The sequence below is a fragment of the Trichosurus vulpecula genome, chromosome 1, assembly GCF_011100635.1.
Source record: "Trichosurus vulpecula isolate mTriVul1 chromosome 1, mTriVul1.pri, whole genome shotgun sequence".
Lineage (NCBI taxonomy): Eukaryota > Metazoa > Chordata > Mammalia > Diprotodontia > Phalangeridae > Trichosurus > Trichosurus vulpecula.
The window spans coordinates 78,758,829-78,830,688 of NC_050573.1; the positions used below are offsets into that span (position 1 = coordinate 78,758,829).

A 71,860-nucleotide genomic window follows, 5' to 3' on the forward strand; every position below is an offset into this window, starting at 1 on the left:
TTCTTTTCTCCAAGTTAAATACCCTCAACCTTCAACCAATCTTCATATGATATGGGCTCAAGGCCCTTTACTAGCCTGGCTGTCCCCGTCTGGACATTCTCCAGCTTCTTGGTGTCCTTAAACTATGACATGAACATGATATTCCAGATGAAGTCTAATCAGGGCATGGGATAACTCCTGATTCCTGAAAGCTGTTTCTCTTAATATAGCCCTAGTCTGCATTAACTTACTGCTGGTTCATATTGAGTATGCAATACATGTGAGACCCCGACATCTTTCAGAACTGCTCAGTAGAACTTCCCCCATATTTTACTTGTGAAATTGATTTTTTCTAACTTTGTATCCAACTCTAACATTTATCTCCACTGAATTAAACCTAATTAGATTCAGTCTTATTAGTCATATTTATCCTGTCCTTTCCAGTTCAAGGATCATTCTTCTTGGCAGAGAAAAGAAGCAAATGTTAACTGAGTGTCTCTGTCTTTGCTTTTCTGTCAGCTATTATTTTCCCAATTACCTCAGCAACAGTTCTGTCCCTTCTTTGGTTTTCCTCTCCCATAACATGGCCTTTAAAAATTCCAAACTCATTTTGTTCTCCCTAACTTTGCTTGAGAGCTGAGAAATTTGGAATTCTGAGTTTCAACATTTCTGACACTTCTTATAAGGCTGTGCCAAGCTTTTGAGTCCATCCTGTTACCTGCCCTTGCTTCTGCTTTCCATATATTCTTTTAAAAATCTACTCCCCATGGCTGCTAGGTGGCGCAGTGAGTAGAGCACTGGCCCTGGAGTCAGGAGGACCTGAGTTCAAATCCAACCTTAGACACTTGACACACTAGCTGTGTGACCATGGGCAAGTCACTTAACCCCAATTGCCCTGGGTAGAGGGCCAGCTCTGAGAAAGTCCATTCTGGGATAAGATATAGGCCAGAGGCCTGTTCTTGCCTTTGGGCTGATAACTAGGCACATGGGCTCTCCACGCCTCCCTCAGGATACACGTGCTGCTCAGGATGAAGGCCTTTCAAGCCTCCTGGGTACACACGTGCACTCTCCAAAACCCCCACGACACAGACATGCTAAATACCACCTGTGGGCTATTAACACAATATTGTTTGGCAAAAGGGTAACAAAAGGGCAAGGAAGTCATGCATTATGCAAATCCCTCACATGTGGATTTGTTGATTCTGCTTGCCTAAAAGGTATATAAGCCCTGTCCCTCAGTTAAATAAATGGAGCTGTTCTTTACTCTTCTACCTGGCCTGTGTTTTCTTTTCACTCTCCGAGGCATTTGGCCATCTCCTGCCATTTCAGCACCACAGCCACTGGTGGCAGGCCTGCCTTCCCTCCTCCAAAAAAAAAAAATCTACTCCCCAACACCCGGTTCCTCCCTACTAGCAAGAATCAGATCTAGAAGAGAATCTCTCTTTGTTGGTTCTTCTACCGTTTCAAGACGGAAATTATCATTAAGGCAAGTCAAGAAGTTTTTAGCTGCTATTTTTGACACAAGCAATGACTGGTTAAGTGAAGTCCTGTATCACTACTATATCATACCTCTGTGACAATTTTATCTATTCCCCAAACTCATTTATTTCTTCCTTCTTTCCAAGTGTTCTATAGTATACTTTGAACACAAAGTCATTCATTTCTCTCTGGTGATTTTTAATCAAGTGTTTTCCTCCATGCTTCTCTTCCTGATTCCTGGATATCCCCATGAGTATATCTTACTATATAAAATATTACCCCATCCTGCCTTTTACCTATCCTGTTTCTTTTGAATAAGATATACTCATCCACAGCCACAGTGAGGTCATGAATTTCATCCCCCCACATCTTAGCAATAATACCTATGAGATCAAATTTGCCTCCTTGCATTAGGGCCTCTAATTCATCTGCTTGTTGTCTATACTTTTCACTTTTATATATGCATATCTGAAAGTCTAAAGCTCAGCCCTGGACATCAGGCATAGAGATTTAGATTTGGGAGTCATCTGTACAGAGGTAGCAGCTGAAAACATGAGAGACAATGAGATTAGCAAGGGAGAGAATCTGCAAGCAGACCTGAGGCCACATGTGGCCCTCTAGGTCTTCAAGGGCAGCCTTTGACTGAATCCAAACTTCACAGAACACATCCCATTAATAAAAGGATTTGTTCTGTAAAGCTTGGACTCAATCAAAAGGCTGCCCTTGAGAACCTAGAGGGTCACATGTGGCCTCAAGGCTGAAGGTTCCCTGCCCTGGTCTAGAGAGATCACATAACACCTAAGACACACCCTAGGGCAGCACCCACATTAAAGTCTAGGGAAAGGATGAAGAGCTAGCAAAGAAAACACAGAGAAGGTAGGAACATCAGTTTTCTAGTTGGAAGAAAGAGCCCTTAGCAATCATCTAATCCAACCCCCTTATTTTACAGATGAGAAGGTTGAGGCCCGGAGGGCTTTGGCTTACAGTGTAAAATGTAGCAGATCTGAGATTGAGACTTAGGTGTCTTCTGACTCCAAATCCAATGCTTTTTCTATTATACTCTAGAGGTGCCAGTAGAATACAGATTAAAAATCAAGAGAGGGTTAAGCATCCAGTGGGAGGGAATGGCCAAGAGTCAAAAGCTGCAGAGGAGTCAAATAGGGTGAAGACTGAGAAGCCATTGGATTTGATTAGGAGGACAACTTTGAGAGAACTGTTCCATTAGCAGGGTGGGATGGAAACTTGACTGCAAGAGGGTGGTTGAGGAGAGAGTAGGTGGTGATGAAATGGAGGAATTTTTCCAAGATGTTTGGCAGTGAAGGGAAGGAGAGAGATGGGATGGGCCGAATGGAGTAGAAAGATTAAGAGCAGATTAAAACTGAGGAGCCCTAAAGCTATCTGATCTGACTTCCCCACTTTACTCTTCCAATGTTTCCATTTCCTTATTCACCCTCCCCTATCAATGGGAAGGCTGGTCAATCAAGTCATCAACAAGCATTTAAAAACATCTACTACTTGCTAGGCTCTATGCACTGGGGTTATAAAAGAAAAGTGAAAGTCCTAGCTTTCAAGGAGCTTACATTCTATGGGGGAGTCAACACGTACATATATAAGTACGTTCAAAATGAATACAGGATAGTATAATGAGGAGGGAATTGGATGGATCAAGGCGGCTTGATGCAGAAGGTAGGGCTTGAGGTGTGTCTTGAAGCAAATTATGGATTCTATAAGGCAGAGCTGAGGAAGGTAAGTATTCCAAGTATGGAGAACAACTAGTGTAAAGGCCTGGAGACAAGTGATAAAGTACTAAGCCAGGTCATCAAACTCAAATAGAAAGGAACACTTGCAGGCCACATATTGACTTAGCCACAAGTCAATGTTACCTGTTGTAATTTTATTTATTTTGTTAAGCATTTCCCAATTGCATTTTTTTTTCTTTTCAAGGCAATCAGGGTTAAGCAACTTGCCCAGGGTCACACAGCTAGTAAATGTCAAGTGTCTGAGGCCAAATTTGAACTCAGGTCCTCCTGACTTCCGAGCCAGTGCTCTATCAACTGCACCACCTACCTGTCTGCCAATTACATTTTAATCTGCTTCATGAGCGTGTAGTTTTGCTGTGACTTTGGCATTTCTGCCACAGAGTACAGGAAGAAGAGTATTGTGCGATGAGGCAGGAACAGTAGGCTGGAGCCAGGTTGTAAAAAGTTTTAAGTCAAACAGAAGAGGTTCTATTTTAGATTAGGGAGTCAAGAGGGTGCCATGAGAATAGAGGATTTACATGCAGACTTATGGTTTAGGGAAATCATTTTGATAAGTTTATTCTGGAAAGCAGTTTGGAACTACAACCACAAAATCACTAAACTCTGCATGCTGTCTGACCCAATGATACCATTTTAGCCTAAAGAGGTCAAAGAAAGGAAAGAGATACTTGGACAAAAATTATGTATAGAAACGCATTTTATTATTATAAATAATGATACACAAAATGGGTGCTCATCAACTGGGGAATGGCTGAACTAACATATAGCATATGAACATATTATACTATTCTGCTTTAAGAAATGATGAAAGGAATGAATTCAAAGAAACTTGGGTAGATTTGTATAAACTGGTACAGAGCAAAGTGAGCAGAACCAGAACAATTTATATGGTGACTACAATATTATAAAGAAAAACTGAGACTTAAGAACTATAACCCACACAATGACCAACTATGCTCTAGAAGACTGATAATGAACCATGCCTCCCACTTCTTGGCACGGAGATCCAAAATTAGAGAGAGGTCCTAAATAAAGGTTCTCAATGTATAGAATTGATGCATATATTTGTTTTGTGTGATTATACTTATCTGTTACGAGGGAGGGGATTTCATTTTTCTTCTTGGGGCAAAGAAGTTGAGAAAGAGGTGGAATAATAATGATACTAAAAAAGAAAAAAAAGTCAATGAATCATTAAAAAGTAAAATAGCATAAGGAAGCCCAGGAGGGAATGCAGACAAGAAGGGTAGTATTGGAACTTACCATGTTAAATGTGAATCATCCAAGAAAAAACAAAAACAAAAAAACAAAAAACAAATGTCATAGGAAAAAAACATAACAGAAGTTTATAATTTTATATACAACCCCCCTTTACTATTTTTCTTTGTATACTGAAATGTGTTTGTCAATGTTTAATTTACAAGAAGCAAAAATGTTAAATCACTTTAGTACCTGTGTGGAAGATGGACTAGAGTAGAGGACTTGAGGTAGGACAACCAATTAGGAGGCCATTGCAATAGTCTAGACAAGAGGTGATGAGGGCCTGCACTAAGGTGGTGGCTGTATGATGATGTATGCAAGATATTATGAAGGTAGAAATAAGATCTGGCAACTGACTCAATATGTGGGATGAGGTTGAGTGAGAAGTTGAGGATCATGATGAGGCTGCAAACCTAGGAGGCTGGAAAAAGGGTGATGTCTTCAACAGAAGGTAGCTGGAAGAAAGGTTGGTCTGGAGAGAAAGATAAATGAGTTCTATTTTAGACATGTTGAGTTTGAGATATCTACAGAACATTCAGTCTACTAATGAACAGGTGGTGGCTGGTGATGGATATATGGATATGGTGATGGATCCCTGGTGGCATGGAGCATGGATATAGCCAGAGCTCAGGAAATAAAATGTGGTTGGATATCTGGCCCTTATCTGCAAAGAGATTGTTGATAGGTGTAAAATGCTTTGTAAATCATAAAGGCCTATCAGCTGTTATTAGATTATGGCTTTATAAGATCTACCCATTGCATTTCTATCTATTAAACTGGTAAGCCAATTATTCAGTGCTCTTCTTGACGTCAAACTTCAGGAACCTAACGTTGTTTTTTAGTATGCTCCAGAAACTACTTCCTAAATCCCATATTTATATGCCCAAACCCCATTGTTCCTCTCCTTCATTCCATGATTTCTTTCTTGATCTGCTCAAGCACTGGTCTTTGTCTTGTCTGTGTCTATGATGACTGCTAGAAACCACATGGGTCTATTACATAGGCCTGCAGGAAGCATGGATTGTGAGTGCCCAGAATACCTGCCCATACTCTATGAACAACTTTGAAGACCAAACCAGGATACCCAGCTTCTGCGATCCTGACTCTTGGTTTCATGTTTCATCAAAAAAACAGCTTACACTTACACTAGGTTTTCAGATGTACAAAACACTTCCCTCATAACCTTAGGGGGTATATGTTTAAATATTATCATCATTTTATAGATGAAACAAAGGTTCAGAGAAGAGAAATGATACATAACCAAAATTAGACCCGGAACTCAAATCCTCACCCCTCTGACTTGAGGGCCAGTTCTCTTTCCACAGCATGCTGGCTTTCCATACACTCAAAAACAAACAAACAAAAAAAACAAAACCAGTGTCAGCCCAGGGGGGTTTGACTTAATTGACCTTAATCCGAATACTACTCAGTCCATTGTAAGAACACAGGCAAGGAATCACAAATCACTGTCAAAACTCTGTCACTGACTTCCGGTAAACCAGAACCAGAACCAGAACCTAGGATCATAGGATTAAATGTTGCAAGGGTCCTTTAAAGATCACCCAGGCCACACTCATTTTACAGACAAGAAAACTAAGTCCCACAGGAGAAATGTAACTATCCAAGATCACATGTAGCAAGTAGTAGTGCTAGGGCTCAAATCCACATTCTCTGACTCCAAATCCAGTATTCTTTTCACCATAATAAACTGCCACATTTACATGCTTTAGCTTCCTTATAAAAAAACGGAGTTTGTTAGACTAAATGGCCTCAAAGGTTCTTCTAGCTCTAGAAACAGTTTTTTCCCATTAAAATGTTATGGGACAGTGGCAGAAAGGACACACAAAAATTATCAAGTACTTTAATAATAACAACTGACAGACTAATTGACTATCAATCTATTCACTGATTAATTAACTAAAGATTTCTATGTGGGACCCCTTCCTAATGTAGCTGCCGTATACTTGAAAAGAATACTCAATTCAGTCAACATTTATTTAGTAGATACTTTGTGCTGGCACTGGATTAAGAGCTGGAGACAGAAAGATGATTCACTCATTCCCATTGCTAATACTTGCCCTCAAGGGGCTTACAATTTAATGGGTGTGTGGGTCTGTGCACTTGTTCGAAGGTGTGCATTTAGGGAGCTTATGTGCCATTGCATGCACACATGCTGGCTATGGCATGTACATAAATATGACAAGATAAAATGTGACTCAAACAAAGGAGAGATCAAGACAAGAATATCTAGGAAAAGCTATGGAGATCAGAGATCACTTTCATGGTGGAATCAGGAACAGCTTCAGAGAGGAGCAATCCTTAAAATGATTGTCTTTTCACACTTGTCCCAGATTCTGACTGGCCTCACCTTTATTGGGATGATTCTGTGACATTTACTACGTAGTATGAGAAATTCCACACTCTGTGCAGGCTTCAGTTGCTATATATTGATTCCAATCTATCCCTGTTACTCTAAACCTTTGGCTATCCTCTCCTACCTCAACTCATGTGCCTTTGAGTATTCGTCATGTTTCTCCTCTCCTGAAAGTTTTCCTTTTTACTTTTCTGACCCACATCAGTATCATAACATATAAAATGTTCATGACTCATATTTTTCCATATCTGTTCTTATTTTATTCTCTACTTAAGTTTGATGCCTCCTCACAGGATGGAAGTGACCCAACATTCTCAAAGGCTACACAGATGAAGCCACCGCTGTTGTAGGCCCAAACAAATGGAAAGGCTTTGAGAATAGTCCTCATGATGAACTGCATGTTTTTAGTTTTGAGATCAGCCAAACTAGGTTGGAAAGGCTCATTTTCACCAGGTTGCTAAATGGTGAGGGGAACAGGGCAGGGGAGCCACAGTAATTCTCAAAAATCATCTACTCAATTGTAGAGCAATAGTGACCTGTTCTGGTGAATAAGGGTACATATTAAAAAAAAAATCACAGATCCTTTAAGTATAAAAATATTCTTAAACAAACAAAATCTCTCAAAACAAAACCCTGTAAGGTTAATGAAACAAGTGTTATTATCCACAATTTATAGATTTACAAACTGAGGTCAAATAAGCCTAAAGTTGGTGACTGATCTGGGACCAGAATCCAGGTATCCTGAAGCCAAGTCTTTAAGAATCACCAGTCACCATTTCCACAAGATCATACTGCTGATAGTGACCTTTCCCCCTCATCTTCCTCCAAATTGTAAGGTACTAGGTCCTGTTGGGAGATATTTGACAGATATGATGTCTCTGATGGAGAATAAAGGGTAAACTATAAGTGAAAACTTTCACACACTCATCCCATTTATAAAAAACAAAACAAAACTATTTATTGAGGGTCTTTGTGCTTCTATAAATGGGCAAGATGCCTTAGATAGACAGGTTCTATCCTCAAGTAATTTACAATTTTTATGTAGTTGTAACCCCATGTGAATTTACAGGTGAATTTACCAAACTACAAGTCTGACTAAAGCTATCACAGTCATTACATTCACAGGGTTATTTTCTAGTATGAATTCTCTGATGTTGAAGAAGTCCTGACCGCTGGTTAAAGGCTTTCCCACATGTATTACACACATAAGGTTTTTCTCCAGTATGAATTCTCTGATGCTCAATGAGGGATGAGCTCCGGCTGAAGGCTTTCCCACATTCATTACATTTATAGGGTTTCTCTCCAGTGTGAATTCTCTGGTGTTGAATCAATGTTGAGCTATGACTAAAAACTTTCCCACAATCATGACATTCATGTGGCTTCTCTCCAGTGTGAATTCTCTGATGATCTATAAGATTTGAGCTCCGGCTGAAGGTTTTACCACATTCTATACATTCATAAGGTTTTTCTTTGGTATGAGTTTTATGATGTTCAATAAGGTTTGAACTCCGACTAAAGGCTTTTCCACATTCATTACATTCATAAGGTTTCTCTCCAGTGTGAATTCTCTGATGCTGAATCAGAGTAGAGCTATGACTGAAAGCTTTCCCACACTGACTACACTCATAAGGCTTCTCTCCTGTATGAATGCTGTGATGTTCCAGGAGAGTTGCACTTCGGCTAAAAGTTTTCCCACATTCTATACATTCATAAGGTTTCCACACAGCATTAGATTTCTGATATTCAAGAACTGAGCTCTTTTTGAGTGACTTTCCATATTCATTACTTTTTAAAAGTTTCTTCGATGCATGGATTTTCTGATGCTTAATTAAATCTGAATTCTGTTTGAAGCTTTGGCCACATGTATCACCCTGATGAGACTTTTCTCCTACTGGAATTCTTGGATGTGGAACAAGTTTGGAGTCAGGACTAAGGCTTTTCTCAAATTCATGATATTCTTGGGCTTTGACTCCTAAAGCAGATATTTTGTGGATGACTGTTACTTGCCTACAATTGTTCTCTTGAGAAAAGGTCTTTCTTGGTTTCTCCAGTATTTCAGTATATCTTGACTGTTTCTCTAGCCTGCCTTCAAATTCACTGCCTTCTCCAAACTCAGGTCCCTGAGGGACATCTCCTGTGAGTTTTTCGAATTTTACTTCCTTTAATTGCATGTCTTTAAAAATGTCCTGCTTTGGAGTCAACACCTTGTTTTCAGTTCTTGGCTCACAATCTGAAACAATTGACACAAAATGATAATGTCAGTTTCTTGTACTTGGAGGAAGTGCCAGGGCAAGAACAGGACACTCCCAAAGAAGCAGACTGCTTCCATGAGCAGATGGTGCTGACAGATCTCAAAATCATCCTCACAGTCTGGGAGAGAGGATGAAAGAGAACAGGGGAAAACAGCTGAGGGAGGGGTGGCTGGCACACAAGGAAGGGGAGCCCAGAGACTAACAGAAATTCAGGAAAATGGGGTAGAGGACCAAGGGACTGAAGTAGAGTATAGAGAAAGAAATGGTGGGCACAGATAACAAAAGGAATGCATAGAGAGGGATGAGAAAGGGAAGGAAGAGGAAAGGAGGAGACCAAAGGGAAGCCAAGGCTGGTGGGCACAGAGGGCAGGCAAGAATGCAGAAAATAGAGAGCCTATTAAGGAGGGTGGGAAGGTTGAGGAGAGGAAGAAGAAAGCTTGGAGCTGAATCCAAAGAGGAACAGGATGAGCAGATAAGAAGAGGGGTCAGCTGGGGATGGAAAGATGAGTTCTCAGTGCAGAATGGTTTTTAGGGGTTATTGTGGAGAAGAGAAGAAAGTGAAGAAATGGTACAATGACAGGAGAAGTTGAGTGTCTGCAGACATGACTTTCAGCACCAAGTGAGCCTGGAGATGAAAAGGGGAGTTCCCTGTCTGGACAGTCAAAGATACTACCCTATTAATAATAGCACTGAGGGGAGGTAGGTAGATAAATAAGATATGACATAATGGTTATTTATTTACAAAGCACCTTTCTAATGGAATTTACAGCTTGGTAGAAGAGGCTACGTCCTTTACACATATAACCACCAGGATACTATCCTCCCTTTAAACTCAGTCCATCATGTGAAACTGAGGCATCAGTCATCCCCCCTTCTTCCCCCCACCCTCCAGCTTCCTGCATTTCCAAGAGCTGAAGATAGGAGGAACACTGTACATCAATTAACCAGAAAGCATTTTATTTACTGTTTACCATGTGCTAAGTGCTAGGGCTACAAAGACAAAAGTGAAACAGTGTCAGTTCTGGAGGAGCTTCAACTGTATCAGGGAGTGCTACAGTATATAAGTAAGGCAGGACAGTGCTGTGGATAGAGGGCATTGGACTCGTACCTGGTTCAAATTCTATCTCAGATACTTACTAGATATGGGACCTTGGGTACTAGATGTGGGACTTAACCTCTCTGTGCCTCAGTTTCTTCATCTGAAAAATGGGGGGGGGGCCCACAGTGGCAGACTCATTGGTCTCAAAGATCTCTTCCAGTTCTAAATCTATGACAGGGCACTAGCAGCTGGGAGATCAGGAAAGACTTCACGTGGAAAGGGGCCCTTGAGCTGAGTTTTGAAGGAAACAAAGGAGACAACGAGAAGGTAATAAGGGAGGAAGGAGTACACTCTGTGTGTGGGAGAGCCTGTGCACCAGCATAAACCAGAAGCTGGAGTGTCCTGTAGGATAAACTATTATAAACAGGACTAAAGAATGTGGGAGGAGAAGCCTTGTGTAACCGAGCTTGACGGGCAGGCTGGGGCCAGGTTAGGAAGGGCTTTCTAAATCCTGCAGAGGAGTTTATATTTGATCCTAAAGGTGTAGAGTTTACTGACTGGTGGAGAGACCTGTGCTTCAGCCGCTCTATGGAGGATCAGAAATCAATTAGAAGGCTATTGCAATATACCAGGTGAGAGGTGATGAGAGCATGAACTAGGGTGGTGGCTATGTGATGTACTTATGAAATGTGGTGAAGTTAGGAATGACGAGTTCTGGCAACTAACAGGATAAGTGGGGTGAGTGGTCAAGGACAACACTGAAGTTGTGAACCTGGGTGAATGGGAGGATGTTGGGGCCCTGGGCAGAAATGGCAAAGAAAAGAACAGGATGTTTAAGAGAGGGTTTTCAGGGAAAGGGAATGAGTTCTGCTTTGGACTCATCAAGTTTGAGATGAAGATATACTTATGTGAGAAGACCCAGAAACCAGAGGGGAAAAGCATGCTACAAGAGCATCTGAGTAAAGTTAATGGGAACAGAAACAGAAGCAAAACATGACAGATTTCTTGGACAGAAGAAGAAAAAAAGAGACTGGATGTTCAGGAAATAGCTCACAAACCTGGCACAGATGGGGGATTTAAATTATCTGGATCACTGGAGAGTTCTCTCTCAATCTCTCGCTACCAAAAGCGGATCAGTTAATAATTTCTAAACTTGTCTTAATGAGAAACTCATTCTTCAAAAAGTAGAGGAACCAACAAAGGGCATTTTTATTCTAGACTTGATTTTCACCAAAGAGGAACTGGTCCCTGGTGTGTGCCTGAGGAAAGAAATGCTAAAATGGTGTGACACGGAGCCTTTCTGGAGGATTTCACAGGGTTCAGAGAAAGGACAGGTAGTATGGACTGCAATTCTACATGGGAAGTCGGTCTAGGAGAAACGAGAGGCTCTAAAGAATGAAATTCTAGAGATTCAGAGAAAAAATTCTAATGAACATAAAAATGGGGAATTACTTCAAGAGACTAATGTGCACTCAAAAGGAACTCACTGACCAACTCAGATATTAAAACAAACATACATGGTAGATGGAAAGATAACAGAAGGTGAATACAAAAACTTGACATAATCTTGTAAGAAAGTGCTAGGAATTTGGCTCTTCTCAGCAATACAAGGTTCAAAGACAGCTCCAAAGGACTCATGATGGAAAGAGCTATCTATATCCAGAGAAAGAATTACAGAGTCTTGAATGCAGATTGAGGCAAACTATTTGCTCTCTTTTTTCTCTTTTTTGGTTTTGTTTCTTCTTTCTTATGATTCATTCCATTGGTCATAGTTCTTCTTTACAACTTGACTATTGTGTAAATAAGTTTAATGAGAAGGTATATGTAGAACATATATCAGATTCCATGCTGTCTTGAGGGGGAAGGGGAGGGAGGGGAAGAAAATTTTGAACTCAAAAACTTGTAGAACTGAGTGTTGTAAACTAAAAATAAAAAAATTTTAAAAATTTAAAAACAAAAACAAAAAAAAGAAAGTGTTAGGAATGCTAAAGCTCTGAATGAACATTGGATGGCAAGAAAAGCTAAGGACAACAAAAAAGTTGTGGTTTTTTTTTTAAAGCTACATTGGAGAAAAGAGGAAGATAAGACTCTTACCACTGGGGCTATGACAAAGAACACTAATGTTAAGATTTTAATTCTTTCTTTCTTTCTTTCTGCCAAGGAAAATAATAACAATAATAGCAACTAGCAGTTAAATTACGCTTTAAATATGTCATCATAACAATCCTGGGAGGTGGATACTATTATTATTACCTCCATTTTACAAATGAGGAAATTGAAACTGAGAGAGATCGAGTCAATAAACATTTATTAAGTGCCTGCTATGGGCTAGGCACTCTGCTAAGCACAGGAGATACAAAAAGAGGAAAAAGACAGACCTGGCCCTCAAGGAGCTCACAATCTAATCGGGGAGACAACAAATAAATATATACAAACAAGCTATATAGAGGAAAAATAGAAAATAATTAACAGAGAAGGCACTAGAATTACTAGGAGTTGGAAATAGCTTCCTATAGAAGATGCGATTTTAGTTGGGGCTTAAAGGAAGTTCAGGAAGTCAATATTCAGAGTGGAGGAGGGAAAGAGTTCCAGCTATGGGAGAAAGCCAGAGAGAATGCCTGGAGCTAAGAGATGGAGTTATACTGTTTATGGAAGAGCCAGGACACCAGTGTCACTAGTTCAAAGAGTCCATATCAGGGAGTAAGGTGTAAGAAGATTGGAAAGGTAGGAGAAGGCTAGGTTATAAAGGGCTTGGAATGCCAAGCAGAGCATTGTGTGTTTGAAACTGGAGCTAACAGGGAGCCTCCCTGGAGTTTATTGAGTGTGAGTGTGTGTGTGTGTGTGTGTAACATGATCAGACCTTTTAGGAAAATCACTTTAGTGGCTGAATGGAGGGTGGATTGGAGCAGGGAGAGACTGCTTGAAGCAGGCAGACCCACCAATAGGCTAGTATAATAATCCAAATGTGAGGTGATGAGGGCCTACACTAGAGGGGTGGTAGAATCAGAGGAGAGAAGGGGGTGAGAGATGTTACAAAGGTGAAATCGGCAGTAACAGCTTGGATATGGGGGAGCGAGAGATAATGAAAACCGCAGGATACTCCTGGTTTGTGAGCCTGAGGAACTGGGAAGATGGTGTTGCCCTCTACAGTAACAGGAAAGGTCGACGTAGGGAGGAAGGTTTAGGGGAAATGATAATAAGATCCATTTTGGACACATCGAGTTTAAGATGTCTACTAGACAGCCAATTTGAGATGTCTGAAAAGCAGTTGGCAATCTCTGACTGGAGATCAGCAGAGAGGGTAAGGCAGAAAAGGTAGATTCAAGAATTAACAGCATAGAGATGGTAATTAAATCCATGGGAGCCAATGAGATCACTAAGTAGTATAGAGGGAGAAGAGAATAGGGCCCCGAGACAGAACCCTACAGGACATCTAAGATCAGAGGCCGGAATCTGGAGGAGGATCCAGCAAAGACTGAGGCGCTGATAGGTGGGAGGAAAACCAGGAGAGTGGCATCCCAAAAACCTAGAGAAGGAGAAGAGGATGATCAATAGTGTCAAGGGCTGCAGAGAAGTCAAGGAGAATGTGGACTGAGAAAAGGCCGCTAGATTTGTCAGCTGAGAGATCACTCGTAACTTTGGAGAGCATAGATTCAGTGGAATGATGAGGTCAGAAGCTGCGTTATAAGGGGTGAAGAAGAGAAAGTGGAGACACTTACTGTAGATGGCATTTTCAAGGACTTTAACCACAAAGAGCAGAAGAGAAAGGATGACAGCAAGCAGGGATGGAAGGATCAACTTAGGGTACCTGTTTTTTCAGGATGGGGGAAGACACGGACTTGTTTGTAGGCAGTAGGGAAGGGGCCAAAAGGCCAGAAGAGATTGAAAATAAGTGATAGAATGGGGATGACAGAGGAGACAATCTGCTGGAGGGAACAGGAAGGGATAGGACAGCTTGAGCAGGCAAAAGGGGTAGCCTTGGTAAGGAGTAAGGCCACTTTCTCATGTGAGACAGGGGTGAAGGAGGAGAGAATGGCAGAAGTCATCTGAGTGACAGGAGATGAGGATGAGGGGAAAAGAAGTTTATGGTGAGTGGTGTCAATTTTTTTCTGTAAAATGAGGCAAGATTCTTAGATTGTGTGTAGGGGTGGGGCAAGGTATGGGGGGGAGATGTTTGATGAAGGATGAAAAGTTTTGGAAGAGCTGCTGCTACTGTCGAGATTGAGATGGTGAGTTGATAAGGGAGTTATAGTAGTATTGCCTAGCAACAGTGAGGGCCTAGTTAAGATTATGTGACATAAATTTGTAGTAGAACCAGTCAAAATGGTTTTCTCCACCTTTGTTCAGCAGTATATGTTTAAAAGCAAAGGTGGCAAATGGTGACTATTAACTGCCTGAGGCAGGATTTGAACTCAGATCTTTCTGAGTATAGGTCCAGCACTTTATCCACTTCGCCACCTGGCTACCAATGATCTTTGGTCTGGAAAGGATGGAATAAAAATTACTAATAGGCAGTTGATACCCAAGAGAAGTAGGGAGACATAAGAGAACATCTAAATACCCTGTTTCAAATCACCAAACCCAGATGACAGTCCATGATACATAAAGAAGCATTAGATATAACTGCTAAGATACTGTCAGCGACCTCTGAAGGATGTCAGAGAATGAGAGAGATGCTAGAAGATTGAAGAAGGGCAAATATTGGCCTGATTTTCAAAAAAAGAGAAGGGATTATAGCCTGCAAACTATAGACCTGTGACTAGACTTTGATTTCTGGAAAAATTCTAGAAGGTATTCTTGAAGGAGTGATTAACAAACATTTAGAAAAGGAAGCACTGATCATAACTTCACCAAAAAGGAGGTCATCCTTTCTGACTAAGCACAGCTTCTTTTGAGGGCATTACTAGACTGGTAGATGAGGGGATGCTATAGTTTTAGTCAAGTACTTAACAAAAGTTTTTCATGCCCCAGAGGAAGCAGTGGTTGAAAATGACAAAGAGGAAGATTCAATTTGATGAACGGAAAAACTTGCAACACGTCCAAGGATACACGGGTGGTGGGTGTCCAAGGTTAGGATTTGGACAGTGTACATCTTCTATCTGTTCGGTTCTTCCCTCATTTCTGTCTAATTCATTTTGTCTTTGTAAAGTTGTCTTGTGTGTCTTGATGAGTTAGTGCCCAAACATAATGATCCACTGTCATTACTATAAAGGCATTTCTCTAACAGTTTCTCTTGGCTCTCAGTGGAGGTGTATGGAAATGAAGAGTTTGGCAGGTGGGGGGAAGGCAGGGAGGGATTTTATACCCAAAGTTGTTATTACTTTTGTTAACTTTTTTGATTGACTGTCTAGAGTTTTCAAGGTATGTTATCTATAAGCAAAGATAATGTAACTTCTTCACTGCTGATGGTTATACAATTTATTTTTCATGACTTACTGTTCTTGCTAATATTTCTAAGTCTATGTTAAATAGAAATAAGGAGAGTGACATTCCTGCTTAATATAATTTTTTAATGGAGGATGCTTCTAGTCTTTCTCTGTTGTACATAATATGAGGTTATGGATTCAGAGATATATTTTTGTCATATGCTGGAAAGATCCTTCTATTCACAAATTTGTAAATGTTTCCAAGATAAATGAATTACATTTTGCAGAAGGTCTTTGTAAAAATGTGTTGTCTTTTTCTTTCTCCGATAAGATTTATTATATTGATTTGTTTTCCCAGTGTCAAATTACTTCCTCCTTCCATGTGTAAAATCCTCTTCAATCATGAAAAAAGAGGCAAAGAAAAACTTCCTAAAAATTAGAGCTATCCAAAGTGCAATGGGATGCTCAGAAGGTAAAACACTGAGCATTTGTGTATGTGCCTGAGGACTCTGCTCTGGACTGCTGACCCTTTCATTCCCCATGCTAAAAATTTATATGCCCAGTATTAATAAAACTAGAGCCTAGCCACACAAGAATAGTATCGACACAACTCACTAAAACTAATCCCCACCCCACCCCCCCGGGGCCATCATTCCTTTCCTTCCCTCATCCTCTAAGACATTGCTCCAGCAGTCTTCTCCAACTAATTTATCTTTAATCTTGTCCTCTTTCCTAGTTCCTTCCCATCTACCTACAAGCATGCATAGATCTCCCCAGTTCTAAGAAGGAAAAAAAAGCCTTCTTTTGACCCTTTCAGATCATCCATGTACTGTCTAATTTTTCTCTTTCCTTCACTGCTGAATTCTTTTCAAATTGATTTACAGTCTAATTGTCAAATCCACTGGCCTTTTTTCAGGCTCTTTGCCCTCTCTACAGCTTTTGACACTGCTGAAAATCCTCTCTTACTGGATCCTCTCTTCCCTTGGCTTCAGAGAAAACATACTTTCTTTCCTCTACCCTCCTTCTCTAAAAGTTCTCTCTCTGACCCTAGCTCCTTCCTGTCTGATAAGCTCTTCACTCCTTTTCCTTATCCTTAATGTGGATGCTTCTCAAGGATCTGTTCTTGGTCCTGTTCTCTCTTCTTTGGTAATTCCACTGACTCTCAAAGTTTAACTCCCAAATCTTTATCTTTAGCCTTGATCTCAGGATCCCCATTTCCAACTGTCCACAGTACATCTCTACCTGGATGACTCACTGGCAAATCAAACTCCACATGCCCCCAAAATGAGATTACATTAGCCTCTTATTCTGCTCTCATTGTTCACCTTATCTACCACATTCAAAACCTCTGACATACATAGCCTGTAAGTTACTAGGTCCCTGTCAATTCTACCTCTATAACATCTTTGTCATCCATCACTTCCAGTCTAGTTCTACTGGGTACCACCTGCCTAGAATATTGCAATAGTCTCCTAAAAAGTCTCATTATTTTCACATCTCCTCGGCACTTTCTTTTTTCTTTTCTTTTGGAGGAGGGAAGGCAGGTCAATTGGGGTTAAGTGACTTGCCCAAGGTCACACAGCTAGTAACTGTGTCAAGTGTCTGAGGCTGCATTTGAACTCAGGTCCTCCTGACTCCAGGGCCACTGCTCTACTCACTTCACCACCTAGCTGCGCCCCTCCCCACTTTCAATCTTTGCATCATACCATCAGAATAATCCCTCATATATCTATCTACTAATGTTGCTTCTTTGCTCAAAAAATTTTAGCGTGTCCTCAGTAAAGCTCAAATTCTTCTGCCTGCCATTCAAGGCCCTTCAATATCTGTTGCCATCTTAACTTTCCAGCCTTATTTCATATTACTCCCTTCTATACTTCCTGGGTTCCTGGATAATGGTCTCCAAAACAAATATTAGACTTTACCATTTTGTGTTTTGACTCATACTCTTCCCTATACATACTCTTCCCACCACACTGATCTTAGTTCAATTGTTACCTCATCCAGGATGCTTCCTTCATTCCCCCCAGCCATCCCCCATTCCTTGTCATTAATGACTTCCTCCCGCTGACATCACCTAACACTTTTGTTTTGTACTTATCTAGTGTACTTATCATAAAATGCTGTGGAATCCAGTTATTGAATTACATTATGGGGTTGTGTATTTTCTCAATTTTGTTACTCTCCCAATGTCTAGTATAGGATACAGTATGCTGGAGTCTTGAATGAATGCATGCCTATACCAGGGCTTTATGGACTCAGGGGCATCTAGAACCAGAAGGCATGAGTAATTATGATGGTGAAGAATACCTTGTTGGGGATCGTGGAAAGGGAGCAGAACCTTGTGATGACCATGTTGAGCCTGGGTTCCAAGGGAGGAGGTGCTGATGTGGGGCAGAGCTGGTGGAGATTCCGATGCTACGCCAAGGGTTGTCATCGCCATCTCCTGTTGCTGTGCACAGCCTGGGACCTGACGACCCTTAGGTACATGAAGAAGCAAGGAGGAAAGGAGGAAAGTTTGGAAGAGAGAACAGGATTTCTATTTCCCGAAGGCTGCAGGGAGGAGGCAGAGCTCATGGCCCCAGTTTCAGCTCCATCCAGGATAAAACCCCTCCCTGGTTCTGCTCTCAGGAAATAGGAAGATGGGTTTCACAGATAATAGACCACAGTTCCAGGAGGGAAAGCTGCTAGTGTACGAGAAAATGCATCAGGGCCTGTGGAGATAAGCATTACTCAAGGTACTAAGCTAGAAGATATCAGAAAGAAGTCAAGAGAAACCACATCAGTGAAAGATCCAGGCTACACAGGGCTGCTTCTTTCAAATGATCCTCATATGGTTCTGATATTAGAAAAATCATCCTAACAATGAGAGCCATGCAGAAACAGAATGAGCTATTTATTTAGGAGGTTGTGGGTTTCCTTTCATTAGAGGCTTTCAAACAAAGGTTGGATGACTGCTTTCAGATATGTTGTAGAGGGGATTTCTGCATAACCACAGAAGGCAGTTGAACAAGATGGTCTCTGAGGTCCCTCTGAACTAGGAGATACTGTGAAGACAATTCCTGCCTTATGAAAGCTATGGCATATTGCTTGCCTTCTCAATGGGTGAGGGAGAGGCTGAAGGAAAGGAAAAATTAGAACCCAAAATTTTTAAAAATGAATGTTAAAAAAAATGAAAGCTACGATCCAAAAGAGGGAAAAGAATGCTATGGCATATGCACATAAATAGCCATGAAATAAGATAGGATGTGAAGGGAACAGGAAAGGTCCAGGCAAAAATGCAAGGATAGTCTGAAGAAGGAAAGACCACTTTCAGGAGAGGAACCAGAGGAACCTAGGGCTCACAAAAAAAGGACTTTACTTATTTAGGGGCCAGGACTACTGAGAGAAACAACTCTGGCAATGGTGGGAAGGGGTGAAGTTCGTACAAGTGTGAATTTCGAAGTGGAGCTGGTACAAACTTGCAACCAGAAATGTCCATACAGTGCAGTAAATCCTTGCTACTAGCTGATTTCATATACTACAGTGCAGACCATGCCATGTGGAGGGGGAAATAACCCCCTCTCCCTAAAAAGGGAAGCATAAAGGTCCTTTTCCAGGGGTATGGGCTCTGGAAGATAAGCCAGGATCCCCTAAGTGCTATCAGTAGAAAGTTACCTAGGGAATGCAAAGAGCTGGAGAAACTTTGGTCTGGAGATGACTCTAAGCAAATCCAACCCAATATCCTAAAGCTAATTTAGTCACTGTCTTAATGTGTATGAATGCTACCAGGTGGCAACAAAGATTTCCTTTCAACATCTTTTTCCTTCCCAGGGAACATGGAATTTCAGATTTAGAAGAGAGTTCAGAGCTCATCAACTAACCCCTACCCAAATCAGAAATCATCCTGTACATCCCTAAGTGGTTATCTAGGATCTGTTCAAACGCTTCCAGGGACATGGAATCTACTACCATATGAAGCAGTCAATTCTACTTTGGGGTAACAATAATTATTAGGAAATTTTTTCTTACATCAAACTAAGATCTGCTTCTTTTCAATTACCTCCTTCCCCACTGTGCCCCCAGCCAGGCTCATTGCCCCTGCCTTCTGTGGTTATGCAGAATAAGTATAAGCCTTCTTCTATATGACGGTCATAAAGACAGCTCTTATTTCTGAAATCTTCTGTCTTCCTTGGGCTAAACATGCTATTTGTTCAAAAAACCCTCACATTAAGAATTTTTACGGGGCATCTAGGTGGTACAGTGAGTACAGCACCGGTCCTGGAGTCAGGAGGACCTGAGTTCAAATGTGGCCTCAGATACTTGACACACTTACTAGCTGTGTGATCTTGGGCAAGTCACTTAACCCCAAATGCCCTGCCCTCCCCCCCACCAAAAAAAGAAAAAAAATCATATAAAAAAAGAATTCTTACAATCAATATCTCTGATAAAGGCCTCATTTCTAAAATATAGAGAGAACTGAATAAAATTTATAAGAATACAAGTCATTCCCGAGTTGATAAATGGTCAAAGGATACAAACAGGCAGTTTTCAGAGGAAGAAATTAACACTATCTATAGTCATATGAAAAAAATGTTCTAAATCACTACTGATTAGAGAAATGCAAATCAAAACAACTCTGAGGTACCACATCACACCTATAAGATTGGCTAGCATGACAAAACAGAAAAATTATAAATGCTAGAGAAGATATGGGAAAATTGGAACACTAATACATTGTTGGTGGAGTTGTGAACTAATCCAACCATTCTGGAAAGCAATTTGGAACTATGCCCAAAGGGCTATAAAAACGTGCATACCCTTTGACCCAGCAATACCACTTGTAGGTCTGTATCCCAAAGAGATAATACAAATAGGAAAAGGACCCACATGTACAAAAATATTTATAGCAGCTCTTTTTGTAGTACCAAAAAATTGGAAATTAAGGGGATGCCCATTAGTTGGGAAATGGCTGAACAAGTTGTGGTATATGAATGTAATTGCATATTGTTGTGCAATAAGAAATGATGAGCAGGCAGACTTCAGAAAAACCTGGAAAGACTTGAATGAACTGATGCTGAGTGAATTGGGCAGAACCAGGAGAACATCAGCCACAATGTGCAATGACTAACTTTGATAAGATTCATCTCTTCTTAGCAATGCAAGGATCCAAGACAACTCCAAAGTATTCCTGATGGAAAATGGTATCCACATCCAGAAAAATGGAGTCTGAATGCAGATCAAAGCATATTATTTGCTCTTTTTTTTTCTTTCTTGTAGTTTCTCTTATTGGTTCTAATTCTTCTTTCCAAGATGACTAATGTGAAAATAGGTTTAATATGAATATATACGTAGAACCTATATCAAATTACACGCCATCTCGGTTGGGAGAGGGGAGAGATGGAGAGAAAATTTGGAACCCAAAATCTTACAGAAGTGAATGTTGAAAACTATAAATAAATAAATAAATAAATAACCTCACACGGTAGGGTCTTCAAATACCCTCAACATCCTGGTCATCTCCCTATGAACTTGCTTGTTAACATCCCATCTAAAATGTGATGCTCCTAACTGGACTCAGTAGACCCGGCCACTTCTCTAGCTCTGGAAACAATACATCTATTAACATAGTCTAAGACCATCTTCATTTTGGAGGCTTCCAAATCACACAACAGACTTGCTGAGGTTGTAGTCCACTAGAAGGCCCAGGTGTGTTTCATATGAACTGCTTGCTAGGCAAGAATACAAGTTAAGTACATCTTAAACTTACGGAGATATTTTGAACTTAAGTTCATACACACACACACACACACACACACACATATATATGAACATACACATACACTTGCATAGATTTATACACATGCATACATTTTGTTCCCCTAGACCTGTGATTCTGTTGATATACGGAATGGGAATCCAAGTTTCTTGCGCCAACATAGATGAACAAATCATCTAGTGTTGCCTATTACGCTAAAAGAATAAGTGACCTGCTCGGTGTCAGTCACATAGCTAGTATGTTTTAGGGGCAAGATTTGAATCCTGGTCTTTTTGACTAAGGCTGGCTATCGTGTCACACAATCTCTCACTTTTATTTATCCTTATTTCATTTTGTCAGCTTCAGCCCACTATTCTAGCCTCTGTGCATCTTTCTTAGTTTAATTTTTCTTAATTTTAATTTCTTAATTCAAAAGACCAAAATAATGTATTAGCAATCTCTTCCAGTTTGAGGCCAATTTCAAGTCTGACAGGCTTGTCACCCAAGACTATATCCCCAGTCACTGTTGACAATGTGGAATTGAACAGGACTAAGGAATGAGATCCTTGGAGCACCGTGCTAGAAACCTCACTCAGGTTGATAATGTCTTCGGGTCCGGTCAGCTAAGGGGTTTCAAAACAATCTAACCCTCCTATCATCTACCTCATTTCTTTCCATCTGATTCATAAGGACTGCAAAAGATTATCAAATGTTTGGCTAAAACATAGGTATACTATTTGCAGTTATCTACCTGTAGGACTGAATTTGCATTTGAATTCACCAAAATAGTTGAAATGTCAACTGCAATTTTTAAAACCAAGTGATTGCATTTCTTAGACATCTGGTTTTCCTTCTTTACTTATGCCTCTGCCCCACTCCAGTCCTTCCCCAAAACAGCAGCCAAAGTAATTAGTCTAAAGTACAGGCCTGATTACGTCATCACACTACTTAATAAACTCTTGTGGCTCCCTATTACCCCTTTACCAGGTAAGTATACCTGGTCCCTTCCTACCTTCCAAGTGTTCTTACACTTTACTCCCCTCCACTTACTCTGTAATTCAGTGACAAAGGACTCCTTGCTGTTCTCACACACAACACTCCACTTCATGAAACTAAGTCTTTCAATGGCTGTTGCCTATGACTACTCTCCTTCCTCACCTCTACCTTTTCTGGCTTCCTTATCTTCCTTCAAGTCTTAGTGCTAATCTCATCTTCTATGAGAGACCCTTCCCAGTCCCTCCTTTACCTACTCCAACCCCCAGGGCTTTCCTTCTAAGATTAGCTCCCATTTATACTGTGTATATTTTGTATCAATAAACATTTAAGTACCTAGCCAGGCACTGTACAAAGCAATGATACAAAAAGAAGTAAAACATAGCCCTTCCCCTCAAGGAGCTTACAGTCTAATGGGGGAGACCTAGAAATATAATCACGTAAGTAGCTGGATGGAGGATTGACTGGAGTGGGGAGAGACCTGAGGCAGGCAAACCCACCAGCAGGCTATTGCAATAATTCAGGAGGTAATGGGGGCCTCATGTGCATGTTGTCTCCTCCATCAGAATGTGAGCTGCTTGAGGGCAGGGACCATGTTTTTGTTTTGTTTTGCCTTTCTTTGTATCTCCGGTGTTTTAGCTCAGTGCTCAGCACATAATAAGAGCTTAATAAATGCTTGTTAACTGACTGATACTTGAACTACAGGCCTGCTAGGCCCTTGAGGATCCCTTAGAATAAACTAGAAAACCTGAAGAAAAACTAACTCTCCAATTCAATGAATTTCAGTTTGGGGGACAGATTGTAGAATTTAATTAGGTGTATACCATGACAAAATATGGGATTTTCATTGAAATCTCAGACCAGAAAGGGAATATGACATAATGGATTGAGAGCTGGCCTCAGAGTCAAGGAAACTTGGGTTCAACATCCCCACTCTGACACACACTGATCATGCGATCATAATGCTATTTCAGAGAGAACATACCAACCTGTATTGGTAGAGGGAGATGCTTCATCTGGGATTTCCCTGTACCGATGAAAGCACAAGTCCAGTTCTATTCCTATCCTATGATCGGACTTTCTTGGGAAAGAAATTTTATAAAAAATTCAGCATCTGTTCTTAAAATGTGTAGATGTACTTTTAAAAAAGCTAAAAAGGAAATTTAAAATTACTCTGTGAATGTAAAATTATTAAAGAAAAGGTTTAAATGAAATTTTAGTTTCTAGGTGAGTAGAGGAGGCTCTAGAAGGGTAGAATACATCTAAGTCTAAAGAATTTTCAACAGGTCTGCTGTGGCAGAATTATCTGCAGGAAACAGGTACACACAACTTGGTGAAACAAGAATCAGTATGTGTATTATTGAGCTATGATTTTTATGATCTTCCAGTTTTGTAAATGCGTTTTCATAAAATTTTATATATCTGTGGCAAAAAAAAGAAAGAGTACACACCTGGACTTGCACCAAAAGGAATTCAAACACATACTAGCAACAAAACCAGGATCCTAAGAGAGGAAGAATCTTGTTAGATTTAGCTAAAAAAAAAAGATTTATTGAGGATACTTTATATGCCTACTGCTCTGTACATGATGGTCCCAGTCCCTGATTTGAAGGTGAGCTATATATTCAGGAAATGGATAATAGCACAAAATAGTAGCACCCAATTAAGTACAAATGAGCTACAGAGATCCCTAAGGTCTGGACTAGATCAGAGACCTTTATGGAGGAGGTGGGGCTGGTTGCTGGACACAAAAAGATTAACAGATTTGAATGGGCAAGCAGAGAGGGGGAAAGGACAGAATCATTAATCAAAAGAAACAGAAATGAAAGGACAGGTATTACAGAAATGTTAAAGGAAGAATTGACATGACTTCTTGTTGTTTATCATTCTCGAAAAGGGCCATGACATCAGGGAGGTGATACCATGAAAAACAAGTGAGGGAGGGCTATGCAAAGTCACCAGCCTCACTTTCTCCTCCGGACACATTTGGGTCCAGTGGCCAGATTTCAATCAGGAGGATTGGAGAGATGGCCCTGGATGCAATAGAAGACCTTGACCTTTTTAAGCTAAGGTCTTTAACAGGTCTCAGTTTGACTGAGGCAACACCTATTCAGCGATTAAGGCTAGGTAAGAAATGAGGCAGAGAATGATCTCTTTACCTAGATCCCCACCCCCTTTCAAAAAAAAATCAATCTGAGAAAGGAAGACCCTCAAGATTTCTGGCCAAAATAGAAACAACTGCTATCTACGTTCACTCTGAGCCAATCAGGCCCCAAACAATGACCAAGTGGGGTTTGGCCTGGGACCTATTGTTGGCCAATCAAAGAGAGTCAGAGTGATTTGGGTTTAAGGTATGGTTCGGAAGAAAATAATTTACACTCGTTTGGGCAGAGCATTTGCAGGTAAGGGTATGATACCTTATGTGGACCGAGGGGAAAGAGACAGACAGAAAGGAAAAAAGGAAGGAAGGAAGGAAGGAAGGGAGGAAGGAAAGAAGAAAAGAAGAAAGAAAGAAAAAGAAAGCGAGAGAAAGAAAGAAAAAGAAAGAAAGAAAGAAAGAAAGAAAGAAAGAAAGAAAGAAAGAAAGAAAGGAAGGAAGGAAGAAAGAAAGAAAGAGAAGAAGGAAGAGCTGTGTTGCCCAAATGGCCAGTTCCAGTTGGGTCCCCAGTGGGGGTAGCTCCTATTTTCTACTCACAGGGGTTGTTGTTTGTCCTTCATTCTCAGAGAGGACCGTGACATTAGGGAGGTGATGCCATGACATGCAAGGACAGCTGGGGGCATGGTGGAGAGTGCTGACCTTCAAATCAGGAGAACCTGGGTACAAATCCTGCCTTACTAGTTTGTGTAACACTGGACAAGTCACTTAACCCCTCAATGGCCCAGGTAATTATCTAATATTATAAATGGAAAAACAGTTGCTACTGTGTACTGATGAAGAGTATTTCCTTATCAGGAGCCCCCTAAACCAATGAACTCACTGACTTGAACAAAAAAAAATTTAAACAAAGGGCATTAAAAGATAATGATCATCCTCATCAAAGAATTAATGAAGAAAGTGAGGATCTTAAGGAATACTCTCAGGGAGAACCAGTGAAGTAGACAAAATAGGAAGAAAATTGTTATCATGATAGCTTAGGAAGGACATGTCATGAAATGCTTCAGAAAAGGAGTGAGGCCAGAAAAAGGCAACTGATCTCAGGAAAAGAACAATTTCAGTATTAGTGTCATGGGTGGGGCATATGCTGAATTGGTAAATACTCTAAAAGGAAACAAGCAAGGTATTAATAGGACTTAGGCTACTTGAGCAATTTCAGGCATCTTACTTAATACAGAATGCTGACATGTTTTAGAAAAAATTGTGAAGTTGCTTTCACTGGACTAGGGAGAATATCAATTCCGGCCATGTAGGAAACCCAGCCTCTTGTCCCTTGCCATCCATCCTAACATTCTACAGCATTTTCATTTTAACACCTCCTTAAAGACTTAAGTGCCTCCCCATTTGCTGCAGTCTGATCTCTGTGTGAGTTATTATACCATCTGGCTTTGTACTCAAGGTTCCCCCAAAATCAGGCATCAGTCCACTCCTCTAAATGTACCTCCTATTATTCCCCTATGTGAACAAGTATGGCAAATTCCAGAATAACAGACATGAGGCAGAACAGTGCAGTGCAATAAGCTTGAAATTTAGCCTCTGAACACCAGCACTCATATTCTATGGCTATGTAGCTTATGTGGGGAAGGTCCTGAAGCAAAGAACTCACCATACTACTGCCTTGTTGTTCTCTTTTACTTCTAGGAAAAAATACTAATTCCTCTTTGGCACTTAAAGCTCTTGGCAGTCTAACTCCAACCTACTTTCCAGAATTACTTCACATTATTCCACTTCATATATGCTTCAGCCAAATGGCCTATTTATTGTTTCCCACATATAACACTCTAAGGGGGACAGCCCAGCTCCTCTATTTGTGCCCTTACAAAGTTTGTCCTTCATGCCGGCAACACTCTCCTCTTCACCCTTCACCCCTAACTCTTAGAACCTTCTGTTCCCTTCAAGTATCATATCCTTCAAAAGACTTTTCCTAATTCTTCCAGTTGTTAGCGATTCCCCTACCCAAACACTTGGCACTTATTTTATGTTTAGGCTGTTATCTACTTTCGTGTGAAGGTGTTGTATCCCTCTCAATAGAATGAAAGCTCCTTGAGAGACTGTCTGGCTTTTGTCTTTGCATCCCCAGAGCCTATGTGTGTGTGTGTGTATATATATATATGTCACAACCTATACAGTACTGTGTCTGGCACACAGAGAAGACACTTTGAATGCTTGCAGAGTGACTGAGTAGGCAGTGTGACCTGGGGCAAATCACACCACCTCTCTGGGTGCCAAGTTTCTCAATTACAAAATAAGGGTTTGGGACAAATTATCTCTTAAGTCTCTTCTAGCTCTAAATCTACAATCCTACGAATGATGAAACAAGATATCATTGCACAAAACTTGACAGGGAAAGTCTACAGTGACTAGTCAACTTTGGAACTTATCGTCTAGGTAGGGCAGGCCCAAATAACAAAACAGCATCAAAAAAGGTCTAGAAAATTAAACCAATTTTTATTAAATACTTATTATGGGCAGAACATTGGGCTGGGTGTTAAAATGCCCCTGTCCCTATGGAGCTGACAGTACATAGTGAGGAAGGACATGGGGGGATGGTATATTCATAACTACAATACAAAATCATACATGGTAAGTGCCCGAGAATGGTAGCAAGCAAATTGCTTTGTGAGATTTCGGGAAGAAAACTTCCTGGAGGAAGCAACATTTTAGCTTAGCTTTAAAGTACAGGTAGGAATTCAATAGGCAGAGGAAAGATCATTTCAGGCAAAGAACATCTTTTAAGCAAAGGTATGTTTGGGGGACTGAGCAAAATCCAATTTGGTTGAAGCATGGAATACTTGGAGAAGAATATTGTTCAATAAGGCTAGAAAGGCAGGTACTCAATTATAGGGGGCTTTCAATGTTAGAATAATGAATCTGAGCTTTCATTGGGCAATAGGGAGCCACTAATAGCTTTAACAGCATTTGTCATATGATTAGATCTATGTTTAAGCAATATTAACAAGCCATTAATAATAGAAATGAGAATGTTTGGAGATGTACTTAAATTTTGAAGTTACCAAGCAGCATATCCATGGTCCCCCTTGGTATCTCTATCTGAGTACAGAAAAGGGTTCAAAGTACGGGAGAAAAGATGGCAGGAAGTCCTGGAAAGGAAAAGCATCCCTCTCTTGACTTTTCTTTTTCAGTCAATGGTAGCACTACCTTTGCAATGTCTCTTGAATTTACCCCACGGTACCTGTCTGTAGTACCCCATTAGTACCCATGTAGCACCGATTACCTCCCTGGGATTACTGCACTGTAACAGCCTCTGACCTTGTTTCTGACTCTAGGCTTTTCCGGTCCAAACCATCCTATAAAAATCACAGCTTCATCACTCTCTCTAAAATGTCATCTTTGATTCTGTCATGTTGCTTAAGATCCTGTAACCACTGCTCTTTGCCTGCAGGGTAAATAAAGTCAGATAAGCCTGTCTGCTATGCAAATTCAACTCAACATATACTTATTAAGTGCCAATCTCATACAAAGTTTATACTGTGCTCAGAACTAAGGCTACAAATAGGAAAGGGAAACAATCCTTTCCCTTATAAGGATATAACCCGTAGGAAATTAATATAAGGAAAACTGAGGAAAAAAACTACCAAAGACTGAGGAGAAGGGAAGCCCTCACAGAAGAGTAAACACTTGACATTCTGTGACATAAGGGTGCTCTCCTCCAAATATACCCTTACATTTGGCTCTTGGTCAATAAACATTAAGCACCTACTATGTACCAGCCACTGTGGCTACAAAAAAGACGAAAAAAACAGTTCATACTCTTAAGGAGCTCACAATCTAACGGGGGAGATAACAGACAAACAATTACGTACACAAAAGTTAAATACAGAACAAATAGGAAATACTCTACAGAGGCACTAGAATTAAGAGAGACTGGAAAAGGCTCTCTGTAAAAGGTGAGATTTTAGCTGGGCCTTTGAGCAAACCAGGAGGCCAGTAGGTGGAGATGAGGAAGGAGAGCATTCCAGGGATGGGTGACAGAATCAGAGAAAAAGCCCCGAGCCAAGAGAGGGAATGACTTGTTCAAAGAACAGGAAGGAATCCAGTGTTAGTGGATTGAAGAGTGTACAGAAAGGGGGTAGAGGCGAGTATACGGATTTTGTATTTGATTTTAGGAGTTGATAGGGAGCCAATGGAATTTTTAATGAGTGGGAAGGTGACATAGTTGGACGTGCACTTTAGGAAAAATCACTTTGACAGCATATTGAATTTGGAGTAGGGAAGAGACTTGAGGCAGGCAAAACCCATCAGCAGGCCATTGTAATAATCAAGGTGATGAGAGCCTGCACCTGAATGGTGGGTGGCTGTGTCAGAGTAGAAATGGGAGGCATAGTCTGGAGATGCTGCAGAGGTGAAATTGACAGGCCCTGGCAATGGCCTGGACATGGGGGGTGAGAAATATTGAGGAGTCAAGAATTACTCCTAGGTTGTACTGAGAAGATTGTTTTGCCTTCTACAGAAGTAAGGAAGGTGTGTCTTCAGGGAGGGTTTGGGTTTCTCTATAAAGGGGAAACAGTGAAAGGAGTGCAAAATCCTCTATAATGTGACCCCAACCTACCTGTTTCCAGTCTTATTTCCCGACACCCTATAGTGAAAAGAACATGCTCTTGCAGTCGGGAGACCTCAGTCTGAATCTGTCAGACGTTTACTGAATGACCCTTCACCTCTGCACCTGCAAAAAGAAAATAACAGTACTCACACTATCAGATCGCGTATAGTTGTGAACTAACCAATTAACTAGCATTTTTTATGTAGCTACTATGTGCCTGGCAGTGTGCTCAGTGCTGAGGAGAAAAAATTTTTTTTAAATTAAACAATCCCTCCCCTCAAGGAGCCTATATTCTATGAGGGGAGAAAACATGCATACATACATACATACATACATATATATACACACACATACATATACACAGAATAAACACAAGGTATTTTGGAGGGAAGGCACTAGTAACTGGGGGAGGGGATATCGACATACTTCATGTGAAAGGCAGTGCTTGAGCTAAGTCTCGGAGGAAAAGAGAGACACTATGAGGCAGATATAAGGAGAGAAGGCATTCCAGGCTTAGGGTGCAGTAAATGAAAAAGCAGAGTGACTATGCAAATGATGATGCCTTTAGCAGAAATAGGAAAGTTTAGAAAAGGCATAGGTTTGGGGAGGAAGATAATGAGTTTTGTTTTATACATGTTAAGTTTGAGATATCTGTAAAAAATGAGGTAATATTTGTAAAGCGCTTTGCAAACCTTAAAGCATTAAATAAACGCTAGCTATAATCATTATGTCTCCAGGACATCCAGTTCGAAATGTCCTACTGGGCACTTGGTGCTGTAGAACTGAACTTCAGAGGAGAGGGCAGTTGATGTGGTACAGTGTTGGGAGACGCATGCAGTTAAGTGAGCAAGATATGGATGATGGGCTGGCAAAAGAGACAAACATTTCTGATCAAGAAGGCTGAGTGAACAGAAGCAGAACAGCCAAATTCTCACACACATACTCCAAAAGAGATAAAACAAAAAAGCCAGTCCAAATAATAATTAAAAAAGAAATATTTTTATGCAGCCATTGTAGGTAAAAGGGGCATCCAGAAACCTACATGCAGGCTAGAGGGGGCCCAGCCAGAGGACCCCAGTGAGGAAGATTTAGGGAGCTTTAGCCAACGCAACTATGGGAGGTCCAGTATACCCCAGCAGTGAAGGAGAAGAGTGCTTCAGCAAGGATGCTCCAGGGCAGAGTGGCAAAGCTCAGAGAAGACAGTGATCAGTCCACATCCACCAATGACTCTACTGACATGAACCGTCCCTGACAGCCTTGAAGAGATCAAAGCTCTATATTCAGAGAAGACTGGTGAGCTTGGGACCTGCCAGCACACCCCAGAGGAAGGAAGCAATTGGAAAGGCATGTAGAATGAAGTGTTTATATTCTAACAAGTGACCTGAACAAAATCCTAATGTCTTCAAAGGCAGAGCTAAATAGTCAAAAAGACGACCTGGGGATGGTTTTATTCTGTCTTGATGATATTAACTGAAGAAAATAAAGGGAAGAAAAAAGGATACACTAGGGAAGAAAGGAGGAGGAAAGGATTAAATATAGGCAAAGAATGCTATGTGTGTAGAACAGAGAATAAGCCAGTTTCACTAGACAATATAGTGGAAGAAGGGGAATAATTTTTAACGAAGGTGGAAAGCTAGGTTGGGGACACTTGGTAAAGAGCTTTCAAAGCTAAAGAGAGGAATTTATATTTTACAATACCCTTGAAACATAAAGACACCCACAAAATTAAAATAAGGGGCTAGAGAAGAATTCAGGGTAACAATCATGACCTCAGACAAAGTGACAGTAAAAATAGATATTAGTAAAAGAGATAAAGGGGGAAAATACATTATCCTTAAAGGCATTATAGAAAATGAACTAGTATCAATACTTTACATAGTTATCAAGGAACCTGAAGGCAAAGTTAATTAATTTAAATGGAAAAAGAGACAGTAAAATTATAATTGGGGAGGTCAGGATACCTCTTTTAGACTTAGGCAAGTACGACAAAAAGATAAACAAAAAGTTAAGGATGTAAGGACTTAAACAGAATTGCACACAAGTTAGATATGAAGGCTCTCTGGCAACTGCTAAATGTGGATGGAAAGGAGTATACATATTTCTTAGTTGTGAATGGCAGTTTTTAAGAAACTAAGCATATATTAGGGTAGAAAATCCTCACAAAGAAATGCAGAAAAGCAGAAATATCAAACACATCCTTTACTGACCACAATGCAATAAAAATAAAGAGCCTATGAAATAAAGACTTAAGATTGGAGATATTAATTTAATCCTAAAAATTTGTGGTTTGAAGACTGAATCATAGAACCAATAGATAATTTCACTTATTCAGTGAATTCAGTGATAATTTACTTATTCAGTGCCATACTAATCAAACTGATGGAGTGCTCGGGCCCTAGCCCTAAGATCATGTCTCTGGAAGCCTCCCAATTTCTCAGTAGGCCCTTGTCCTGTAAGGCATGATCTTAGGGCTGGGGACAGAGCACCCCATCAAAACTATCCAAAAATTATTTTATAGAGGTAGAAAAAATATAACAAAATTCACTCGGGAGAAGAAAAAGTCAAGAACATCAAAGGAATCAATGGAAAAAAATGTAAATTATGGTAACCTAGCTGTACCAGATCTCAAACTGTATTTTAAAGCAGTAATCATCAAAGCAATCTGGTACTGACTAAGAAATAGTGGTGGATCAGTGGCATACATCAGGTACAAAATACATAGTAATCGTGTGTTTGATAAACAAGAACTCACTATCTGACAAAAAAGCAGGAAAAACTGAAAAGCAGTTTGGCAGAAACTAGTTATAGACCAATATCTCACATATAATAAGATGAAGTCAAAATGGGTACATGATTTAGACATAAAGGGTGATACCATAAGCAAATCAGGGGAGCATAAAATAGTTTACCAGTTAGATCTATGGATAAGGAAAGAATTTATGACAAAACAAGAGATAGAGAGCATGTGATATAAAATAGATAATTGTGATTACATTAAATTAAAAAGTTTTTGCAAAAACAAAACCAATGCAGCCATGATTAGAAGAAAAGTAGAAAACTGGGGAAAAAAATTTACAGCAAGTTTCTCTGATAAAGGTCTCATTACTCAAACATACAGAGGACTGAGTCTAATTTATAAAAATACAAGTCATCCCCCAATTGATAAATGATTAAAGGATATGAACAGGCAGTTTTTGGAAGAAATCAACGCTATATATAGTTATAGGAAAAAATGCTCCAAATAATTATTGATTAGAGAAATGCACATTAAAACTACTCTGAGATACCACCTCACACCTATCAGATTGGCTAATATGATAGAAAAGGAAAATGACAAATGTTGGAGATGTGGCAAAATAGAGACACTAGGAGCAGCTAGGTTGTGAAGTGGATAGAGCACTGGCCCTAGAGTTAGGAAGGTGTGAGTTCAAATCTGGTCTCAAACACTTGACATTTATGAGCTGTGCGACCACGGGCAATTAACCCTGAATGTCTTGCAAAAAGAAAAAAAGAGAGAAACACTAATTCACTGTTGGTAGAGTTTTGAACTGATTCAATCATTCTGGAGATTGATTTGGAACTATGTCTGTGCATAGCCTTTGACCCAACAATAGCACTACTAGGTCTGTATCCCAAAGAGATTTTTTTAAAAAAAGGGAAAAGGACCTGAATGTACAAAAATAATTATAGCAGCTTTTTGTTGTGGTAAGGGATGCCCAACAATTGGAGAATGGCTGATTAAGTTGTGGTATATGAATGTGATGGAATGCTATTTTTACGAAATGATGAGCAGGTTGCTTTCCGAAAAACCTAGAAAGACATACACAAAGACTGATGTAAAGTGAAGTGAGCAGAACCAGAACATTGTACACAGTAAGAGCAATATTGTATGATGATCACCTGTGAATGACTTAGCTATTTTCAGCAATACAGTGATCTAAGACAATTCTGAAGGACTCATGATGAAAAATGCTATCTACCTCCAAAAAAAGAGAACTGATGGAATCTGAATGCAGAGTGAAGCACATTTTTAAAAACTTTATTTTTGGGGGGGAGGGGGTGTCTGTGTTCTTTCACAATATGACTAATACAAAAATATTTTTTGCATGACTACACATGTATAACCTATATCAAATCACTTGTCTTCTCAATAGGAGGGAAGGAAGGAAAAAATCTGGAACTCAAAATTCTTTTAAAAATTAATGTTAAAATTATTTACATGTAATTGGGAATTTTTTTTTAAAGAAAATGATGAAACAACATATCAAAACTTTAAGGATGTAGCCAAAGTAGTCCCTAGGGGAAAATTATTATCACCAAATGCCTTCATTAATAAAGAAGAGAAAAGAGATTGAGAATCTAATTGAAATAACTAGAAAAGAGTATTTTAAAAAAACTACCTAACACCAAAACAGAAATGTTAAAAATCAAAGAAATTAACAAAATCAAAAGCAAAACCACAAATGAACTGTTAAAAAAAACTCAGACAGAAAAATAGCTAAGTAGTTAGTTAAATTGATTTTCAAAAGGAAAACCAAATTGCTAATATCAAAAACAAAAAGAATTCACAACAAATATAAGTGAAATAAAGGATATTATCAGAATTTTGCCAAATTATATGTCAACAAAGATGAAAAGGATGAGTACTTAAAAATATAAAATGCTCAGATTAACAGATAAAGAAATACAGAATTTAGATAACTCAATTTCATAAAAAGAAATTGAACAAGCCATCAATAAAGCCAAAAGAAGAAAGCCCCAAGACCAGATAGTTTTACAAGTAATTTATATCAAATATTTAAAGAAGAATTAATTACAATACTACATAAACTGTTTCTAAAATAGGAAAAAAAGTATTCTACCTAATTCCTATGATACAAATATGATTTTGATACCTAAATCAGTGAAAGACAAAGCAGAAAAAGAAAACTATAGGACAATATCCCTAGTGAATGCTGTTGTCATTCAGTAGTTTCAGTCATGCCTGACTCTTTGTGACCCCATTTGGATTTTCCTTGCAAACATACTGGAGTGGTTTGCCAGTTCCTTCTCCAGCTCATCTGGCAGATGAGAACTGGGGAAGACAGGGTTAAGTGACTTGCCCAGGGTCATACAGCTAGTAGGTGTCTCAGTAGATGTGTCTTCCTGACTCCAAGCCAGGAGCTCCATCTGATGCATCACCTAACTGCCACCTCTGAATATTGACGCAGAAATATTAAGTAAAATATTAGCAAACAGGTTACAACATATTAAAAAAAATTATACCATGAGGTTGGATTTATACCAGTAATACAGGCTCTTCAACATTATGATAACTATAAAAATAACAGATCATGTTACTAAGCATAACAATAAAAATTACATATTAGTGGCTAATTTTTTTTTTTTTACAAAGTGCAACATTCCATTCCTGTTAAAAACGATGAAGAGTTCAGGAATAAATGGACCTTTCCTTAATATGGCAAATTGTGTCTATCTAAAACCAATATTCCAAATTACTAATAATTAGAAATGTGAAAATTAAAACAACTCTGAGGTTCCTACACCTATCAGCTTGGCAAAAAAGGAAAAGGAAGATTATTGGAAAGGCTGTGGGAAAACAGACGCAATAATGCACCGCTGGTGGAGTTGTAAATTCGTCTAGCTGTTCTGAAAAGCAATTTGGAACTATATCCAAAAGTCAATAAACTGCATACATTTTGATTCAGCAAAACCAAAACTAGCCAACCTCAAAGATATCAAAGAAAGAAGGAAAGGACAAAATATAGACAGAGAAGCTCTATTTGTTGTAGCAAAGTACTATAAACTATACTGCTATTCCAATTGTGTCTGACTCTTCATGACCCCATTTGGAGTTTTCTTCCTCCTCCAGCTCATTTTACAGATGAGAAAACTGAGGCAAACAGAGTTAAGTGTTAAGTGCTCACAGGATCAGACAGCTAGTATGTGTCTGAGGTCAAATCTGAACTCCAGTCTTCCTGATACCAGGTCCAATGCTCTACCAAGTGCACCACCTAGCTGCTCTACTATAAATGAAAGGAGTGCCTATCACCTGGAGAATAGTTGAACAAGTATATGAATGTGATACAACAGTACTCCAAGTAAAACATGATGAAAAAGATGAGAAGACACATGAAATGATGTAGTGAAGGGAGTAGAACCAAGAGAACTACTTATGTAATGATAACGTTGTAAAGAAAAACAACATGTAAAGACTTAAGAAAATTGGTCAATGAAATGACCAACCCTCTGCCCTTCCAGAAAACTGTCAATAATGTACTATCCATCTCCTGACAGAAAGAGGTAATGATCTCAAGGTAGATATATGTATTTTAAGACAAGGCCATTGTATTTGTTTTGCATGTGTACATGTATAGACACACATACATACATAAAAACACATTTATTACAAGGATTTTGTTTTTCCTTTATTTTCAATTGGGGAGTTGGGGGAAAAGGGAGGTTAGCAATCAAAGGGGAAAGAAGAGGTTGCTGAATCATTTAAAATGTATATTAGCCTTCAACAGACGTTCAGGATGAAACAGATGAATAGGACAGCTTCTGAAAATAACTGAATTTATTATATACTTAACAGGAAAAGCAGGCTGTATGTAGCAGAGATTCACAATTTTATATACAATTCTCATTATCTGTTTGACTTTCTATATGGAAATGCTCAGTCTATTTGGTGTTTAAGTTCTGAATTTTAAAAGCCAAATTAAAAAAAAAACTACTGAGTCGTCAAATAAGCAATAGGACCAAGAGGAGTAGCGTCACAAAAACCCAGAGAGGAGACAGCATTTAGGCGAGAACAGTCAATCAATCAATATACATTTATTAAGCACTTACTATATGGATTAGAGAAATGCAAATTAAAACAACTTTGAGATATCTTATACCTATCAGATTGGCTAAAATGATAGAAGCAGAAAAGGACAAATGTTAGAGGGGATGTAGAAAAATTGGGACATTAATAAATTGTTTGTGTGAACTGATCCAACCATTCTGGCGATTCTGGAATTACGCCCAAAGTTATAAAACTTTGTATACTTTTGACCCAGTAATACCACTATTTGATATTTCCCGAAGTGATCGGGGAAAAGGAAAAGAACCTATATGTTCTAAAATATTTGTAGCAGTTCTCTTTGTCACTTGGGGAATGTCTGAACAAAGCTGCAGTATATGATTATGATGAACTACTACTGTGCTGTAAGAAATGATGAGCTGGTTGAATTTAGAAAAACATGGAAAGACCTGCAGGAAATAATGAAGAGTGAAATGAGCATAACCAAGAGAACATTATATAAAGTAACAGCAATATTATTTGAATAATAACTATGAATGACTAAGTTATTCTGAGTATCATACTCAAATCAACTACAAAGAATCTATGAAGATGCTATCCACCTCCACAGAAGGAATAGAAACATGCACACTATGGTTTTACATCTATATCTATCTATCTATCTATCTATCTATCTATCTATCTATCTATCTATCTATCTATCTATGTCAAATGGTGGCCTTATCTAGAGCAGGGTGGGGAGGGAGACAGTTTGGGACTTAAAATATAATAAAAAAAAGAGCACACGTAGAGGGGTTGGCCTTGGAGAGTAGACAGTTCACCTCATTATCAGAGACTGAAGGAAAGTTAAAGAGTAGGAAATTATGTCATAGGGTTTCTATATGGAGAAGAGGAGGGAATTAATCAGAAATGGTCTACATTTTCTCAGGGATTTAAGAGGTGACACACTCAGCCAAGGTGGAAGAAGAGGCATAGCAGGCTTAAGGAGAGAAGACTCAAATCAAGAAGCACTTAGTAAGCAGCTACTAACTAGACCAAGGCACTGTCCCAACTGCTCATTTGATCCTCACAACCACCATGGGAGGTTGGTGCTATTATTATACCCATTTTACAGTTGAAGAAACTGAGGCAGGCAGAGGCTAATGACTTGCTCAGGGTCATGTGGCTACTAAGTGTCTGAGGCCGGATTTGTGAGAACATTACCTAGCTGTCTCTTGCGTACAAACAAGATACATACAAGGAAAACTGAAGACAATCTCAAAGAGAAAGCTATTATTAATGGGGGTTGGGAAAGGCTTCTTGCAGAAGATACAACTTTAGCAGATGCCTGAAGAAATCCAGGGGCAGAGATAAAGGGGGAAGAGAGTTCCAAACACTAGGGACACCCAGTGAAAAGGCAATGAGTTGGGAATTGGAGTATAATGTATAAGAAAAAGCAAGGTAGCCAGAGTGTCTAGACATCAGTGCCGGGGGTGGCAAAAGAGGAATAATTTGTAAGAAAACTGAAAAGGCAGGAGACCAGGTTATACATGGCTTTAAAAGTGAATTTTATATTTGAACCTGGAAGCAACAGGGAGGCAGAAGAATTGACTGAATTGGGTGGTGATATAGTCAGACTTATTATGCTTTAGTATGATTTGGAATAGCTTTTGTGGGGAGTGAAACAGGAAATCAACAGGGAGAATAAGAGGAATGCCTTCCTACGGTGAGGGCCTAATAGATGTTAAAGAAATCCTATGTGACCCTATTTATTATCATATTCAAATCAGTCTCCCAAGTATCCTTCTAGCTCTTTCCCAAACATGCTACTGTCACTTTTACTGATACGTTGCTGCTTTCTCACCTGGAATGCCCAAGTAGGGCATTTTTCCTACCCATATTCTACCTATTCTTAAATTTAAATCTAGATAAAGTCCCAGCCAGCTCTCCAATAATAATTCATTTATACAGTTTTAAAGTTTTACAAAGTGTTTTCATTATATCTTAGTCTCTCCTTCCTCAATTTTCTTCGTTTCTGACTTTATTTGTAAGTATGTGTCCTTGTGAAAGGGACTGGGTTTTTTTTTTTCTCTTTAATGTCCCAATTCCCAGCAAGGTGACATACATATAGTAAGCATTTAATGTTTGTTGAATTTGAATTTCAGATTTAGATTTTATCCCACAATATCTAGAGCATATGACGTGGTAAAAAGACCACTGGATTTAGTCAGAGGCCCTAAGTTCAAATCCCATCTCTGCCACTTATAACCTGTTTAGACAAATCCTTAAGTTCTCTGGGTGACCATTTCCTTATATAGAAAGTGAGGTAGTTGGACTAGAACGCTTAAGCTGTAAATGAAAAAGAGGACAGCAGTATGGTCTAGGCCAGGGTTCTTAACCTGGGGTTCACAGGCCTGAAAGGGCCTGTGGATAGATTTCAACGTGTCCCTAAACTTGTATGGGGAAAATTACATCTTTATTTCAATATAATTGTTTTCCTTTATAATCTTACATTTTATTTTAGCATTTAAAATATTATTCTGAAAATGTCAGTCCACAGACTTCAACAGACTATCTAGCTGTCCGTGATACACACACCCTCTCAAAGAACCTTTGATCTAGACTCGAGGACAGCGCTGGATTTGGGAATCAGAAATATCTGGGCTTCCCATTAGCTAAAAGACTCTGGGCAAGAGTCCAAAGGTAACTCCAAAACTCTGAGTGGCACAGCAGCTGCACATCTGTATTGGGAGTTCCCTAAAGCAGAGAAATTACAAATTTGCTCTAAGAAAAAGTGCAGAACACAATCTAGTGGTGAAGCTCACAAGACTTAATATCAAATTTTAAAAACTGCTATATGTCCTCTACTTAGATAGACTTTGATCTAAGTCAGACCTGAAAAGAGTTCCTGAATGGATCCTTTCATCATTCTCACTTTGCAGATAAGCATAGGGATTCATAGTTCTATTCAGACTATGAAGCAAGCTAATGTCGATGAAGGGATTAATACTCAGGTTTCTTTAGACCCCAAATATGGTTATTTTCTTCCTGTAGCAGGGGTTTATAGCCTAGAGTCCACGGACTCGAAAGAGAATGCCTGGGTAGATTTCCAAGAGTCTGTGAACTTGGACGGAAAACAAAAAAGTCCTTATTTTCACTTATCTCTAACTGAAAATTAGCAAGTCATTCAATTATTTAAAAATGCTATCCTGAGAAGGGGTTCATGGGCTTCAGCAGGATGACTGCACAGGGCACACAGAAGGTCGAAGCCCCACTGCATTCCACCATACTGCCCCCCACCCAGCTATCAACTGATGCTCCTTTCTCCTCAGGGCTCCAGTTAGCCATTCGTGGTCTGCGCCCCACAATTCAGCAATTGGGCATCTCTACCTAACCACTCCCATCCAGCAAACATTAACGGCCTACGGTGTGCAGACATCCGAGCTGGGCTCCAGTTCCGGGTTCATCGTGGGGTCTAAAACCCAAAAAAGGCCCACAACGAAGCTCAGTAACGCAGGACCTCGGGGGCCGGAGTAGGGCACCGGGGAGGTGCGAAGCCAAGCGGCCCCGCGAGCGGGATCCCGTGGATAATGGTCCCGACAGCCACGAGGGTAGGAGGAATCTGGGGAGTGGGGACCCCGAGATGCTCATATAGCCTCCACCCCTCACCCGCCTCCCTCGGGCCCGGACTCACCCACCGCAGGGAAGGGGAAAGATACACTCACACCCACACACACACAGATCGCGGGCCTCCACAGCCGCCCACCCGGAAGAGACGCGTCCCGACCCCCGACCCGACCCCCCACGGGCGATCCGGGACTTTGGCGGGACCGCTCTAGGACGGCTGGCGGTCCCCACGACTCGATGGATGGCGGGTTCGATCTCTGGTGGGCAGGAAGGGGTCGGCTGGGTGGCAGTCTCTTTCCCACCCCAGGCTGTGGGGGTAATAACATCGAGGACCCTGGGGTTAGGGACAGGAAGGAGAAGGCTCGGGAGCCCCTCGGGCCCCCGACTCATCTTTGGGCAGGGTCAGAAAGTAACGAGGGCCCCCACCGCGACTCCTCCCCCGCCCCACAACGGTTCCCTCCACAAAGATGGCTGTTGCGGCCTTTCTTTCCCCTCATCTGCCCCCAACAGACATGGCCTCCTCGCGTCTGTCGTTCCTCCGCTCCTGCCCCTGACAGATATGGCTGCTGCGCTTCCGCCTTTCCTTCGTCAGGAAGCCTCCGCGCGCCCAGTTCGCGCTCTCTCCACTCCACCCGGCCTTCTTTTTCCTCGCCAAACTATATGGCCACCACAACCCTGCCTTCCTCTCGGCCACCCCACACTGACATGGCCGACATGCGCCCGCTCTCCTCTCGCGCCCACAGACGTGGCGATCACGTTCCTGCCTTCCTCTCTTCCGCCCCCTACTGACATGGCGGCCAACAGATATGGTTGCAACGCCCTTCCTCTCCTCTCTCCTTCCTCCTACAGACACCGCTGCCTACGGAGCCCGCTTATAGCCTACGGATTCTCGCTAGGTAAGCACGTGGTGGCCACGCCCATTTCCGCCCCCACCTCTCCCCAGGTGCGGCTGCGCAAAGGACCGCCTGGGCGCTGATTTGGGCTCTGCATTTCAAGGGCTGGTAGCGTAGTTCGTCCTATCAGGGAGCCTCTCACCGGTGTTTCTCAGTCCAGCCGGTCTTATGTTGATGACCGGTTCTCTCCGGCTCTAACTCGGGCAGCTGGGCAGCTCGAGGCGGGGGCGACCGGGGACTAGGCGGCAGGTGCCGGGCTCAGCGCTCCCTTTGGCCCCCGGCTTTGTCCTAAAAATATCGGGGGCGGCGGCTTGAGGGAGAACACGGTGGAAAGAGGCCTGTCCGGGCGGGTGAGGCTGGAAACTGAGCCTAGCGCTTTAGCCCGGTCGTGTGGGATGGCCCTGCCGGGACCCCGGGGCCAGCCGGAGAGGGCGTCTGGAGACGGACATTGCGGCTGTCCAGAAAGATGCGGAGGAACTTTACATATCCGGGCAGACTCCTGCGCCCTCCCTGCCCTTCATCGGTGCCCGTCCCCACGTGCAAGATGCATTCTCTCATTTCCATCTCAAGTCTTGCTGGACGATATACCACCTTTAGGGCTTTTCCTGGTCTATCTAGTAAGGGATACCTTCTATTTTGCATCATTCATACATACATATATAAAATTCTCCATACCATTAGTATGCTCTGGTCTTTCCTGTGTATCTGAAGGGTGTCTAATTAGCAACACAGTGAATTATCAGAATGGGGAGCTACATCACAATTAACTTTTAACACAACTACCCCCCCTTTCCCTTTCAACATTCTACTTCACCCTTTGGCTTCGTGTTGCTATACCAGCATCAACCTTAGGGAAACTGGGGAAATTTGCTCTTTGGAAGGGAACAAGCACTTACATATTTGCTCCATCCCAACCAGTTTTATAGTGGTTGACTAATGTCTCATTTGATCATTTAAACAATTCTGAGGTTGATGCTGTGATCCCCATTTTACAATTGAGGAAACTGAGTCATAAGTTATGACTTGCCATGGATCATTAAAGGTTATAGTTTATGAAACCAAATTTGAACCTCAGGGCCTTCCTGACTCCAGGCCCAGGCCTCTGTCCAGTAGGCCACCTAGCCACTTCTTCGTTGCCTGGTTTTTCAGTCATGTCAGACTCTTTCTGACCCAATTAGTTTTCTTGGCAAAGATCCTGAAGTGGTTTGCCATTTTCTTCTACAGCTCATTTTACAGATGAGAGGCAAACAGGATTAAGTGACTTGCCTATAGTAAGAGTTGCCCAGCAAACACTGCCCTGAGTTTGGCGTAACAATCCTTTGTGTTCACCCTCCAAATAAACAGTAACAGCAAAATCCCAGAATTGTTTCACACCAGCCCCAAGTGGTTCTTGAACCCTGAGACAAGCACCTGGAGGACCCATTTTCCAGTCATGAAGCCGTGCTATGAATCACACTTATTGTTCCCATAAACCCTCATTGTCAGGGATACAACTCCCTGCAGAATCATTGCCGTGTGTATTGACGTTTGGCCACACTAGATCAGGTCTCCTTGAGGAGAGACTCCCCCCACCTAGTTTCCCTCCTCCAATGAAGTAAGTCCACCTTCTTTTAAACTTCCTGACCTCAGGAGGATCACAAACTTGGTATTATCCTTTGACTCTTCATATCCATTTACCTAGTCTTTCATTTCTACCCCCAACATAGCCACCATCCCAGTTCAGGCATACATTACCGGTTCCAATTTCTAAAGCAACTACTAGTGAATTATAAATATGATTCCATTTATACAATTTCCAAAATAATTTTATTGTCAGGATTCTGTACTTTAGTTCTCCTTCTCCTGTACAGTCTTGGTACCCCGGAGTCGACCAGTGCGCCGGGCAGCAATGAGACCGACCTTTCGTCCAGCTGGGGCGTCTCTTCGAATGGTGGATGGTTTTCCAATATGCTGGTGATTACCTCCTCCGAAGGGATGTTCCACAGGCTATAGGGAAAAAGAAGAGTTCTCACATCACCAAGCATGCAAGGGAACATGGATTTCTTCCCCCGCTGACTAAATTCAGGAAAAGGAACGAACACCTCACCCTATCCCCATTCCCAATGTAAATGGTAAACCACTGCTTGCTAGACACACACACAGAGCTCTGAAAATGAATGCTTCTGTGCCACCAGATTCTAATATCTTGGCTACTTTTACTGAACTGTTCCTCCCTTTTTAGTCCTTGCTATAAAGGGATGGTTTTTTGGATAGGGGGTGAGATGCGTCTGAAAATTATATAAAACCAGAAATACCAAAACTTTATTAAGAGAATTAACACCTGTAGTTGATTCCTTAGCTAAATTCCACCTTCCCAACAATCCCATCCTAAGCTCCTGAAGTTCTGAGAGGTAATTTCAGAGATGTAAATGCCCAACCAACTAACTGACCCATGTCTCAAAGAGTAGTTAGTAACACTTCCAATCTCAATCCAGGGCAGACTCCACTGAATGCTATGTTATGACCTCTTTCATTTCCCCATGAAAGCCAGCCAAGCAGCAGAACCGTCTGAAAGACTGACTAGAACTATACTTAAGTATCCAACAAGAAAGGCCCACAGATTTCCATCTAACATAAGCAAACATCCCATAGCCCAGGAGACACTCACATTCATGGCCACACCCCGGACACGAGGCCAGCAGTTTCTTTTGGCCTTGTATTTGTGGTAGGCACGACCTGCCTTAAGGATAGGTTTATCAATACGACCTCCTCCAGCAACAACACCTATGAAACAAACATTTAGGATGCAGTGAGGTGATGTATAAAGACTGTTCTGCATTTCTTGGAAAACCTCAGATTATTCTAACTTTCAAATTCTGCCAGAATGTACTTTACAGTCTTTTTCTCTAAGTGGCTTTCCAATAGAAAATAAAAATGTTTGAGATCATGATCATTTTCTTACATTTTGGTTGGTTTAGGATGTCTCTTTCCCCTTGTGGTTCCCCTACCCCCCACCATGGGTCCTAAATAATACCCCTAGAGTCAGGAACAATTTCCCCGCTTGAGAAACCCTGTAACTAACGACATTCTTGAGACTAAAAAGCAGCTCCTATTCCTCCTGAGACCCATAGGCTCAACTAATAATAGAATCAGAATATAACCCATACTGATCACTTGGAACTCCAGGAGTCACTTGTTTCAGTAGCCTAAATTCAGGACCCTTGCAAAACAGTACACCAAGGCCATGTGTGTTTGAACTTGTTATATCTTAAAGCTGAGGCCTTACTTCATCAAGTGAGTTCTAGTTGTTGTTCAACCACTTACCAGCTTGTATAACTGGAGAAAGTTATTTCACATCTGAACCTCAAATTTCTAAGTTGTAGATTAGGGTTACTAATTCTGCTATGAACATAAACATCCTCTTACTTCCCTGAGTACTGATAAGTACACAAACTTGTTTACAAACCACCAAAAACTTTGAGCATACACAATATTAAGCCTTGAGCCCTGTGTAGCACTGGCTCAAATATTCTGAAGCATCCTGAAGGACTTCCTTTTGCTCCAAAACTTGCTCACTTTATGTAAGCACCAACTAATTACCAGCTTTCACCCTTATCCCATTAATAAAGTAAAATTGGAGATTAAAAACAAAGGCTAAAATAGCCCCCAAGGTTCAATAGATTGCCTACCAATGAATTTTAAGTGTTATGTCCCCTTATAAGCTTGTTCAAGACAGGTAATAAGGGTAAAAAAAAAATGCCAGGATAGGTGGGCAAATGGAGTTGTTAGCACTTTGCAAACCTTTAAGGTATTCTATAAATGTGACTCTTACTTAGACACATAGTTGTGTGATCCTGCCAAGTCACAGAACCTCTCTGTAAAACGGAAATACCAACTAAAAGGATGCGAGGACCAAATGAGATAAAGTATTTGCAACGTGCTTTGCAAATCTTATAGCTTATGATAGATGGTAGATGAAAGAATTAGCAAATACCTGTAAGACATGACTGATTCAATCGAGAGGCTTGTTAGCCACAAAATCCAAGATCATTTAAGGAGGCCAAGTAGAAACTAAAGAGTTAAGTCCTCACCATTTCAGGAGGACAGGATTCTACAACTGTTACAAACATTTTGGGTTTCTGTACATGGCGCTCTAAGGCAAATCAATTAGGTACCTTTGCCTGGAGTCACTTACCAACCACAGCTCTGTTTGCGGAGGAGATCACTTTCTTAGAGCCTGAAGGTAGCTTTACTCGTGTCTTCTTGGTTTCAGGATTGTGAGAAATCACTGTGGCGTAGTTTCCAGATGCACGGGCAAGCTTACCCCGGTCCCCAGGCTTTTCTTCAAGACAGCACACTATGGTCCCTTCAGGCATAGTGCCAACTGGGAGGACATTGCCAATGTTGAGCTGAGCTAAAGACAAAGAAGCCAATGTTCAATTCAATAAAGCATCCATGTGGCAAAGCATTGTGTTGTGGATAAAAAAAATGTGACAGACTCTGTAACTCAAGGACCTCACAGTCTTAAGGGGGAAAAGATACACAACCGCCTACAATAAATCATTTTCACCTGGGAGTCAAGGAATACTTCCCTGGAGAAGGTCATCAGCAAAAAGACTATTCAGTTCTAATTCAGGACCCTTTAGAATCTCAAAGATCTAACCTGAAACTAAGATTAAGAGTAGGGCCTTCTCAAGGAATGCTTGCTAAGAGCAGTTCAGATTTAAAGCGTAGCTTGAAATACCTTGTTAAGGAATTCTACATTAACATATGAAATCTGTACAATCAGGTAACCACAGCTTAGCTTCCTTTTAGACATAAAGGATTAAGGAAGGACCTTAGCTATCTCAGTAGCTAGTGAGCACCCCATTATTGGGGTGTTTCAACAATTCAAGACAACTACCAGTAAGGAACGCTGTGGATACTGCATATATATTCCAACTAGGTGATACACTGGATTACACAAGATTCTTTAAAATTTCTCCACATTTCTTCAAAGCTCATCTTTTAGGATAAATCAAAAGGAAAACTTTCTGTCAGCAGCACAAATCTGTAAAAGAGGCAGAGAGGCAGCAACGTGTAGTAGGTAGGTAGTGCTAGATTCAGCAGTGTTCAAAGCCTACCTTCAACAAGTAATATGTGAACAGATAAGCCATCATTACCTTCTGTTAAATGGACATAAGACTAACCCTGTGAATCACATTCTAGTGAGATGACTGTGAAGCTCAAATGAACATGTGAAAGTAATATATGTCAGTTATTGTTTAAAAAACAAAACCACAACTTACCTTTCTTACCACAGTACACAAACTGGCCGGTATGGATACCTTCAGCAGCAATGAACAACTCTGTCCTCTTTTTAAATCGGTAAGGATCCCGGAAAGCTACTTTTGCAAGAGGAGCCCCTCGGCCTGGATCATGGATTATGTCCTGAAGGAAAATAAGAATTTACTAAATACTGCCAATTGAAATCATCTATTAGCAATTAGGACTCCCACTGGCAGTGCTTATAAGTTAACTGTTCACATTTGAAAGGTGTTATGGTTTATGGAAAAAACACACTACATCTGTGTTAAGTCAGCTGGGAGAAAAGCAAAACAAGTCACTGCCAATGAGAAGGGTATATTCTACAAGGGAAGATAACACATGCAAAGAGGAGATGGCACAACATGAGTTAAAGCAGATAGGACCTTAATTGGATCCAAAAGTGTACAAATTTAGTGAAGAAAAATTATTACTGTAAGATAAGTGAATTGAAATTCCCTCTTGGAATTCTTGGCCTTTTCCAATCCTAACACTTCTTTTCTCTCAATCTATCATACAGAAGCTATTAGTATAAATAACACTCCAATTGTTCCCCGCTGGAAGCCCATTACTTTTACTGGCTGTCCCTTGCTTGGAATGCTCTTCCTCAGGCCTCAGTTTTCTTCAAAGACTCAATTCAAATTCCAGCTTCTTGCAAAAAGGGTTTTCACAGCCCAACCCTGCCCCCAAATGCTAGTGCATTATTCTAAATTACCTACCAATTAACGTATATAATTGTTTACACATACATTTGCCCATCAGAATTTTAGATATTATCCCCGTCTACTGAAGTTGAGAGAGAAACTGGACATGGGAATAGAGAACTTAACTGTTGTCCTTCTCTGGGGGTCTTTTGACTGGGACCTGAGAACTCCAAAGTGGTATCCAATCTCCATCCCTCAAACTACATGGAAGCCCCGGCCCCAGCCTCACCTTTACGATACCCTTAATGTAGCCATGCCTCTCGGCGAAGTCGACCGCCCGGAGCTTGGCGGCCCCTTTCCTGTGCTTCACGTGAGCGCGGAAGACGGAGCCCGCACCCTTCCTCTGACCACGGATCACTCGGCCCATCCTACGCGGTCTGGGAAGGTAGGGAGAAAAGGCAGTGAGTAAACGGAGCCCACGCGTGGTCTCCCCCAGGGGCCCCGGGGCCGGACGCATGGGGCCAGGCACCGCAGCCTCGCACGCCCGCCTCGGCTACTCCACGGAGACGCCGCCATGTTATTCCAGCGAAGGGAGGGGTGGAGGACGCCGGGTCCGGCTCAGCGCCGTCAGCTCCTTGGGCCCGGGGAAGCGGCACCCCAAAGAAGGTTAGAAACAGGGAGCCCCCGCAACTGCGGGGCCGTTGCTCAAGGGCGGATGGCGCTCGGAAGGCCCCGATTGGGCACGGATGGCCGAAGGCCACAGAGGGACACAGGAGCAGATCTTACCTGGCTCCGGACTTGCTAGAAAGAGGAAGTTGGCCGCCAAACAGCGCTATATCTTCCGGGGCGAGGTAACCCACCGGAAAAGGGCGCAGTGGTCGAATCACAGGATGTAGGTTTTAGGAGTGTTGCATCATGGGACACGTAGTCCTTTCGCACCGCTCAGAGTCCCTTCACCGTGCACCTTGGGAAATGTAGTCCACGAAGGTCCTCCTCTCCCCTCTCCGCCTCTGGGCATTCCGGAGCTGGGCTTCAGCTCTCTCATGGAGGAGTTAGGCACCCTCCCTCCCACACCACTCCCAACCCTCAACCAGAGGGCGCGTGCGCACATCCTGCTGCCCGTAGTGGGGCGACTGCCCGGCTCTAGGCGGTTGCTAGGACCTTTGCTGCCCCTCCTGGCAGGTCTGTCGTGGTCGCGGGCTTTTGTCCCTAAGGGGTCTGTTAGAGCCCGGGGGCGGTGTCGGGAGGGACGTGTGTCCGGGACTGGGTTCCATCCAGCTGCCTCAGAGGTGAACAGAACCCCAGCGTGGCTGCCCGTTTCAGTTCCAAAGCCTTTGCCCCGTGGGGGTACCGGGACTACCGAGCTGCCTGTTTGGTCCTCTGCTCCGCCCAGAGCAGCCCTGTGCTCCGATTGGGCGGTTCCCCGGGGGCGGGAGGACGGGGCGGTGCACTGGGTCTGGGTCAGGGGCAAGGCTAGTGCTTGTGCAGTGACAGGCCCCCGGTCCCATTCTTTCCACCCCCGGCGAGGGTGAGTCCGGAAGAGCCAGTGGGCGGGGTTGTCCGTGCCTCTCTCTTCCCTCCTGGGCTCTAGGAGGGGGCGTGGTGGCTTGGGCTAGTCTGCTGGGGGCCCAGGGGCTGGATCTGTGCGGGACTAGAGCAGGACCTTGCGTTCTGGTGGAAACACTGCTTGTTTAGAGTTTGCGATCCAAGCAAACGAATCCATACAAGGATCAGGTGAAGAGATTTCGGCAGTTAACCCGAGGACGAGGGATATTAAGAGTTATGCCTAAACTTAATGTGGTATCTACTCCAGTCCTCCCTCACCATCATGGATGCCCTCTTTTGGACATGCCCCTAGGTTGTCTATGTCTTTCTTAAAATGTGTGACTAAAACTGAATACATTACCCTCGACGCGGCCTGATCGGAACAAAGTATGGTGAAACTGTACATTCTGGATCCCTTAATTGAACATAGGGTAGCATAAACTTTGGGGGCTTCGGGTGCCATACTGACTCAAGATTGCTGTCTGCTGAAACCGCTAGACTTTTTCATGGGAACTCTTGGATGAATCACTTCTCACTGCCCTAATCCTAAACTTGAGACGTTTATTTAAAAGCAAACAAACAAAAAACTTAAGTATAGAATGTTGCATTTGACCCTATGAAATGTCCTCTTTCTGGCTTGTTGATTTATTTGGATCCGGATCCTATATTAGCATCTTAATTATCTTTCCAAGTTTGGGGTCATCCCCCAACTTGTTAATTGTGCCACCTTGTATATACCGCCATCCAAGTCATTGATAAAAATGTTAAAATAGAAATATTTAAAAATATAAACATAAAAAAAAATAAAGCACAGCACCAAGGACAGATCCCAGAGGCACTAGAGACTTCCTTCCAGGTTGACATTGAGCCTCATTCAACTCATGCCAAATCCTTACTGCACTATCATTTATCCTGTGTCTCTCCAACTAGTCTACTCAGATAGTATGAGAGACATAGTATTCTTAACAAAACATTTGACAATGTCTTTAGCATTTTTCTCACTTACTGATCTAGTTACATTGCTGGAAGAGGAAATGAGATTTATCTGGGATGAACAGTTAATGGAGCCAAACTGGCTTTTAGTGATTGTGGCTTCTCTTACTAAATGTTCACAAACCATACCTTTAATATTGTGTTCTAAATTTTTCCAGGAATAGAAGTCAGGTTCACTGATTTGTAGTTTGTGGGTGTTATTATGGTTTCTTTTTTGAAAATTGGGACAGCATTTGGCTTTCTTCAGTTCTTGTAGCACATTTTCCATTCTATGTAATCTTTTAGAGGTCACTGACCATGGCCCAGCACAACCATCTTCTAATTCTTTTAGTACTTTAGGATATGCTTCATCTTGGCTTGGTGACTGGAAATCATCAAAAGCAGCTTTTTGCTGTTTGGCTGTCTCCTCATTTATATTGCATCTCAACTCCTACATAGACCAGATGTTCCTAACCATTTTTGTGTCATGAACCCCTTTGTGAGTGTGATGATGCCTATAGACTCCTCAGAATAATGTTTCATAATTTAAGAAAATGCTAAATTTAGTTAGAGGTTAATAAAAATAAATATGTAATTTTTTCCCATTCAAGTTCATGAACCTTTCCTCTTCCCCCCAAATCTAGCTATAGATCCATGAACCCCAAGTTAAGAACTACAATCTAAACCAAAGATTATTTTTCTTGACAGAGAAATCAGAAGCGAATTCACTCCATCCATCCTGTGCAGTGGCTCGGTTCCTTTTTTAATCTTGTTTTTTCCTCTGAATATAGTTTTTTGAAAAAACCTACCCAAATCCACATTCAGTTTAATTTCACAGGCACATATTGTACCCCTGCTATATGCTAGGTGCTGAGGATACAGAAGCCCAAATGAAATAGTCCTAATCTCAACTAACTTATATTCCAGTGGGGGGATATGATAGATGTATTTGAAGGCTTAATCAAGAAGCAGTTATTCCAGAATAAGCTTTTTTCCTTCTATTAAATGACTAGCTCAAAGGTATCTAGGTAGTATAATGGATAGAGCATTGGCTTTAGAGTCAGGAAAACTTGAATTTAAATCCTACCTCAGATCCTTATTAGTTGAGTAACCTTGGGTAAATCTCTTTTTTTTAATAATTAAGATTTTTTTATTTTTAGTTTACAACATTCAGTTCCACATAACTTTGAGTTCCATATTTTCTTTCCCTCCCTCCCCCCCTCCCAAGACAGCATGGAATCTGATATATCTTCTACATATAACTTCACATTGAACTTATTATTGGGCAAATCTCTTAACCTTGCTCAGGCTCATTATCCTCATCCATATATTATAGATATAATTGATCTAGATTTTAAATAAAACATTTCATTAAATCCTTTAAGCTATTCTTGTGGTAAAGATGAAGGGATATAGGCTAGGTGATAATGCAATTAGATAGGTTCAGAATTGGTCAAATGACTGCCCATGGAGTAGTCATGATTGTCAAGTTGGAAGGAGGTCTCCAGTGGAGCCTCAGGGCTGCTTGGACCTTTGCTCTTTAACATATTTGTCAGGAACTTGGATAAAGGCACAGATAGCATGCTTATTAAATTTACAGTTGGCAGAGAGCCAGGAGGGATAGAAAATGTATTGGATGGTAGTCAGAATCTCAAAAGATAGTGATAGACTTGAATATTGAATCAAATCTAACAAGATGAAATTTAACAGGGATGATAAATAAAGTCTTATACTTGGGTTTAAAAAAAACCCATAAAAGATAGTGGAAGTATGATTGTGGAACAATTTGTCTGAAAAACACCTGGGGGTTTTAGTGGACTGTAAGTTCATCAGTAAGAGTGATAGAGTTCAACCAAAAAGGATGATGTGATATTAGGCAATATTAAAGAAAACAGTGTCCAGGACTAGAAAGACGACAACTTCACTATATTCTCCCCTGGCTGGACCACATCCAAAGTGTAACATTCAGTTCTTCTTGCCACATTTTAGGAAGGAAGTTGGTAATCTACAAAATGTTGAGAGGTGGGCAGGATGGTGAAGGGCTTCGAATGTATACTATATGAAGATTAGTTGAAGACAATGAAATTTAATACCTGTCCTCAGTTATGTGAAAGGCTATTGTGTGGAGGAGGAATTAGATTTTATTCTCTTTGGCTTCAGAGGGCAGAGCCAGAAAGAATAAGCAGAACTTGCAAAGAAACTAAATTAGGCTTGATATAAAAAAAATCAAAACTTCGTACCAATTAGAGCTATGTCAAGGGAGAATGGGCTACCTCTGGAGGTGGTGGGCTCCCCTACTCTCCACTTTTCAGGCAAAGGCTGGACGACCACATGGGTATTTATAGAAAGGATTCTTTTTAAAATATGGATTGGATTAGCTCAGAAATGTCAGTCCTGTAGCCCATGGGCCACATAGTGCCCACCACACTTGTGAGTACAGCCAAGCAGATTAAAATGTAATTGGGAAATATTTAACAAAATAAATTAAAAAGGTAAGATTACATTTTGAAACTAAGTCAATATGTGGCCTGAGGGGATCCTTATGTATAGTTTAGTGACCCCTGTTTCTATTTAAGTTTGATACCACTGGGCTAGAAGGTCACAGAGATCACTTTTACCTCTGAAATTGAGGGATGCTTTGAAGTATACTTCAAGGAAAGTTGAGGAGGCAGAAAGAGCTAATAGCTATCGTGATTAGGGAAGACTTCATGGAAGATGTGGCACCTGAGTTGAACCTTGAAGGAAGGTAGGGTTTCTGAGAGGTGGAGACGAGGGAAGAGTGCATTACTGGAATGGCTTACGTGAGGGCACAGAGGTGGAAAATGGAATATTGAGACCAGGGAATGACCAGTGCTCCAGTTTGGGTGGATTCTAGACTTTCTTTTGTGTTTTATTTTTGTATGTCCAAAGCCTAGCAGAGCACTTTGTACACAGTAAATGCTTAATTGATGCCTATTGAATAGAATGTAGAATCAGTTAAGAGGAATAGCATAAACTAGGTCTGTAAAGGGAGGTAGGAGCTGGATTGTGGAAGTCCTTACATTCCAAGCCAAGAAGCTTGTATTTTACCCACTAGGTAATAACAGAGCTATGGGAAGTTTTTGAGCATAGGATCTATGTGATGAGATCTCTGCCTTCACAAAATTATTTTGGCAGCTATGTTGAGGGTGGTTTGGAGAAAAGAATATTGAGTTTGGAGTCAATTAGACCTGGGTTTAAATTCTACCATTAATCATACTTTATGATTAATGATGGTGGCAGATGGGTGGCGTAGTGGGTAGCGTGCAGGATGAGGAGTCAGAAAGACCCATGTTCAAATCCTGCCTCAGATACTCACTGTCTGTGTGACCATGAACAAATTACTGAGCATCTCTCAGCCACAGTTTCCTCATATGTAAAATGGGGATAATAATAATACCTACCTCACAGAGTTGTTGTGAGGATCAAATGAGATCATATCTGTAGAGCTTTGTAAACCCTATGGCAGAGTCTTGAGAGGATGTGGATGAAAGTTATACAAGATGAGCAGGCATGGATGGGTTCCATAATCTCCATCACTGGAGACAACAACCAAATCAACGAGAAACAGATCTACTGAGTATTTTGTATATGGTATGTATGTATGTGTGTGTTGTTTCTTTCAATATAAGGTAAGCTCTTTGGGATTTCCTGAGGTGGTGCCCCAGCTATTGTCACTTGAACACCAGTCCCAAGGATGGGATACAGGGGGCTCTCTTGGCCATTCCTCTGGACCTCCCCCTGCCTGCATGCTGACCATGGCTGAAGCATGGGATGGTGAGCTCCACTGGGTCCTTCTTGAAGCCGTTACCCACTCCCCATCCCAGGATGAAACCCACTTCCTATCTCCTGATGATGCCACTGAGCCAGCCATGACCCCAGCGCTAGCACCAAAAAGCTATGAAGGATGCTCCAGCTTCAGTTCCTGTCTTGACAGGATGTCATATGCCATATGTGCAAGTGATTGTTTAGAACGTACTGACAATTCATCTCCAGTGAATCCTCCAGCTAAACCTTCTCCCCTGGAGTCCCATCCACCACAGCTGTCATCCCAGTTTTCCCCTTAGGGGTGCCAAACACCACTCCAAGTCCCAAGCCTTCTGCGTGAAAATCTCCTTGGGAAGCAACTAGTTTGATTGAAGACGTTGTTCTTGATCTATGTGTGCAGACTGTATGTAGTTTGCCTTCTCTAGAAATTCTGCAAGTCCAAAGAATGAATGTCCGTAAGACATGACATTAGAACATGAACTAGTAGCTAATTTGTTTATGTCATTTATTAAAACCAAAATATTATCGTTTGAGTTGTCCCACTTGGAAGATTGCTTCCAAGAAGATTCTTTAAATCTTCAAGGGATACAGATTGGATATTCTGGAGCATCTTTCTTAAAGGAAAAGTAGTTCAATGACTTTTACTCAGTAGGAATAATTGCAATATTTTACATGACTTTATGGCAAGTAGCTTTTATTTTACATGGCTACTGTTTGGGGGATTTTTTTCTCTTACCATGACACACCAAATGTAGTTGTTTTTTTATTTGTTTTGTTTTTTGGTAATCAGTAGACTCATTATCCTGAGCTGACAATTTCATAACTGTTCTGACAGTTTAGATTTAGTCATTTTGGATTCCAAAGGCTTCATCGTCTCATTCTCACTCAAGATGTAAATTCATAGGCTGAATTGTGAAAAGAATGTGCCAAATGACCAATTGGTGAATTTTTGACTGTTGGTCCAAAAGTAAAGTAAAATTCTCCATATCTCTAACACAGAATTTAGTGCTTGGCAAACCTGTATATTTTTCTTCTTCATTAGAAATAGGATTTCAAAGAAGAAGTTACAGTCTAGATTTAATGCAAAGGATGCAAACCATAAATATGTAGCAGATTATTGGTCTTTAAAAGCACTTTAATATTGAGAAAATAACAGTCTTAATGACAAGATAGATTATACTTCAAATGTTTGTGCGATTTGGTATTTCTCATTCCTGAAAAAGCAGTCATATTCAAAATTTTCACCTATTATTTATTATAGGTGAAAAATTTTGTTTTTATTATTTTTATTATTTAAGATTTTATTTTGAAAGGTATAGGATAATTTTAGGGGAAATGTTAGGCATACTTTGCTTTGCATTTATTTTCTAAAAGATATTTTTGTGTAGCTTCAGTAGTTCTTAGGTATTCCAATTAAGCTCAATAGATCAGATATGATCAGCTCTGGTGCATGTGTATAATCAATTTACCAATACTTACACTTGTATTTCTCAATACATGCAGTCAAACTTTATTAATTAAAGCATGCAAACAATACCCTCCTCTAAGGACAAACCAACATTCTGTGTCTTAGAGGTTTTTATACCAATTATGACAAGGTTCCTTCTCACACAGCCAGAGGCTAGGTGTCATCCTTTGAGGTAGTCATTCAGCAAGTCCAGGTTAATTAGCAATGTCCTGAATCCAACACAGGCTGTTGGAATCTCAAGTGGGGGAGGTGTAGGAGTCAGCTCTAGAAACAGACAAATGGCTGGGGTTTGGGGATGTGATGGGGTAAGGGGGTTATACTTTTAGTTATGGGTGTTCCTAAGTTGTTTGTTACATAATTTGATTGGTAGTTTACTTCAAAATTATTGATGGGGCTGTTTATATTGTTTTTATATTGGTGGCATGTCTTATCAGAGAGTTCATGTGTTTTTTAGTTGTTTAAGAATACACATATGTTGTTTACTATATCACACAACACAGGTGCTTATCTTATTACTGAAAAACAGCTTACCCAGAACAGCTCCATCACAAAATAGAGGCTTAAAACAAGATGGAATCAGTTATGCTAAGTGGACACAATTATTCTTATCATCTTATTAAGGGTACTAAAACTTATTCTCACCACTCCTTTCAGATGACAGTTTTCATGTTGGAGCAGATTCCTCTAGGTATTAGAATTGTTTTATGGTAATTGTCCTTAAGATTTTTTTTAATTCCTCTATCTATAATAAGGGTATATATGCTTTGATTACGTCTTTTATCAAATACTAATTTTTCTTTTCTCACAACAAATTGTGCTTTTTAATAAGAGGTTTTCTCAGAATCTTTTCTAAATTAAAGTGGATTTAGCCAAGAAGAAGCTTAAAATAGGTTTGTTTGTTTGATTTTTCTATTTCATTCTTATGCTTTTCTTTTGGTCCTTGGTGACTGGTTTCCAACATCTGGTCCTTGAGATTTGTAGCAGCAGATTCTATTACATTGATTTGTCAGGGGAGGAGGATGAGTTAACTAAAATTGCTCCTTTTAATTGAATTATACTAAAAGTTTCTAAGAATGGCGGGGGCGGGGGGAAGAATGTTAGCTCTTTGAGGGCAAGGGATTATTTCATTTTTTCTCTATCACAGTGCTTGACACACAGTAGGCATTTAATAAATGTTTGTTGATTTATTGACTGTAGATAGATCATTATCGTTTTTTCCTGTTAAACCTCTCCCTCTTCCAAATTTCCCTGTTTCTGTTGAGTACTCCACTATGTTCCCAGTCACCCAGATTCCCAACCTTAGAGCCATCTTTGACTTTTTCTTTTATAGCTTCCAATATAGGCAACCATTTGCCAAGTTCAATCTATTCAATCTTCCTGACATCTCTTGCAAATTTCCCTCGTAGCCACCACCCTAGTTAAGGCTCTTATTATCTCTCACCTGGATTATTGTAATAGCCCATAGTTGGTTTCCTCACTTCTTTTTTTAATTTATTTTTTATTTTTAGTTTACAACACTCAGTTCTACAAGTTTTTGAGTTCCAAATTTTCTCTCCCTCCCTCTCCTCCCCTCTCCCCCACCAAGATGGCATGTAATCCAACATATACCTTCATACATATGTAATCTACACATACCTTCACATTAAAGTTATTTACATAATAGTCAAGTTGTAAAGAAGAATCATAACCAGTGGAATGAATCCTGAGAAAGGAGAAATGAAACCAAAAAAGAAGGAAAAAAAAGAGAGCAAATAGTCTGCCTCAATCTGCATTCAGACTCCATAATTCTTTCTCTGGATGTGCGTAGCTTTTTCCATCATGAGTCTTTTGGAGCTGTGTTTGAACCTTGCATTGATGAGAAGAGCCAAATCTATCAAAGTTAGTCCTTACAGATAGGTTTCCTCACTTCTACCATCTCCCCTCTTCTATATAGCTGCTAAAATATCTTTCTCAGGCACACCTCTGGCTATGCCATTTCCTTCCCTGAAAGCCTACTAGAAAGTTTCCTATTACTTCTACGATAAAACACAAATTATTCAGCCTGGTAGAATCTGGTGCTGACCTACTTTTCCAGTCACGTTTCAAATTACTTAACCTTCAGACACACTGAACAGTAGCTGTTCCCTGAAATCAAGCACTTGCACAAGCCATTTCCCGAACCAGGCAAACACTCCTTCCTCACCTTAGCTTTTAAGACTCTTTGTCAGTCTTCAAGGATAAACTCAGACTTCATGTCCTTCCCCAGTTGTTAATGCTTTCTTTCTCTTCAAATCGCCTTGTATTCACACACACACACACACACACACACACACACACATCCACATCATATTTCCTAGAACCAGTGGTGTGTTACAGCCAGCTAATTTCCACCTTGGAAATTAGCAAATGCTAGAAATCAAGGCTTGATTTATTGTTTTGTGGATTGTTCAGACTTAAGAAAGTGATGGAGAAAATGTTAACAATTCAGATTAAATTTAAAGTCCTATGTACTTTTTTTTTTTTTGCAGAGCTGGTTGTTAAGCATTTAACCAGCATATCCCTGCCAGGAACTGCACTGATTTTTGTGTAGGGACAGTGTGGTTATAGAGTGGATGCGATATTAGATTTGTACTCAGGAAGAACTTGCTTCTGTTCCTTTTTACCTGTGGGGCTATGAGCACATCAGTTTCCCTCTCTGTGCCCAGTTTCTTCATCCGTAAAATGGGGCTGATATTAGCTGTGCTACACACTCCATGGGGTTGTTGTAAGGCTTAAAGGGAATATTTCATGTAAAGTACTTTTCAAACCTCAAAGCAATCAATCAACAAGTATTTATTAAATCCTTACTATGTGCCATGCACAGCTATATGCTAAGGATACAGAGAAGAACAAAAATGGACCCTGTCTTTAAGGGTCATAGGCATTAATGTAAATAAAATGGGGGAGGCTGCTGGTAAATAAATAATTATTTACAAGATACATATAAAGTAGAAAGAAGTTTACTTTAGAGGGGGAAGGTTCAAGCAGCTCAGGAACAGGATGATTTCCTGCAGAAAGTGGCATTTGAGTTGAGTCATGAAAGACACCAGGATGTTGAGGCAGAAGTGAGGAGGGAGGGCTTGTTAGGCAATGGGAATAGCCAGTGCAAAAACACAGAGATGGGAGATGGAGCACTGCTTAAATGTCAATTATTATCTTCCTTTGTTTCATCAGTATTTAAAACCGTGTCTTGCATGTAGGAGGTCCTTAATATATGCTCGTTGTGCCAGAACAGGATTGTAATTTGAGGGTTTGGTAGAGCGTGGCTTCCTGGAGGTGGTGAGTCTCAGATACAGCCTCATGGTGCCTTGTACAGTTGGCAGCACATGCCTGTGTCCTCATGGACACACTCAATATTTGAAGTGCCTTGACCTTGGCAGGGGTCCAGGGGAGAGCTAGGGAATGCCACGCTAGTAGGGAGCCAGAGGGCAACACTCATTTCCCTCCCATTTCTTTTTCTTCCCCAGATCTACCTTCCTTCTAAGTTTCTGCTTAACCCCAGTAAGGGTAGCCTGGGAGACCAAGGGATGGCCACCAAGCTCTTGCCAACTGGGCCTCAGGTGAGCTGTCCAGAATTTCTGAGACCCTCATTGCTATAGTTTTCCATGATCTTTGTCCTTTTCCTTTGCCTATGCCTCTCTGCATAGGAAATCCCCTTTCTCCCAAAGAGACTCGAATCCCAGTTCCCTTCCCTGAGGGCAAAGGCTTCGACATATATGTATTCCCAACGTGAAGAAAGAGGTTGGCTCTTCTCCATAACCTCCACCCACTCTTTGCAATGATTTTATGATTTGCAGACTCCTTCTCTTTCCCCACCCCAAGAACTGTATCTGAGATTGCAGTAGGATTGTCGTTTTCAGGCATTGGTGACTTTCGAGGATGTGGCTGTGTACCTCACCCAAGAAGAGTGGGGCCATCTGGGCCCTGCGCAGAGGGGCCTCTACAGGGACGTGATGCTGGAGAATTATGGCAATGTGGTCTCACTAGGTAAGACCTCTCTCAGGACTCAGATCTGAGACTCTTGGCTCTATCGTTTGTGAATAACTGTGGGGTTTGAAAGGTTCCAGTGAACTACTTTTAGAGTCAGGGCTTAGTTTTCTTGTAAAAAAATTGTAAACAATAATGAAAATCATGGCAGCTACTTCATAAGGTTGCTGGGATCAATGGAAAAGAATCAAATTCAATTCGTAATGGATTCTGCTTCAGTAAGTGTTTATGGAGCTGCTGTATGCAGAGCTCTGTGCTTGGCTCTGGAGGACATACAGTTTAGATGAGACAATCTCTGTCTTCTGGAGTGCACAGTCTAGTAAAGGGCTATTACGCACATAAATAAATGAACACTCATTGAGCAAACTTACCGTTATACAAATCTACTGCTCTTTGAGGTAGAGCTTCCTTAGTGAATGACACTGAGGCTGGGTTCCTTCTAGATTCTCAGATATTTGGGAAGTAATAGAGGAACAGGAGGTAGAATGTAAGCTCGAGGTCAGGGGCTGTTTCTTTTTTTGGCTTTATGTTACCAGCTTCTAGTATTGTACCTGTACATAATAGGAATGGGTGATTAATAAATGCTTATTGAGTTGAATTATAATGAAATCATAAAAGTACTTTGCAAATGCAAACTTAAAGCCTATGTAAATGTCAGCTGCTGCTGCTGCTGCTACTACTACCACTACTACCATGACTACTATAACTATTACTATTCCTAATCCTGCCTGGGTTTGGTGATAGGACATCTCTGCCTTTTTATTCCCAGGAAACAGGTGTGTCTATGCAGAAGTGAAAATAGGCAACTTTTTGGAGCTCTTACTGAATCTACATTTTTATTTTCCTATGAGCAGTGTATATAGCAGCAGCCCAGCTTTAGTAACCCAGGCTCTAGATTTTTTCTTAGTGGTAGGTTTCCAGACCTTTCTATGCCCATATCATCAACCCTTTTGAATCCCCATCACCCCTCTAAGGAATATAAAACTATTTCAGAGAATGCATACATCTTCCTATCATGGCTTTCATGGATAGTGTTCCCCTGTCTGGCCATCCCCTGCAGATTCAGCAGCATGTACAGAGCTGAGGGAAATTCTTTGTACGCAGAACAAATCTAATTTTCTTCTTCATGAATAGGATTTCCGGTCTCCAAACCTGATGTGATCTTACAGCTAGAACAAAGAGGAGAACCATGGTTCCTGGACATGCAGGAAGCTGAAGGTAGAGAGATCTTAAGAGGTAAGTAAGAATCCTTGTTTCTCTGTCATTAGACATAGGATTATTTCCTTTGTACTTCATTAAAAAGGACTCTAAAATTCCCTTCTGAGCAATTCAGTAAACATTTATTAAGTGCCTACTATGTGCCAGGCTCTGTGCTAAGTGCTGGGGATATAAAAAGAGGCAAAAGACAATCAGTGCCCTCAAGGAGCTTACAATCTAATGGGGGAAGTTAGGGACATAACATGCAAACAAATATGTTACGGGTTGAGTTAGAGCTGAGCCCTGTCCTCCTCGGACCTCCAGGCCCAGGGGCCTGCTGAGATTAACTCAGGGCTTTGGGATGTGGGTGGAGCCAGGAGGAGGGGTCTCGCCTTTGTTGCCTCCCTAGAGATTCCAGGTCGGACCTGCCTGACCACGTGGAACTTCCGGCTCTCTGGCAGAGCATGTGGAACTTCCGGCTGCCTGACCACGTGGAGTTTCCAGTCTTTGCCTGGACTGCCTGCCCGCAGGGAGCTTTGGGTAGTGCGGGAAGAGAAGGGGAGGAGAGTAGGCGGAGTCAGGGCGGTCCTAGGACCCAGGTGTATTAGCTTTACCTGTCTTTCACCCATGTAACCAAAGAGTGTACCTACGTCACTAAAGGTATAAATGTGCTGCTTGCTGAAATAATAAACGGAGTCATTCACCATCTTGTTCGGCTCCCGCCCCGTACATTGTCCGCGAGATCAGGCCCTTTGCTTAGGCAGAGGCCTGGGGCTTGGGGGGAACCCCGAGCGTAGTCACGAGGCGGAAGCCCGTGACACAAATATATCCTAAGCAAGCTCTATACAGGATAAACAGGAAATAATTAACAATGGGACAGCACTGGAATTGAGGGATTGGGGAATGCTTCCTTTAGGAGGGGGGATTTTAATGGAACTTAAAGGAAACCAGGCATTCAGTAATGGAGGTAGGAGGGAAAGTAATCTAGGCATGGAGTACAGCCAGAGAGCCAAGAGATGGAGTGTCTTGTTTATAGAACAACAGGAGACTGGTATCACTGGATCAAAGAGTAGGTGTCAGGGCATAAGATGTAAGAAGACTGGAAAAGTAGGAGAGGGTTATGTTATGAAGGGCTTTGAATGCCAGATAGAACTTTTTGTATTTGCTCCTCGAGAAAATAGGGAGCCATTAGAATTTTTTGAGTGGGGTGGGTGGGAGAGTGTGACACGATCAAAGAATTTTTATCTGACTTACTTTTCCCATTGAAGGTTTGTATACATTAGGAAAATTATCCTTACCTTCTTTCTCTGTAATATCATCCTCATCATCCTCTAATCAGCTTTCATTTGGTTCTCTTCTCTCTAGGTCACAGTGGTTTTTGTAGCATTCCTGTGTTGTTTATGGTAATACAAGTATTTTTGTCTCTGTTTTTCATTTTTTTTCAACTTTTCACTTGCCAGAATGTGAATTTAATTTTTATGATAACTTTTGCCTAATGTAAGTGTTCTTAATCCATTAGAACACTTTTTTAATACCAAAAAGTTTTGTGGATCCCCTCTCTCTATAATACTAGTTATTAGTTTCATTGACTGAGAAGGTACATAACTGGCAATGGACCCTTGGCAATAACTTCAGTTCCCCAGAGTTTCCTCCTCTATAGGTTGTGTACCACTCACTGTCCTAGTTGTCAACCCTCAGTTCTTCTTGCATTAGCTTTTTTCTGGTCTTCATGCTTGGTTTAATTTTTACTTTATTTTACCCTTTTTGTGGTTTCAAGATTTAAGTTATTCCAAAAAATAATAATAGTGATGATAATAGCACTATCTTGAATTTATGTAGTTATCTAAGGTTTACGAAGTGCTATCTTCACAATAACTTTATTAGGTTAGTAGTGTATTAACCCCATTTCACAGAGGAGGAAACTGAAGCTCAGATAGGTGAAGTGATTTGTCCAGGGTCATGTAGCTAGCAAATGTTCGAGTCAACATATGAACTCAGGTCCTAGCATATAGTCCTGCACTTTTCCAGTACACCTGGTAGCCTCTTCAAGCTAATGCTTTTGTTATTCAGAAACCATACATGTTTATCCCAGTCTGATGATATGCTTTGCCAAATTATAGCTAATCTAACAGGCCCAGTTTTTCCATGTGTCTACTTTGATTTAATATTTACTGTTCATTCTCATTTATTTGGTCATATTGTCTTTAACTGCTTTTTTCCCCCTTGTTATTTAGTATTAAATTTATACTCACACCTATTAGCATTTTTACTTTATTATTGAATACTGTCAGCAAGGTATCTGAAAGCTCAGGAAAAAAACTGGGAAAATTGGGGGAGATGAAAACCTTCAGGATTATTTCAAGACACTTTTGTCTTAAAATCCTTCTCCTTCACATGCCTCACCTCCATGGCAATTTTAAGAAAAGTGGAAGAAAGTTTTCTTTTCCATGCTTTTCTGGTCTTCCACATCTTGAGTTTTTATTGGCTAATAGGTGTCCAATTCAGCTATATTTTTAAAGCTCCTATTTTTATATTCATTCCTTATTTTCTTCTCTAGTCCACTTAATTTACTCTGTATTACTCTGAAGAGGGTGAGCATTGTATCATTACAGACCTAATGCTACTCAATACTCATCCTTCCCTATTATGTATAGCCTTTTAGTATTTCATTTTAAAAGTGTTTTTATTCAGTATCTGGTAGTTAGCATATGCAAGTGTTGAGGGGGAGAAACCCAGGGATTCAGGAATCAAACTGCTTTTACCTATCCTTAGGGACTCTAACTGCTTAGCAAGGGATCCTGAGGGTGGAGCACCTTTACAGACTCTAAGTGCTTAAGGTCTCCCAAGTACTGGAGAGAGTCAGAGGGTCAGGGCCATCTGAAATGAATTCACGATCTCAAACATTCTTTAAGTCAAGGTGGCAAAAATTTATTATGCTTTACAGTGGTCAAGAGTTCTTAGGGAACCTGCAACCTTACATGAGTGCAGAAAAGTTTTTATAAGAGATTTATGGGTGAAAGATGTCAATTAGGTGTTTTTAGGTGGGGTTAGGGAGTGGTTAAGGAATGGTCAGTTTTTTGGGTTTTTTTTTTTTTTTTGCTTTTTGCCAGGGCAGTTGGGGTTAAGTGACTTGCCCAAGGTCACACAGATAGCACGTGTGTCAAGTGTCTGAGACTGTATTTAAACTCAGGTCCTCTTGACTCCAGGGCTGGTGCTCTACTCACTGTGCCACCTAGCTGCCCATGGAATGGTCAATTCTTAGAGGAACACGAACTTTTTGTATCTACTGCGCAGGTATCTTACCCAGAGTTCACTGTGAAATAGCCCAAGGTGGGGGATACCTGGGGGTGTGGTTTTGACCATGAAATGTCACTAAGTCAACTAGCGGTCATGACTGGGAATATCCAGGTTGCTTCCATCAAATGTCTTGTTAGACAAGATGAATGTAAGGGAGTACACATTTGATCTAGGATACATGTCAGGAAGGTCAGTAAGTAGTAAATCCTGTTATGTCCCAGTGCACAGCCAATTAGCAATACACAAGGAGTCCAAACTAATAAATTCTATAGGTGCAGTTGGCCGCAGTATCAGGAGGAGAGATAGGTGTTTTGCTAAGGCATGCTGCCCTTGAACTGGAGAGGAACTGCTAGGGCCAATGCTTTGAAGCTAGGGAGAGATGTGATTTTAGAACTGGGGTCCAAGCACAGGCACCCAAGCAGAGACTAAGGAGAAATGTTAGAATTAAGGTCCAAGCACAAGCACCCCACCACCCCATCACTAGGATATCCAAAGAGGGCTTAAACGGTAAGGATGATTTTCCATGTAGACTTCCTTCACATTTTTTAATCTACTTATGCTACTTGAGATCTCATTTTCCCTATCTCCAGCCAACCTTTTTTCCTCTATTCAACTATAATATTCTTTTTCATCCCTTCCTCCTTATTTGGCTTATTATTCTTTAATTACTTTCCCTCCCCCTCTTTTCTCTATGGAATCTCCTCTTATTCTCTCATTGTGGCTCTTCATCAGTGCCTACCTTCATCATACCTCCTTCCATTTTTTTCTTCCTGCTGCTATCCTTTCTCCCAATTGTGACGCTGTATTGAGATCTGAAAGTGCCATGGTTTTCTAGGGGATCATTCTTTTGAGTTGTTTTGTTTCTGCCCCAGCTGTTTTCCATTTCCTTAATAAAAAGTGACATTTGCTTCCCCCTCCCCACTTCATTATTTCAGATTGTGAAACCAGGACTAAGATCAAGAACTTGTCACCACAACAAGAAATTCCAAAGGGAATGGAATTCCAGTATATGATATTGAAAAGATTCACAGAGAATAGTCTCCAGAAACCTAAGCTGAGAAAACCTTGGGAATCTAAGGGAAAACTAAAGACATATTGGGGAAGACATTCAGTGGGGAAATTGAAGAAACATCTTTACCACGAAAGAGATGTTAGCCCAGTGAAAATGATACACAAGAAAATCCTCACAGGGCAGAGTAGCAAGGAATGTAATAAACTTGGTAGAAGTTTCAGTCTGAACTCAAATCCTATCACACATAAGAGAATTCATATAAGAGAAAACTCCTGTAAATCTAATGTGTATGAGAAAGCAAAGTTTAAGCAGAATTCAGTCCTTATTGAAAATCAGAAAATTTGTTCTGGAGAGAAGCCCTATGAGTGTAATGAATGTGGGAAAAGCTTTGGTGCACATTCATCTTTTCTTCAACATTATAAAATCCATACTGGGGAGAAACCCTATGAGTGTAATGAATGTGGGAAAAGCTTCAGTCAGAGCTCTCACATTATTGATCACCAGAGAATTCACACTGGAGAGAAACCCTATGAATGTAATGAATGTGGGAAAACCTTCAGTCAGAGCTCTAACCTTATTCATCACCAAATAATTCACACTGGAGAAAAACCTTACACTTGTAATGAATGTGGGAAAGCTTTCAGTTACCCATCAGTGCTTATTCAACATCATAAAATTCATACTGGAGAGAAACCATATGTATGTAATGACTGTGGAAAAGCTTTTATCCAGCGCTCTAATCTGATTCAACATCAGAGAAGTCATACCGGAGAGAGACCTTTTGAATGCAATCAATGTGGGAAAGCCTTCAGCGTGCGCTCATCTTTTATTCAACATTGCAAAATTCACACTGGAGAAAAACCCTATGCGTGTAATGAATGTGGGAAAGCCTTCAGTGCACGCTCATCTTTTATTCAACATAGAAAAATTCACACTGGAGAAAAACCCTATGAGTGTAATGAATGTGGGAAAGCTTTTGGTGCACGTTCATCCTTTATTCAACATTGCAAAATTCATACTGGAGAGAAACCCTATGAATGTAATGAATGTGGGAAAGCCTTTGGTGCCCGTTCATCTTTTATTCAACATTGTAAAATTCACACTGGTGAGAAACTCTATGAATGTAGTGAATGTGGGAAAATGTTTAGTGCCCGCTCATCCTTCAATCGACATAAGAGAACACATATTGAAGAGAAGTTCTATGAACAAAATGAACGTGAGAAACCCTATGAGTGTAGTGAATGTGGGAAAACCTTTAGCTCACGATCATCTTTTATTCAGCATTGTAAAATCCACACTGGAGAGAAACCCTTTGAGTGCAATGAATGTGGGAAAACTTTCAGTCAGAGTTCTAACCTTATTGATCATCAGAGAATTCACACTGGAGAGAAGCCTTATGAATGTAATGAATGTGGCAAAGCCTTTAGTCAGCGATCTAGCCTTATTCGACACCATAAAATACACACTGGAGAGAAACATTATGAGTGCCATGAATGTGGGAAAGCCTTCATTCAGAGTTCCAATCTTATTAAACACCAGAGAATTCATACTGGAGAGAAACCCTATGAGTGTAATGACTGTGGCAAAGCTTTTAGTGACCGTTCATCTTTTATTCAGCACCGAAAAATTCATACAGGAGAAAAACCCTTTGAATGTAGTATATGCAGTAAATCCTTTATCTTGAGCTCTAATCTTATTAAACATCAGAGAATTCACACGGGAGAGAAACCTTATGAGTGTAATGAATGTGGGAAAACCTTCCGTGCACGCTCAACTCTTATTCAGCATCAGAGAATTCACACTGGAGAGAAACCCTATGGATGTAATGACTGTGGGAAAGCCTTCAGTCAACACTCAAACCTTATTCAGCATCAGCGGAGTCATACTGGAGATAAGCCATGTGACAAAGCTGTCACTTAATGACTTTTGTTCTGAAAATTCAGCTCTTGAAGAAGTTTGTTCACTCAAAAACTTTTCTGCAAATTTAGTATACTGCCATTCTCTGATGACAGTGGGGCCCTATCTGTGGGCTGAATTCCAAAGTGTATGTGCCTTTCCTGATGCTCAAAGGTGGCTTTATGCTAGAACTCTTACAGATTTAACCATTGATTTTCTCTTTTACCTAAAAAGTATCAAATACATAAAAGTAATATTAAAACTGTTAAACTTAATCAAACACTATAAAGGTGCTATTTTAAAGCAAACTTTAAGATATCATGTATCTATTTATTTTCTAAGTGTTAGTCCTAGTTCTTTTCCCTCTTTTATCCCTGTGTGACCAAACAAGGGCCCAAAATCTTTACTGCTTTTTGTTTAGGGATATTCTCATCCCTAAATCCCAGGATCCTCCTATATGCTCTCATTCTCTGACAGCTATATTTCTTCACATATACTCTTGGACACACATTCTATACCCCATGTTATCTCATTACACCTTGTAGTCCAACTCATAGATGCACATGACTGAGTACGTCCTTTTCCTCTGATTTGAAAGGATCCAAGATTTGATTTGTTTGCAATAGTATGTGTGAGTCAGGCTTTCAAACACATCTTATCGAAGCTTGAAATCAGTTATACAAGGCGCTACCTATCTTTATGATGTTTAATCTCCTTATTGCCTGTAGCTCAGATTGGGCAAAATTTTGTTAAGTCCTATGTGGCTTCTGCACAAGGAAGGTTCACCATTATATCTTCAATTTGAAACTATGTTGATGTTATCCTAATAATCAAAGTTTTTCCCCAAAAGGGACTTTTTTTCCTACTTTTAGTCTCTAGTGCCTGCACAACTACCTCTAGTTTCAGCTTACAACTACACTACTACCTGAGTCATATCCATCACTGTGAATTGGAGTTTCCCTGCCTATGGCCTCTAAGAAATCCTGTCTTCCCCTCTATCTCCTTTCCCTCTAACCTGCAATCTAAGCCCTGTTGTTTGTTGTTGTTTAATCATTTCAGTCATGTCAGATTCTCCATGATCCCACTTGGGGTTTTCTTGGCAAAGATACTAAAGTGGTTTGCCATTTTCTTCTCCAGCTCATTTTACAAATGATGAAACTAAAGGTAATCATGGTTAAGTGACTTGCCCAAGGTCACACAGCTAGTGTCTGAGGCCAGATTTGAACACAGGTCTTCCAGACTCTAGGCCTAGCACTCTATCCACTGAGTTACCAGCTGTCTAGCCTAAGCCCTACCTTTTACTTTAGTATATTCTGTTCTGCCCTCTCTTAAGTGAGCTATCCCTGTGAGGGCCTGACCCATTATAACCTGGTCTGTCATATGAATGCATTCCCTCTCTCTTGAGTAGCCTACTGTCCTTTCAATTTTCATGGGCTTTTTCTGCTTCACTATTTCAATGTTCCTACAAAATCTTGTGACCATTAGATGAATATGGGCTCAGAAAGGAGGTAGGGAGGACTGGAAAGGGCAGGTGAAAATGAACCCATTGTGTTAACTTCTTCAATTTGGAAAATCCTGTTGAAATTTTGGGGTCTAAATGTTGCCCTGTCTCCGAAACAAGTAGTGAGAAGCTTTTAATCAATGAGGGGGAAGGTTAAAGTCAGCATCCTTAGCTTAACAGTCTTCAGGCTGAATCTGAGTCTAATGTGTGTGGTTTAGAGCAAGTTAAGTTGGCCCTTGTTTCCAGTGCTTAGGAATTTTAACAATTGTGGTAGAGATGCTGGAATGAAGGTGGCAGAATAGGGTGAGACACCAGCACTGCAGAAGCAGTGAAGAAGGGTTGAGGGTGCTCCATCTGTTTTCACAGCTGTCATGAAGTGACTGTAAGCGATGGGGCTGGGGGTGGGGAGGGAAGAGGTATTTCTTTCCCAAGACTTTCTTCAACTCTTTCTCTAACATCCTGGATGGGATGTTCATGGGATGGAGGCCCGAGGGATGTTGTAGATAGAGCTAGAAAAAAAAATGATCTTCTGAGTAATGGTTAATAAGGGGTCCCTACCTCCACAAATTGGAAATAAAATCAGACTTGGGAAACTTCTAGAGGTTACTGGGTTTGGAGAAGCTAGCTTCATTTTCATGGACATTTTCTTTGATTTTATTTGTTTTGCTATTAGGTATTGCTTGAGTGGTAACACCAATACACATACAGGATTGCTCTAAATATAGTCAAAGGGGGTAAAATTTAGGAAATCTCCAACATTGACATGTATTTACTAATGGCAAAGGCACGGCTACCATAGAAAAGCTATGGGCACCTGCTGTGTATACCTTGAAATTGCTATTTTGAATGCACTTACTGAATTTTAAAATTCTTTGCATAAAACTAGTATGTTGAATAATTTTAAATGTTTTGGATTTTTAAAATTTTCCCTTCCATATTTTCGAGCCCAGTGAGTCATTCCAAATGCTTTCATTTTCCTCAGTTTCCTTAATTATTGTTATTCTTAGTTTTATTAATGCCTTTTGTTTTTAGATCAGATTCATTTTTGAATATACCCTTCTCTCCCTCTACTACCTAGCAAGCGTTCCCATTGTGACCGAGATTTAAAAAGAAAGAACCAATAAATTGACTATGTCTGACAGTATATGCGACATTCCTTCTTCATAGTTCTGCACCTTTCCAGTGAATGGAGGGAAGTGCATTTTCTTGTCACTTATATGGGGTGAAGCTTGGTCAGCATTTCTAGCTCTGTTTTCTTTGGTTATTCTTTCCCTTTATATTGTTGTAGTCATTGTATATATTGTTTTCCTGTTTTTTCTTACTTTAGTCTGCCTATATTCACATGTCTTAGAATTCTTCATGCCCATTACTTATTATGTTGCAGTAAAATTCTACTTTATTCATGAACCATAAATTTTTAACTATTTACTAGTCAATGGGTCACTACTTTGTTTCCAACTCTTTGCTACATGGGTGCCTTTTAGTTTGCTATGGTGTTTTACAGATTTGTATGGTAAAGCCTCTTTAAAATAATGGGTTTCTCTCAAATAGGTTGGTGCTTTTCAAATATGGTAATTTTATACATATATGGGGCAGCTAGGTGGCTCAGTGGATAGAGCACAGGGCCTGAAGTCAGGAAGACCAGAGTTCAAATCTGGCCTCAGATACTTACTAGCTTTGTCACCTTGGGCAAGTCACTTAACCTTGTTTGCCTTAGTTTTATCATCTGTAAAATGAGCTTGAGAAGGAAATTGCAAACCATTCCAGTAACTTTTCCAAGAAAACCCCAAATGGGGTTGTGAAGAGTTCGATACAACTGAGATAACTGAACAACAAAAATTCTGTAGAATTCTTTTTCATTATACTTCTATTTTTTTTAATTTCAAAGATATATTTGTGGGGTGCATCCTATATTTAGATCAATATTCTAAGAGGATGTTCAAATAATTCACTTTGCAACCAAAGGATTCTCAGTCTTCCTTGTCCTGAGAGGTGGAGCTGTACATGTTATATTTCTAGGAAATCAGTCCTGCCTAGAGGCTGATTCTGAGTGCCTCACTCTTTTTACCCAGCTCCCTTTAAAAATACACTAAGCTAGGGTAAGCAGATCTCAGACACTTGAATATACCAGTAATGACTGTGCTATATATAAAGATACACATAGAGTTTGGTAAAATTCCTTGAGCACTCAGTTGTTCAATTGTAGATTTTTTCAATCATTCTAGTATTTCTGTATGCCCTTACTCCTCCCTCTGGGATAAGGGGCCAAGTCTTAACTGGATGGAAATGTTTTTTTAATGAATGTTTCAGCTGTTAATTAACACAGAGGCTCCTTTCAGGTGTAGTGAAGCTACTCTAAAACCATAATTCCAGCATAGAAAATGTTCTGAAAGAACTAGTAATAATTATCTTTGGTACACATTAAGTAGGAAACCTATCAGGAGTAAGATTCAAAGCTATTATCCAGAACAAATGTCTTTCTTTAGCCTAGTTGGTTACAAACTTTTTCCTTCCACTGGCTGGAGGAAGTATCCAATGTCATCTATAGACAGATAGCAATGTCATGCATTGTCATGCAATGTCATGCAGGGAGAAGGGATATACCAAAGCAGTGAACTCAGAGAAAGGCCAATGGCTTTCTAGTCTTTTTTTTCTCCCTTACATGTTACAAACACTAATGCAAATCCCTCCCCTTGTACCCCCACCCCAGAGTAGTAGTTTGTCTAAAAAAGATCTGGGGATTTTAGCTGACTACAAGTTCAATATGTCAGTAATGTAATATGGCAGCCAAAAGGGCTAAGGTAAGAGAGTTATAATTGCCAATAAGTGATAGTGCTCCTGTTTCCTTCTCTAGTCAGACCTCATCCGTAGTATTGTTTTTAGTTCTGGGCACCGTACTTCAGAAAGGATGTTGATAGGCTAGAGGAGCCAGAGCAGGGTAGCTACAATCATGAAGCTCCTTGAATCCACACCATATAAAAATTGGCTAAAGAAACTGGAGATGTTGAGCCTAGAGAAGAGAAGACTCATGGGAGACAGGTTAGCTGCCTGACTAGAAAGGCTGTCTCTGGTAACAAAGATTAGACTTGTTCCATTTGGCATCAGGGTAGAACTAAGAAAAATGGGTGAAAGTTACCCCCCAAAAAGTGTTTTAGCAGGTTGAGGGACTCAATTGATCAAGCATGCCCTTGGTCAATCCCCTTTTATACTCCCTCCCCAGATAAATATTTTTTGTCCCAGGCAATCAAATCAGAATTTTGTTTGTTTTTTTGGGGGGGGGTTGGGCATATTTGTCCATATTATCAATTCTGAATAGTTTTCTGGAGACTTGGGGAGGCAAAGACTTGTCCTTTTAAGTGCCTCGCTATAGTGTCTTGCACTAAACAGTCTTGGTTCCATCTAAATGGCAGTATTCTTATTCTAAAATTTAATTTAGCTTCTTTGATAGACAACAATCATTTTTCCCTCCTCCTCATACTAAGAAAATCCATATAACAAATAACCACAATCAAGCAAAACCAAGTCCTGCCTTGGCCATGACCAAAAATACGTATGTTTTAATCTGAATCCTTTTTCTTTCTCCTCTCTGTTAGGAAGTGTCTGCTTCATCATGGGTCCACTGGAATCATGGCACTGCATTGATCAGAATTCTTAAGTGTTTCAAAATCATTTATCTTTATGATTTTATTGTTCTTCTGGTTCTGTTCACTTTGCTCTTCATCAGTTCATACAAGACTACCTAGGTTTCACTGAAAACATCCCCTTTATCATGTGTAACAACATAATATTCTACAACGTTCATATACCAAAATTTGCTAAGCCACTGAGTAATAATAATGACAATAAAATAATGATAATCAACTAAATGTCTTGTATGCTACATTGATTGTCCAATTAAAATTTTCTATTGGGACTTCTATCTTGCTCACTAAAGCTTCAACCTGGGTTTTTGGAGAAATCATATCTCAGTTCTTTTACATTATGGAAGTTCTTTACTGATTTATGGCTTAAATTATTTTTTTACCATTAATTTTTCTGTTCTGGGATAGAAATAAAAAAGGTCCTAGAAGTGAGCTGGAGCTGCTGTACCAGGTAAGATCTCACTCAGGGGAAGGGGGTGTGCACTCTTTGTAGTCTGGTTGTTTGTTGTCCTTCATCTTTGAAGAGGACCAGAATGACATAACTGTGTTGGAGTCAAGGTACAGTGTGTCTCGTTGTGGCTGATCAGACCAATACAAGCTCAGAAGGCTCTACCATGGATTGGGCACAAATAGTCTATGTGAACATTTGGAGTGTAAATGTCTCTAAATTTGTGCATCTCACATTTGTCTTGAGCTACTGCAGTTTACTCATAGAGTACAATGCTTTTTTTTGATGTGAGCATGCCACACTGCCTGGTCCTTTGCCAGGATCTCTTATGTTAAGGTTCCAAAGTTCTTCAGAGAGATCTTGAGAGCATCCTTGTATTGCTTCTTCTTACCTCCATGTGGGTGCTTGCCTTGTATGAGTTTTCCATGAAATGATGTTTTAGGCAAATGTGCTTTTGGCATTCAAATAACAGGGCCGTTGTGCTGACTCCATTGTTGTATGCCAGTGAAACCTAGACAATATACCAGCAGCATGCTAGGAAAATGAATCGCTTCTATTTCAATTGTCTTAGGAAAATTGTGAGGATCACCTGGCAAGATAAGGTAACAAACACTGAGGTCTTTTCTCAAGCTAAACTACCAAGCATTCAAATTCTACTGCTGAAAACAAAACTTGATGCGTGGGCCACATTGTTTGTATGCCAAATGTACACTTGCCTAAAATGCTATTTTATGGAGAACTCACACAAGGCAAGCACTCTGGTGGTGGTCAAAAGACACAAGGACACTCTCAAGATCTCTCTGAAGAACTTTGGAATGGATTGTGTGACATGGGAGACACTGGCACAGGACTGCCCAGCATGGTGAGCCCACATCAAAGAAGGTGCTATGCTCTATGAGCAAAGCAGAATTG

General features: G+C 40.6%; 3 protein-coding genes across 4 annotated transcripts; 1 reads left to right on the top strand and 2 right to left on the bottom strand.

Annotated features, from left to right (window-relative positions):
* Window positions 1-7,821: 7,821 nt before the first annotated feature.
* On the bottom strand, window positions 7,822-39,494 carry LOC118830382 (zinc finger protein 239-like). 2 transcript variants are annotated; one of them, XM_036737313.1, is made up of 3 exons: window positions 39,428-39,494; window positions 28,959-29,072; window positions 7,822-9,079 (listed from the first exon to the last, which is right to left on the bottom strand). In XM_036737313.1, exon 3 carries the CDS (start codon window positions 9,018-9,020, stop codon window positions 7,977-7,979), a length of 1,044 nt encoding a protein of 347 aa, XP_036593208.1. In that variant the 5' UTR covers window positions 9,021-9,079; window positions 28,959-29,072; window positions 39,428-39,494; the 3' UTR covers window positions 7,822-7,976. The 2 variants fall into 2 exon arrangements, with proteins under 2 accessions (XP_036593208.1, XP_036593207.1); XM_036737312.1 differs by lacking the exons at window positions 28,959-29,072; window positions 39,428-39,494 and adding an exon at window positions 17,814-17,958.
* A 2,542-nt stretch (window positions 39,495-42,036) lies between these two features.
* LOC118830408 (60S ribosomal protein L8) lies at window positions 42,037-47,050 on the bottom strand. Its single transcript, XM_036737314.1, has 6 exons — window positions 46,967-47,050; window positions 46,470-46,617; window positions 45,521-45,662; window positions 44,428-44,646; window positions 42,901-43,016; window positions 42,037-42,239 (listed from the first exon to the last, which is right to left on the bottom strand). Exons 2-6 carry the CDS (start codon window positions 46,605-46,607, stop codon window positions 42,081-42,083), a joined length of 774 nt encoding a protein of 257 aa, XP_036593209.1. The 5' UTR covers window positions 46,608-46,617; window positions 46,967-47,050; the 3' UTR covers window positions 42,037-42,080.
* LOC118833518 (zinc finger protein 568-like) lies at window positions 46,927-65,382 on the top strand. The gene is made up of 10 exons (XM_036740880.1): window positions 46,927-47,072; window positions 47,127-47,708; window positions 47,878-47,980; window positions 57,437-57,529; window positions 57,830-57,956; window positions 59,091-59,192; window positions 60,519-60,556; window positions 63,386-63,455; window positions 63,563-64,647; window positions 64,759-65,382. Exons 1-10 carry the CDS (start codon window positions 46,927-46,929, stop codon window positions 65,380-65,382), a joined length of 2,970 nt encoding a protein of 989 aa, XP_036596775.1.
* Window positions 65,383-71,860: the final 6,478 nt, after the last annotated feature.

Bases quoted from the DNA above. Each gene is read 5' to 3' on its own strand.
- LOC118830408 (XM_036737314.1), bottom strand. From the start codon at position 46,607: ATGGGCCGAGTGATCCGTGGTCAGAGGAAGGGTGCGGGCTCCGTCTTC. The intron at 45,663-46,469 runs GTGAGGCTGGGG...ATTTTCCTTCAG, and splicing joins ACATTAAGGGTATCGTAAAG to GACATAATCCATGATCCAGG. The intron at 44,647-45,520 runs GTAAGTTGTGGT...CTTTGTCTTTAG, and splicing joins TGTGTACTGTGGTAAGAAAG to CTCAGCTCAACATTGGCAAT.
- LOC118833518 (XM_036740880.1), top strand. From the start codon at position 46,927: ATGGCCGAAGGCCACAGAGGGACACAGGAGCAGATCTTACCTGGCTCC. The intron at 47,073-47,126 runs GTAGGTTTTAGG...CGCACCGCTCAG, and splicing joins CAGTGGTCGAATCACAGGAT to AGTCCCTTCACCGTGCACCT. The intron at 64,648-64,758 runs ATTGAAGAGAAG...TGTAAAATCCAC, and splicing joins ATCGACATAAGAGAACACAT to ACTGGAGAGAAACCCTTTGA.
- LOC118830382 (XM_036737312.1), bottom strand. From the start codon at position 17,946: ATGGCGATGACAACCCTTGGCGTAGCATCGGAATCTCCACCAGCTCTG. The intron at 9,080-17,813 runs GTATTCTTCACC...CAATTGTTTCAG, and splicing joins TTTCCACGATCCCCAACAAG to ATTGTGAGCCAAGAACTGAA.